Here is a 72,089-nt window from a genome sequence, read left to right on the forward strand (position 1 = left end):
TTACACATTTCGTATTTTTATTAAAATAGAAAGGATTAACCACCCAATAACTTGTAGATAAAGATAGGTCTATTCACTCTTTAGTTGTTTCGAGATTATACCAATTTTTGGATTCTATAGTTATGTGCTCAAATCACCAATACATTATAATATGCCTAATTGCCCGTGCTGCTTTGTAATTTGCGTATAAAAATACAGATATTGCACATGAATCCAAGCATTACATTTGTCTTCCAGCTGCATCCGCCAGGAGTAAACTGAAGTCCAGACATAGTGATTAGTGAGTCATAATTCACTTGATTGTATTACTGGTTTCTAATTGAATACGTTGTAGTTACTGAGCTTCAGTGGGAGTTGCAATTTATTATATTATCATGATACGATAAATGCGTAATTCACAGAGTCTCACTGAATTGAAAACACGAGTCCACTTGATACAAGCAAATTGGGTATTCCTGGTGGAATTAAATTTCGATTCTAAGTCCCAAATCAGATCAATATAAAAAAAGAACGGAATTTGGGAGAAAAGAACTTTTTACTGATACATTTTCGTTGTTATATTCTTTGAGGGAAAGAAAAAAAACAAAAATATTTTTAAAGAGAAATGCTGAAAAGCCCTAATTACCAGAATTCTAAAATTTTATCTGCTCTTGAAGTAGCCGCTCATGAGGGGCTTTTTATTGGCTTTTACCGGTAAAGTCTCGATCTCGTCTTTATTATTATTATTTTTAATAAATTTTCAATTTATTTAGATTTTGTTCAGTCTTTCCTTATTCTTATGAGAGTTTAATTTTTGTTTTGAATTGTTTGTTATTTATCATTTTTGAGATTACAAATTTACGGGATTTTCATGGTATTGATTTAGTGATAAAGACTTTTATGATAAAATATTTTTGGTCGATTGCTCAAAATAATAGTTGGAGGAATATATCATGTATATATCTATTTAAAAAATCGTTTGGTTGCCCCTCCAAGAACGAAAAATACAACAATAATATAATTATGTGTTTTTTTCAATTTTGATCATATATGTGTAGATTTTTCTCTTAAACAAAAAAAGAACTGTCGTAATCTTTAAAACAGTTCTCAAAATTGTTATCAAATACCGATATGTAAAGTGCATACTCGGTAAATTTGCTTATAATGAGATGAAACTCGCGTATCTACATATTCGTCCATAAATTAAAATATGACAAATATCACGTTACGTTACGAAAAAAATTTGATAACGGATTCCACATATCTAACACTACAAAACAATAAAATTATCAATATATTATTATTGCAACTTGACTCTTTTTCTAATCATCCCCTTTTGAAAAGAAAAATTCAAACAAAGGTTGACTTAAACTTATCCTCACTTTAAATTTTTTTTATTTATTTAAAAAATCTTACATTATTTTTCAATACTATTTTTTTTAAAGGAAATATTTTATTTTTTCAATTTGTTCCTCAATCATTTTAGAAGTAAAGTAAAAGATTTTTAAAATTTTGAAAAAGAAATATTATATATTTAACTTGAATAGTTTTCTTTCCACTTTGAAAAAAATCGGAGAGAAATGAAAATGGCCTAATTTTTTCTTTGATTCAAAAACACAAGTTAAATAAATTAACAAACAATCTTTATCTTTATCTCCAAATTTAAACTCGGAACAATGGATAAAGCTTTTAAAAAGTTGTGCATACGAATCTAAAAAAAAAATCTAATCAATGTTTTTACAAAACGTATTAACTAAATTTATTGACAAAACACAATATGTACAACTTAAAACAAATGATATGGGCCGAAAGTAAAACCTAAATACAAAATTAATATTGTATTCGGTATATCTAGTAAAATCCAAAAATCTGAGTTTAAGGTCCATCACGAACACAAACGTGACCGTTCTTGCCCGGGACCTATCAAGAATCCGAACGTAACAGTTTCGTGTTTAAGGCTCATAATGGACATGAAGGTGGCTGTTTCCCCACAGGTACATGACAACTCCGCTTAAGGAGTCCTAATTATCATTTAAGTTAGATATTTGTCCACGACCCCAATTTAAAATTCTAGATACAATATTTATATAAAGGGTTTTATCGCTCGTCTTAAAATTACGTTTTTACTTGATTCTTCATAATAAAGAGATATATAACGAAATCGGTCAATGTCAAACACAAGTACAATCATTAAATCTCGAAACTCGTAAGCCCTAATATTAAAGACAAAAAAAACCTAAATTCTATAACACAATAACAAGTTACATCATTGTAATAAAGATTAACATATGTTGTTATTTATATTGAAAGTCAAACAATCTCCTTTATTAAATATTAAATTGTAGATATAAATGATAAGTTTATAATTAAAAAGGCGGATTTCGAGAAAAAATCAAATATTTCTCGAATTCTAAATTAAAAATAAAAATAAAATCTAAACATTTATAAAATTCAAATTGTAAAATGAAAATGACTAAAATGTTCAATTCTTGTCATAAATGACCAAAATGTTTAAAAGAAAATTACGATGGTTGCTAACATAATTAAAAGACAAAAGTTGTCATGGTAAATATACAACATAAACGAACAATTAAACAAATATTAATAATAAAATATCATCATATACATGTATCTATAAGTAAATGATAAAATCACTTGATAAAAAAATTAGAAAATGATAAAATTACAAAAGACTTACCTAATATATATATATATATATGTATATATATATTCAACTAATAACAAATAAAGTGGTAATTAAATTATAAAAAGAATCTTGAAACCTTATGAATCAAAAGTTTGAAATACGGGAATGAATCAACAAATATATAAACGCAAAAGAATAAAATAAAAAAAATAAAGTAGTTCGTAAATTTTCCGATTATCACAAAGGCCACAAATAATAAGTTCGAAAAATATAATTCAGTTGAAGTCACTTTTTTAAAAGAAACTAAAATCCAAAATTCATAGAAAAAATAATAACAAGCAGTGTTAGATATTGAGTGTAATAAAATAAAACACTGAGGGGGTGGATGTGTTTCTTGAATGTTAATCCCCTTTTAGAACGGTTTGGCTCATGGATGAACAATGCAGTTATGAATTGTAGAGATATAATGTTTAACAGTAAGTACACAAAACACAATATCCAAAAACTCACTTAATTGTATTAATAAAGTTTGTCTAAAATATGTGTTCTTAGAAAAAGATAAGAACTCAACTAGAATCTTGACAAAGAAATACAAGATTTTTCTAGATCTGTTTTGTTTGTGCTAAACTAAGGACCCGTGCATGCTTTATAGATCAACAACACGGGTTTACAAAACTTACACTAAAATGTACTAATACAATTTCTAAAGTTATCTTGTCAATTTTCTTTTCTGGTGTTAGTAAATCTGTGCAGAATCTTGTAAGTCTGTTTAGGACCCGTGCATACTTTATAGATCAACAACACGGCTTTACAAAACTTGCACTAAAATTTACCAACACAGTTTGTAAAGTTATCTTGTCTATTTCATTTTCTGGTGTTAGCAAATCTGTGCAGAATCTTGTGGGTCTGTGACCATCCTTTGTCTAGTGAATCTTGACCGTTGATCTTGTATTCTTCAACCTGCTTTTGTAGTCTTTCCAATTCAGTGAATTAATTGTTTGCTGACTAATAATCTTGAACCTTGAATTTGTCTGCATTCTGAATTATGAGCTAGGTTGTCGAGGTATCCTTTTATTCTGTCGAGAAGTGACATATCGATAAGTGAAGTGGCTTATCGATATCTCGAGTTCTGGACATATATAAATGACTTGTTGAGGTCTCTAGTTTTCGATATATAGAATAGTTTGTCGACATCTTGAGTTCTCTACACGAGGATTTGGCTTGTCGATATCTCTAGATCTCTACATGAAAAAATGACTTGTTGATATCTCCAGTTCTCTACATAGAAAATTTGAATTGTCGATATCTGAGATCCCTACATGTAGATTGACTTATCGATATCTCTTGAGACTTCTCGATAAGTCATTTTGGACCTCTCGACAGACTTCTCGATATCCCTTGATCTGTGACTTGTCAATATTTGACTTAAAATATTTTTTTCTAGAACAGTTTTATTCAAATCCAAGTTACTATACTTTTCTTTGAGGTGTAATCAAGATTTGATCTTCTTCCAGAGTTTATTCCTTGGCTTGAAGGTTGTTCATAGAAAAATCCCCCAGTCAAATCTACTAAACAATTTTACAGACTCAAGAAATACAAATACATAATACAAATATAAATTATCATACAACTTATCCTTAGGGCTGTCAATATGACTTGGTCTTGTTATATACAATCATGTATTGCACAACAACCAGCCAAATCGTATCTATAATGCTATGATGTACGCAGTTCCCCCATGTACGTCTATTAAAATATAATGACACATCAAATACACTAGAAAAATATTTTCGGAAAGATCTCGACAGGTACATGTATGTGTATATTATGTAAAAGGTAAAATATAATGATACACCAAATGTGATAACCCGGATTTTTGTTATAAATATATATTTGTCTTTGAAATTTTAAATTCTTTGTTTTGATAAAAAAATAATATTTTATTATATGTATAGTTTTCAAAATAGTATGATTCGCATGTTATGTATGTAGATTTTATTTAATACATTACAAAATAATGTATTTGGTTATAAATATTTATATAATTAAGTATACTTTATTTTTAAAGCTTTAGATGGTTTACTTAGTCAAAAACTACTACAGTAAAAAGATAAGGTGTACGTGAGTTCAAAAGTAGTGGGGTGATAACTAACCACAAATCTAGCAGTGAGCTTTAACTAGTTTGTAAATAAATAGACCTGTATCAAGTTCATTTTTGTTTGCACAACAATCTTCTATCAAGTATCAAGGTATGTTTTATTCTACTTCTTCTTTTTCAACGTACATACATGTTTTATATATTATTCTATATCTTTAGAATGCACTCGAACTATTACTACTCATATAATGTTTACTTTTTAGCTATGTTAAATCATCCTCCTTATTTTATAGATCATGTTATAGTTTACATTTTTTGTACAAATATGTCAATGATATTACTTTCAAATTAATTATAAAAATATTATTTCCTAAAAGATATTTATTGCTTTTATTTTTTGACATTGGTCGTATAAATTTTCATGTGCTCCCAAAGTTATAGTTGTATTAAATATGCATTCTTATGTCATTAATTTTTTTTGTATATTAGATAGTAAATATAATATTATGTAAATGGATCTCTCTCTCTCTATATATATATACACACACACTTAGAAATTCTTAAGATTTTGATCAATGTGATTTTTTTTTAAATGATTTATACATGAAATGCAATACATTATTTATATGTGATTTTAATTATTTTGGAACAATGATGCATGATTTTACCTTTTAGTTGAATTGATATATTTTTAATTTCAAACTATTATATGATTTTTTAAATTGCATGTTACTAAAATGTAATTTTGTACTAAAGTGTATTAAGTACTTTCTTTTCTTAATTATTGTTCAGAAATATCAAAATGATATATATTTATTGTTAACTAGTATAGTTTACCACTGTATAGCCTATATAAACATTGAATGATTGAAGTAATATTGTTTAGGCCTTACCATTATATATGGATTATTTATTAATTTTAATTGGTTTGATTAATTGAAATTTAGGATTTGTTTGACAATATTTTGGATCACCATTTTTGCAGCTAAGGTAAGTTGACTTTTCACACTTTTATTTTTATTTGATTTTAAATATTTTTGCACTGCGTTTGTTTTAAAATTTATGGATCAAGTACCTGTTTTAGAAATAAGAATTCTCAGTGAGCTCTAACTTATGGACCAGTTAGTAATTGCGTATAGTTTCGCAACTAGCCCTTAATACCTTACTGGGGAGTGCTACTTATGATGTCTTCGGGAGTGCACAATCTATGATACCTTAGTAAGGGGCTTATTATTAACTGAAATTATGAACTTTTGATACTGTGTCACAAGGTATTTGTGGTCTTAGCGAGCTATTGAATTAAATTTTGTTTTAAATCATATGAATTTTGGATAATAATTTTGGTTTTATAAAATTATGTTACTTGATCCACTGGTGTAAAATTGTTTTCTTGTTGGGCTCTTAGCTCATTACTTACAATTTTTCAGGTGCTTAACTTTTGAGACATCTTGAAGGTTGACTTGATTTGAGCTTACTTTGAAATAATATTTTAGTGATTATGTTTGTATTGGAGCCGCGTCTCACATGATTTGCTTTATTTTCATCTATATGATGCTATTTATGTTTGGGATTAAAAATCGTGTAAACTTATTTAAGACTTATTTTAAGCATAAATAAAATTTACAATTTTAGTTTGATATTTAAGTATAATTTATTATCTAAAAATTCGGGGTATTACAACCAAAATTTTAAGTGTAAATACACTAATGATAAATCCGAAATTACATAAATTTGACTAAAAAATTACAAGACTATATATTCAATAACTTTCTCAAAATACGTACTTATAAGCATTATATACTATATAAAATACACGAGAAAAATCAAGGAGTTTCCAAACTAACGGTGTTCAAATATTATTTTGATCAGGATTCTTTTTTTTTTAAAACCAAAATTGCATGTACGGTTTTTAAAAATTAAAACTAAAGCAGACCAGCTAAATGTCAAGTCCAAGTTAAAACGAACCCCTAAATAAGGGATTAGTTCGGTTTTACATCACGATTTAAATTTTATCAATTACTTTGATTTCGTTTTTATTAAAATTACAAATGGCTATTTAAGTGCATGTAACATAAAACTTGTTACATATTAGTGTTATATATTACATATAGGCACTATTATATATATATAAATATATTTATATAGTTTAAATATGACGTTCATATATTTTATTATTTATATAACTAAGAAGTATAGTAATTAGCGTAAAACTACAACATACTGCTAATTATCTCAAATTTTTATTTATAAAGTAAGTTGATGTGATTAATAAAATATACATCTATATTATATTATAATAGACGAAATATTGAAAATTTAGTAGTCGGTCGGTCGATACTTGTTGAAATTACTTAATTATCATTCCTTTATTAATTTTATTAAACTAATTAATATAAAAAATCTATTATTTATTGAACCAGCCAACCACTGGCCCATACTAGGCCCAATCTTATCAACATCCTTTGATACTTTCTCCAAACAACCCCGTAAATATTTTACGGGGAACAAAATCTAAATTCATTATTGTATTTCAAATCTCCCAAATTTAAATCATCTTTTTCGTCTACCAATGGTGATAATAATTACTCAACTACAGATAAATAACTTAATTATCAATAACATAAAATATAAAGTTATATCTAAAATTTATTTTTTTTATAAAATTTAATTATTTAAAATTAAGTACTATACTATCATGTAATATATATATTATTATATTAAAGACCGAAATAATTAAAATTTTGTTGGTAGTCGTTCTGGTCACCTGTAACTGTCGTAATATTTAAAATAAAATATTTTCTTAAAATAACTATAATCATATAAATACAAATAGAATTATAATATCTGTAATGGTCTCGAGTTTAAATAAGATAAAATATGCTATTAACTTGGACTAAACAAAATTATACAATTGATCCAATCTTATCTAAAAATAAAAGTAACTAAACAAGGTTATCTGGATTTGTTGTTTCAAGTTAAAATAAAATAGCAAATACTGTTTATCCGGCTAAAAATGGTCAAATAAATTAAAAAATTTAAAAGTAATTTGTTGGTACAGGCTAAAATAAAATTAAAGTCTATCTGATTAGTTGTTAGATATAATGTAAACTTAAAAATGTGTAACGGAATCCGCCCTTAATAATCTAACTAACACAAGTTTGATAGTCGGTCTGTCCATATAATATTCGGGCTTATATAAATTACGGGCTTTTTTCAAGTTCTACGGTATCTAGAGATGCACAAAAAACTCATCGGACCCGGTTTTATATGTACTTTAAAAAGAGCGTTTTTTTAAACGGATCGGGCCAGGCTTTTTTAAAAATCGGGTCGGACCGGGCTTCCTAAGAGATATTAGGCCCGCGGGCCGGATCGGGCCGGATCGGGCCGAAACGGGCTTTATCCGGACTTTTTATTTACATATTAAAAAAATATTTTAATATTTTATAACTCGAATTATGAGTAGTTTAAATACGAGAGAAAATAATATCTTGACATATCACACAGAGTAGTTTAGACACCAAAATAAATAATTATTTTTAATATAATATATAAATAATCATATATACTTTAATTGTTTCTAATATTGTGATATATTATTTTAAAAATCATAAAAAGTATTGTATATTTTGAAATTTTATTTAAAAAATATGTTTTTTAATCGGGTTTTTCAAAAAGCCCAGGTTTTTATCCGGGCCGAACCGGACTATTATCCGGGTTTTTTTCGATCCGGACTTTTCAGGTTTCGGGTCGGGCCGGATTTTCGAGAAAAAAGGAGACCCATTTAAGGCCCGCGGCCCGGGTTTTTTCCGAATCGGACTTTTCGGGCTTTTTTCCGGATCAGATCGGATTCCGGCTTTCAGATTTTTTGAACATCTCTAACGGTATCCATACTGTTTTACGAAAATGAAACTAAAGATATTTTGTTAATAATAGTGCTGGAGTAAAACAAATCAATATATAACCCGGGTTTCCAAATTTTATACAACTAATGTAGGATAAAGCAAAATTAAATCATAAAATAATAGACTAGCTAAAACTTAAAAATATGTAATTTTATCTGGGTTAATATAATTTTTTTAATGTTGATTAGACTTTAAACAAATTAAACTAAATTAAATCTGAATATAGTTAATGAGATTTGATCGGTATAATTGATTTTAAACTAATAAAAAGTAATGTATTTAATTATATTTGATTTTAAGCTAATAAAAAGTAATGTATGTAATTATTCCGGACTAAAACAAGATTGGAGCCAAACTAAAATACTTCGTATAGGTTTGAGCTAAAATTTAGCTTTTAATGAAACATAATTATATTTTGTATATCCATCTCTAAATATCAATAAAATTATATATTTCAATCAAATTTTTTTTAAAAAATCATTAACTTATATGTGTGTGTATATTTATGATTATTGTCAAGTTATACATATTTAAAATTTCAAATAAATAAATTTAATATCTTAAAAATACCTCTTGAAATTAAATTCAAAAAATTATAAATTATTAAAAATAATCCATACGTCGCACGAATTTTAAGTTAGTACACAAAATTATAATTTCTAATCTTATTGTATAGATATATACTAGTACTTTTTTATATAGTATTATATAACAGTTCGATATAAAAAAACCACCATCAACAACGTTTTTAAGGGTTTTGTTATTTTCTTGGTTCAGATCGTTGTATTCGGATTTTTGGTTTGACAATTTTTTTTTGAAAATCCCTGCTTAAACAGTTCCCGCAAAGTACAGCCCGAAAATTCCAAAGCCCCACAAGTACCAGGATACAAGGCCCAACCCGAAAATGTAAAATTCGAAAAGAACTCTAAAGCCCTAATCAGTAACCACAAAATAATTTAATATGCAAGTGCAGCTTGTCTCAATAATTTACAAAACTCGTTTTCTGTTTTCGCAAGCAACGCTCTCCTCTTGTATCAATAACGAACACTTAAATATACACACACACACACACAACTCACTCTATTCCATACGTATACAGCACAAAAAGGTACTCCCAATCATTTCTACTATTTGTATTTTCTTTTAATTGTTGTTTTGTATACCGTTTTAATTAAGACAGCTATTAGTTAGGGTGAAAGTTTCAATTGATTTTTTTGGCTCCGTGGACATTAGATAATCAACTATTCTGCTTAATTCGATGTGATATGTTTTATAATATGTCTAATTACGTTTTTTATTTTTGTTTATTGTTTAATTTCGGCAGGTAATTAGATATAAAATAAAGGATTGAATTATGAGTTCTTCTACGGCAGATGATTTTCCAGCGATTCAGGTATTAAAGACTCGTTGATATGTTTACGAATAGTATCTCAAATGTGTTCTATTCGTTCGGTGTTCAGAAGCTTTTGTGTTTATTTTGTACTGTTTAATTGCTGTTCTAGGTGAATTTGAGCAGGTTTGGTAATCTAAGCTTCCGGTGTGTATATGTACTGATTAGTTAGCACTACAACGAGACGGAACTCATTTGGACTTAATGTTATAAACTAGTAGTTAGTGTCACACTGGTAGGTACGTTTTGTTAATTAAAGTGATAGGTTATATACCTATGTAGTTATGGAAATGTTTGAAATCAAAATCGCAAGTTTCGTAGAGAAAATCTAACAGACTTCGAATTAAGGTTTAAGAGTGCATTTGGGAAAAAGATAATATTACAGGAGTTAAACAGTGAAAGGTTGTTGAAAGTTTGTGAGTCATTATAATGTGAAAATATTAAATGTTTAATAATGATGACTAGAAAAAGAAATTGTACATGGTTGTGTTACACAAAAGTTGGTGTGCCGAAGTTAATTTGATGGAATTAGTTAAATGTTCATCTAAGAATATAATATAGAGGTAATCAAAGCGTAATAATTTCTCATCATTCAGAATTTATCATTACACAGTTTGCCTCAATACAATATCTATATCACCATATGTATACTCGTGTCTGTATTATCTATTAGGTGGGACGAGGCGGAACAGGAAATTATTTTTGAGCTTAGGAAGACTTAATAAAATTATATACACATATGTATACTCGTGTCTGTATTATCTATTAGGAATATTTTTGAATATACATATATGACTATAGTCATCTATCAATCACTCAATCAACCGTACCCGGTAAATATTGTTTATACAGTCTAGGACAGTGACTACGCAGCCTTACCGTCATTCCAAAGAATAAAGAGACTGTTTCCGCAAAAGACCCCGGCTTTTGTGTGCACAGATATATGTGTTCTAGGTACAAATTAATATATAGTGAACATAAAAGTAAGCGGGACGATACCTTGGCTCATGATTTTCTTCACATAGGACTTACATATACCGTAAAAACCATCTTCCTCCTAATTCTTAATGTCTCCGGGCAAAAAACGGGCAAAAAACTCACACTCAGTTGTCACATCCAAGATTTAGCCGGAACCTTTCTTCTTAATCACAATTAACATCAGGCACAACAATTAAGGATTCGCTCAACCCCTCGTAGGATACACTCGCTACTCGCTCTTCACTCCTCTCTTCGGCTCAACCCCTCGTAGGATACACTCGCTACTCGCTTTTCACTCCTCTCTTTCGGCTGTGAATCGTCCGACGCTACCGAATCAAATCAATGATTTCCTTGGTGACCTTGTTATCTTACTAATATATCCGGTTTAAATAGATTTGATTAGTCTATCTATTGGCTCCGCTACGAAACCCTAACCCTCCCCTATGAACTTATCTGATTATAAAACATTCGTCGACAATTAAATCAATTCAAATTTAATTTAATGTAGTGGGAGTAAAACGGCGAGGCTTATCCAATTTCAAGCCTTATCTAGGTTGTGTTGATGCATGAGAAAGCAAGGGTTTTGAGTTGTGATTAAGAATCTCAGGTCCTATAGTATGTATATAGTATATACCGTTCACAGGCAGGGTGAGAAAAGTCAAGGAAGCCACGATTCAAGCTTTTTTGCAGTGATTTAAAACTAACGCCAACGAAAGCCTCTTAATCAGTAACACTAAACCTACAAACATATACGGGTACTTTAGCCGGTTGAGACATGATCTTTCTACCTCATACCGAATTAATGACTAGAATAATCAAATTACTGCTTCTAGTGTATGAAGCAAAAATAGTCATCTATGAGTAGTCTAAATAATCATTAGGATTACTTTCTTACTATCCAATATAGGGTTTGTTCCTATAACTCTGATTATTTTTTAATTAATCAGATTTATTATTTAATGAATTGATGAATATTTAATCAATACAAGGATTTATGTTGTATTTCTATTGGATTCTTAACTGTGTAGGGGAATTCTGCCCCCTACTCGACTCCTTAACCTCATCCTGTATCAAGGGAGAGTGCTTTAACTTTTAAAATATATTTCTTTAATTCAGATGTTGTAAATGTTGTCAGTGTATATTTGCTTTAGTATTTTACTTTGCAAAAATTAATTATCTGCATAACGTGTATGTGCTATTCTGCTTTTAATGTACCTTGAACAATGTGAGGTTATTATGTTGACTGTAGTTGTATCTGATTGTGTTGCACAAAGTTGTCTGTATGTTTGTCTTCTGCTGTTTAAATAGGTTTTTTGCAAGTTGAGGTTGTGAAGGTGAAAACCTTTGGTCATGAAGGGTTTATTGTTGAATTCGGACCTCAATAATTCCATTCTTTATCTGTTTATTTAAGAATACGATGCCTAGAAACTACTTTATAAACATTTTTTGTTTGGTTAAATTCTATTTGCTTGACTGTAGCAAAAGCTCGAAATGTTTTTTTTCATGTGTAAGAGGCTACTTAATGTATATGTGACATTTCAATATCGTTGTGGCAGGAACCTTTTCTGGAATTTCGTGCTGGCAAAATGCGTCTGGAAGGAAAACAAGTAGTCTCTGATCCGCGTAAAGGGCTTGTTCGCATAGGAAGGGTAAGTGCTTGTAGTTGCTTGTGTATGTGAGTTCCAGTTGAGTTATGTAATTTATGGTGAGAGCTCCATGGAGAACTTAGATGTGGCATTATTACATCTAACAGAGTCTGCATCTTTAATCTTTTTATCTAATATATGAAAGCATCTAGATTAATTCTGGAGACTTGCCTAGCTAAAATTGACCGGAATCTCAACTGTTCATTTTGCTCATTAATTGTGAACTATCCGGTAGAATTACTTTCGCTTAAACTTGACAACCTCTCTTTTTGTATACGCCAAAATAATTGTCAAAATAAAACAAGAAAATAGTTTGAGATCTTTATGGAAACTAACGTTACACTTGTTTTATAGGGGGAAGAAGGTTTGATCCATTTCCAATGGCTTGATCGGACTACTAATGTCATCGAAGATGTATCCTGATTCTGTTTGACCTTTTCCATAACTTGGTAATATCTTATGCTGCCCATATGTATGTGGGCGTGGCCACACACACACACACACAGAGACAGTCCTCTTTTTATAGGTGCTTAATTGTTGATAATTAAACAACTTCAATCTGTATTTATCAGATTGCACGTTGGTACTTTAGAATGTGTGGTTTGACCCTTATATAACCTTGTCCATGAAGTTTATGATTTTTCCCGGAAACCCAGCGTCCCTGGTTAGACTTTTTGTATCTAAAGAAGACCTGCATTCATATCCATTTATCCTCCCTGTTTACTAGAATTTTTGTATCTGATGAAAACCTACATTCATATCCATTTGATTGTTTATTGTGCGCTATATCGGGTCTATTGTTATATAGTTGATGTGGATCATGCAAGCTTTGTTAAGGGAATAGATGTTGAGAGAGTGGGAGCTTACCTGACAAGGTCATAAACCGTAAAGTATATTAGAGGAGTCCTACACTTTTAGAAATTGTGTTACCGGGATGCTGTAGATTACTACCCTTTTCCGTTTCTTGTGCCAGGCATACCATCAATTTAATTCAATATCGTGGTGGCAGTTCTTTTGGTCAAATATCTTAGGTCTGTTGTCACTTGTGCCTTTTTTACTTACCAATAACTAGTTAAAGTTTATGCATACATGTAGGGCACGTTTTCTTAAAATATGGCCATAGTATTATATTTTATATGAGGTGATCATTAGTGGCGCAGAAAATCTTTTAACGCTTTTAACCTGTGAATATTTATTTTAAGAGCCAAGTCCCAGTTAGTATGTTTATGCATTGAAATTTTCCGATGATGCTTGGACTCTTTAGAAGGATCTGACACATACACAAATCAGAGTGTCAGATTCTCCGACATTTGGATTTGGAGAGGGCAGTTCTGTTTTCAATTTATATGATACTTTTGTAAAATAAATGCCTTTGTTTAATTTAAAAATAAAAAATAAACTTTTGAATACAAAGGTAAAATTATATTTGCTCTATGTATATATATGTATAGCAGGTACAATGTAAGAATTTAAAAAGTCAAATCTAACATTGAAGAGGTAAGTTGGCAAAATATGGTACAATAGGAAAGTAAATTTGTTATAATTACCTTAGTATATTGTGTATAATAATCAGTTGAACAAATCGAGGGTTTTTATATGTTCTTCTCCTTCTACAATTTAACCTCTCTGTCTTGTATTTTCTTCTTCTCTTCTTTTTTCTTAGAGATAAGTTGTTGAAGTTAAGTTAGGTTGTCGGAGATGAAAAGTCCATTTTCACATGGAGGATCTGATCCGGATCCCCGCGTCCACGACACGGGTACAGCTGGGTCTTCCTGAGTCCGGACAGTCCGAGCATTACAGAAATTTTCATCATTGCGTGTTTAATTACTTGCCTTTTCTAGTTTCATGTTCATAGAACAATATATTAAATTTAACATCTTTGCATTTTATGTTTTACCTTGACTCCTAGTAAACGTAGGATCAGATCATCTTTCCTGATGAGGGTGTTTTTGAAAAGGTATGTTCACTCTCTGATTTACTGTTTGTGTTATTATTCTCTAATAAAAGTTAACTCAATTCTTTTATTAACTATTTATTTTTGCTACTTTTTTTTGGAACATTGAAGGTTAACCAGTCATCCGAAAGAGTTTACATCTTGAAGTTTCAGACAGACGATAGAAAGTTTTTTTTCTGGATGCAGGTGAATACTGTTGAATCTCTGTTGTGAAGTTTAATTGTGTTATGATGCTTGCTCACTGTTTCTTAAATCTCTCTACAGGAGCCTGGTTCTGATAATGACATGCAAATATGTAGCGCGGTCAACCTCTTCATCAATCAGCCTCTGGGTACCAAAGATCAATATATACTTATTTTACAATCCCGGAGTCATGTATTTTTTTTTCTGTGTAAAATCTGTCATAAAATATTTGTTCTTGCTTTACGATATTTATTTATAAGACCAGAACTCCGTTGTAGCGTCTGCCTGTTGTATGGTTGAACAGGTGCTTCCCTCTTTCTCTCTGCATACTTCTAAAATGATCTTAACCTTGGAATAAGTTGAGGCAGTCCCTAATATAACTTTTTTGTTTATTTGTATTTTCTGACAATGCACCAAAACTGGCCTTCCATTGTGCACCAGTGTGTTTGCAATTTTCTGATATTAAGATCTTGAATGCTTCTAGTGATGACTGATTTAGATGTCCTCACAGCTTTATAACTGATCTGAAGTCTATTATCTCAGAGTTTCCTGGTGAAGAAGAAATAGATGCTTCTGCTCCTCTCCAAAATTCTGACGACATGACCGAAGATGATATTTCCTCAAGGTAATGTGGGTAGAGCTATTCAGTAACAAGCAAATTATTACATTTCAAAGTCTTGTACAAAATTATAATAAAGATAATCTAGAAGTTGAACTTCGAGTTCACATTGACTGTGACTTTCTTCTGTGTATGGCATGAATAGGTTGACCCATATTTAATTAAAATGCATAATCACAAAAGATTTTTTGATATATTTGTAATTTAATTTTGAAAACAACAGAGAATTACAAAAGGGTTGTTTTGTATACTTCTTTAACCGGAATAAGGAGCATTTACTCTGAATTCAATATTATAAGATAATCTAACCTGTAGTCGCTAGAAATAGACCAATCTAGCACTTCTGTGGATAAGCATTAATATTAGTACAAGATCAGGAAATGACACCTGGTCCTCTGCTATTTATTTATAGGACACGGTGAGCATAAATATCCCCTACCTCTATTATCTATATGATTTAATTCTTCCGTTCTCAATTTCCCTTTCTCCATTACTTGATTAGCTAGTAAGATTTTGGTCATCTATCATGGGAAAGTCAAGTTACTAAGCACTATATCTTCTTACCTCTTTTTACGACGAATTGTGCCTTTGGGCCTAGAATATGTTTGGATCTTCCTCTAGTAGTTCTCATGAGATGCTCAAATAAAGAACTTACTAGAAAAAAGTTTACCACCTTTGCCTTCAAAATATCGGTGGCTTTGGGTCAAGCAGGGTTTAGGTTTCTACCTGTTGAATGATATGATTCTTGATCGGATTAGAAAAGTTAAATAAATAAATAAATAAATAAATATATGGGGCTGTTTAAATAGAAACTGCCTTAAAATAAAAACTAGAAACTAAGGCCCAGCCCACCTCACTTTAGTACTATCCACCCACCTCATTCTCAATTCACTGTAAACAACCCCGACTCTTCCCCCAAAACCCCACAGTTCAACTTACCTCATTACCCCACCCTATCACAGTAATCACCTCTACCACCATCATCAGCCCCCGTTACCACCGTCATCCATGTTCGTTCCTCTCCATTTACCCCATACATTCCTTCATTCATATTTTCTAAACTTTTCTTCTTTTTTATGAGCTTTTTCTTTTCTCACCTCTCTACACATGATAATCACTGTATTAATAGTTAAAGTTAGTGATTTTTGTTTGATATTATGGCTGTTACAGTCATGGTAGTCATGGTGATGAAGGTGAGATAGGTGGTGGTGTTATAATGATTGTGTTTAACGATCAATATAAATACCATATGTGCTATATTCCGGCGATAAATCACTAATTATACTTACAAGAATCACTAAAATTTAGCTAAATTAACTAATAATATAAAAAGATCAGAGAGAGATATTGAATTTTGTTGGGCCTGATCCACTTATGTGGGTTATGGTTTTATCAAGACCAGATAAATAAATGAAAAAAAATTACAGGAAAAGACCTGAGAGCAGACAAAGAAATCAAAAAGGGGGAGACAAAGCATTGCTGTAAGTATGGTATTCAAACTGATATACTCTTCAATCACTAAATCGTATGACGACAATTACTAAACTGTACATAATAATCACCTAAATTACAGATAGTAATCACTATATTGTACATAGATTTCATTATTTACATGGTCTGGTTTCTAGGCCCTAGACTAAATTAGGGTTTAGGCTCTAGGGTTTAGGGACCCTACACCCTAAACCCTAAATAAATGGAATGTTTATTAACCAATTTCTTATTATTAGAAAGAACGAAATATTTTTAAAACCTATTTAAGGAATTGGTGAACCCTAAAAACTTAACAACTTCTAAATTAAGTTCCAATTTAAATTTTAGATAGTAATTTCTAGATTTTGAATCACTAATTATGCTTATGAGAATCACTAAAATTAAGAAAGATCTGAAATTATAGTAATTTCGGTTTAGTGATTCTGTTTAGTATAAATAGTGATTATCGTCGGAATATAACAAATATGGTATGCAAATCGATCGTTGGTAGATGAAGAAAAATATAGTGAAGTCAGATTTTAAAAAAAGTTTGTCGATTAATGAAAAAATTAAATTAAAAATAAGAATAAAATTATTTACGCAAGGTACAGAGTACACAGAGGGCCCAGAGGGAGTCACGTGAAATTGGAGGGGGAGAGAGAATGAGTGGATAAAATTTGTGTGGTGGAGATTCAATCCAATCTATAAAATTAGTGGTTTTCATTGGTTTCTAGTTTTTAGAATAAAGTTTGTTTCTATTTGACCATACCCCTATATATATATGAAGTTGCACGAATTAGGTTATATATATATACATATATGTGTGTGTGTATGTGAAGTTGCATGAATCAAGTTGTCAAATTAACCACTCTTAACTGTACATAAACTGGCTTTATGTATACTAGTTCTCACAGTTTGCTTTGTTTAGTTATTCAACCCATCTTTAATCCTGGCATGCCTCATTAAATAATATTAAAAAATTATGATAAAGACTCCTGAACTCTCTCCTTGCAAATATTAGAGAAGAACTTTATGCTATTGATGTGCAGGTGCTAACTTTTGTCTACTTTGTTTCCCATGATCTAGGTTCTTTTATCTCATATCCTTTGTTAATTGAGTCATTGATACACTTGTAGCTTTTTTTCATTTGTATTTTAAAGTCTTCTTTGAAATTATTCTATTACTGTTGCATGATTTATTATTAAGGAGCTTAATCCTAGGTCTTTCAGGGCAGGAAATTTGGTAGGCCCAAGTACGGGGGCTGAATTTACTAGTGACGTGACCTCTTCAGGGCCTGTGAAACTGGTGGATCTGCAGCGGATATTAAGTAACATTGGGTCGACAGGTTTTAAATCATCTATTCGGTCTATTTTTCTAGTACTTCCTTTACACCTTTAGGGACTGACCACCTTTTTTTATAGATGAAGCTGGAGATCCAGATGCAGGTAAGAATTCAAGAAGTCTGATCTGATATGGCCTTGTATGTTTAGGTTCTGATTGCTGATTGCTCTTGGAAATGATCCAGAGATATACATACAGTTTTAATAGATATATATGAATTTATAATTAATATATGTATACTTGTTTGTATAATAATACAGAATTTCATAATATAGTATGTAAGTATGATTTAATATATATTTATATAATATGTTTTGTAAATTTTTTACCTAGAAATTATATTTTTGAATTTATATTTATATTCAATTTTACACGAAAAATGACACGAGAAGTACATGATACGAAAGTACACGAACACTAAATGGATTGTGTTTAGGTTTAGTATTTGATTACGCGAAACACTGAAGTACACGACATGAACGAATTGTCAGGTCCTACCAGGATGGTAGAAGTAAATCTATAAATAAGGAAGAAGTGATGGACCCTGAAAAGAAAAGAAATTAGAAATATAAGTGTTAGATGAATAATGAAAGAAACGGAAGTCACACAAAGTCTAAAAATAAACGCAAGTCGGACAAAATTTAGAGCTGAGATTGTTTGTTAAAGAATTTCAGGCATCGAGACAATTGATAGCTTGCTCTCTGCTACTTTAAATTTGGTTTTTTTGCATTCTTGACTTTTGCTTTAGGCTTGGGATTAGGGGATATTTTAAAGCCTGAGCTAATATTGCCGTTGATCGACACGTTATCACTGGAACAAGGGCTGGCATCATACTTACCTGAGGTCAATATATGATATCTAACTATATTGTCAACTGAATTTATTGTATTCATGTTTGCTGCATTTTTCTGAGACTTCTGTATCATTTTAGGGTCAATGGTCTCCAGAAGATTTGATGGAAATTCTACAAAGCCCTCCTTTCCGCCAACAAGTGGATTCATTTACTTATGTAAGAGACTTCAGTGATATTGTTTCTTGTACGACCTTAATCAGTTGGCCTATTTGTGAATGTTTCTTGCGTATCTGTAGGTGCTTCGAACAGGACAGATTGATCTTACTCAGTTTGGAATTGACCCAAGTAAATGTGAGTCAATTATATTTGTTGTTGCAAGATTAAAAAATTTTAAATTTGTTATTGGTCTTTAAATTTGATGAAGACATTGTGCATCATGACTAGTTGAGCTAGTTTGAGTGTTTTGTAATGCAAGTTAAACATAGTCCTGGATTAGCCTTGGTCTGATAGGCTTTAACACCAAAATCATTAGCAGACTTGTCAAGGTATTGTAAGTCCAGTGAATTAGTTGCTTCCTATATGTTCTGATCCAAAGACATTTAGATGTTGATTTAAAATCGTACAAAGGGCCTCTAGCGTTTGTTTAGTTTACATCCGAATTAAGATTTAAGTTGTGTCAAGTGTACGAATGTCGTTTGAAATTTGGCAAGAAGAATCAGAGCCAGTGGTGCACTTTCTCAGTTAATTATTTTTTTCTAAAATAATTTGTTATGGTTTGCTGCAGATAAATTCACTGTTTTATCTTTCCTCGAGGCGCTTGAAGATTCAGTTTTGAAGACATCAGCTTCATCAAGGTTGGATGACAAGGATTCAATATCTCAGGCCTTGAACAAGAATGATTCAATGGATGAAGGCCAATAATAGTAGCCAGCTGATTTGTTTCGATCAGATATTGTGAATTGTGATTTATTTCTCCAGCGCTTGTGAGACTTACTCTTTTGTAAAAGGCATTGTGTTTCCGTGTATGAAGATGCATGCGGGATGGATTGGGAAACATATATTAAAAACATATGAATTAGAATGGTTTTGTCAAATACCACATTAGTTCGCTACATGTTTGGATAAAACGTTATAAATCTGTAACCTCTCAGTTCTCACCAGCTTCGAAATTTTCTATGAAACAGCAGCACCCTTATTGTTATGATCATTGTGATTTTGTATTGCATATGAAAATTCTAAATCCCTGTTTGTTTCATCCTTATCTGACCGAATAAATGATTACTTTTTTAAGGTATGGGTAGTTTCAGAAATAAGTACCTTGACATAATTGACCAACTGAAATGGATATCCCAGCTAAGTGGGTCTTCTAGTCTTTTGCCATCTTGCTTCCTTTTCTTGTACATCTTTTCTTGAATTTTATTTGTTGTTTGGCCTACTAATCGTATTTCTCCTTCATAATCTGCAGGAGATCACAGTGGTCTTCAACAAGAATTGCATGATAAGTTATTCTGCATACAGAAACATTTTCCCTATATGGGCTTTAGGAGAATATCGATGCAAAGTACTTCGAGTTTCATGATTAATCATCATACATGATGTTTTTATCCTTCTTTGTATCGAATTCGACCCTGGGACTTGCTAAAGTGAACAGGAAATTACAATCTTCGGGGAAAAATCCTTCTGTTTCTAACTATTACAAGTAATATGAACCGTTAATTATATGAGATATGGTCGTGATAAATCCAATTCCTAACACTTTGAGATTTTAGAAGAACTGGTAACTTAACATGAACTGTCTTATATGTACACTGTTGTCAGCTAGCTCTCCTTTTCTTGTTCTTCATTTTGATTGATCTCTTGCCTATACATGCATAATGCATTGAAAATATTGATGGCTCGGAACATACATTTGCAAGCCAACCACTACATCAAATCTCTGGGTTTTAAGTTTGTGCTCAGCGCTAGAAGATTATGTGGTTAAAAAGTAAGATTTCGCCTCACCTTGTCCGACAACACGTTACCGTCATTAATTTTTTTGTTTATAAGAAATGGATATATAAGGACTAAATTTATAAAACTTTACACATTTTGGTGTACTAAGAATAGACTTTTTTTTAATAAGAATGGTCTCCTTTTTTTCTTTACAGATAATTTGTCATCCTGAATGTTCGGATTTTTATAACTACAATTCTGTTCAGTGATCAATTGTGGTAAATAGTATTACTACATCTTATCCATTAATAACTTGATGTACCATACATGTGTGCGTCTATACCAATTACCAGCTTCTGAAGGAAGTGCTAAGTGGAATATGCGGGCTTGTGGTGCTCTCATACAAACAAAAAACAATAATAACAAATTTTAAATTGGGGAAATTGAAACCGATTGAGAGTAAGGTGACTAAAGTCTTGTAATACAAAGCTTACATAAACTACTGCTTAAACTCACATTCTTTATTAAGCAACTCTAAAATTTTAGCTTACATGAAACCCAATGCCCAGGTTTAAATTCTTCATAAATCCGATCTTTCATCAAACATATTATTATCATAAGGGTTATAGAGAGATTTTATAGAGATCACGATCTTTCATAAGGGTCATAGAGATCATTCTCTTTTGGAGGTTCATTCTTGCTCCTTTCCGGCGTGCTCATTGGAGCTTCTGCATCTTTTAACCTCTCATTTTCATTTTGTTTACTTCTATGATTGTCGGTTGGATTGCTTGGAATACTCTTGGGAACCTCGTAAAGAGTTGCACTATTTCCACTTTGAATCGATACATTTTCTCGTCTATGTTGTATCTGAACAGATTCAAGTATATCAACTACCTGGCTCATGACAGGCCTTCCTTTTGGGTTTTGGCTAAGGCATTGATAAGCCAAATTTGCCACCTTTATGGCAGTTTTATTTGAGTACTGCCCTTCCATTCTCGGATCTAATATTCTCAAAAGCTTCTTGTGATGGTTCAACAGAGGCCGGGCCCACTCCACCAGGTTATGCTCTCGGCTAGGTCGGCTCCTGTCCATGGCTTTCCTTCCTATCAACATTTCAAGTAGCACCACTCCAAAACCATATATATCACTTCTAGCTGTCAAATGACCTGCAAGCAATATAACATAAATAAACATGGAAAACTAGTTCGGCAAAGCCACGTAAAAGAAATATCTAATAATCCTATTAGAAATTTATATCAGGTTCAATATCCACTCCACAACAAAATCATTACCATTAACAATATTTATTTAACTCAACTATAATATTTACCTAATAATTCCCTTGCTATAACAAAAATAAAGTCAAAAAATAAACTCAAAGTTTCATTCTGCAGTTCATAGTAGAACAAGAAGTTCTCTGCGTAATTTTGGTTATCTACAATATGCCTCAGTTAGTGGTAATACGAACAGTACATAATTACTCATTGATCCAGATAAAAGAATCTTTAATTATCAAACATGTAATATATGTTAGTCGTTGAAACCTGCTAACTAAATGCTTACCTGTCATTACATATTCAGGAGCTGCATAACCATAAGTTCCCATAACCCGTGTTGATACATGCGTTTGATCTCCCATAGGTCCATCCTTTGCAAGTCCGAAGTCAGAAAGTTTTGCATTGAAATGCTACATATTTAAGTTATATTCTGTTGTCAGCAAAATTGATGTAGACTTCAAAGCTCATGTTAATTTATAAATAATAGCATAGCCAACAAGACCATAGTTGGCTGACTACATGTGAGCCTGTGAACACCTTTCATGAAAACAAATATTGAGTCCTACAATAAAACATATCCATACTGCACAACTAACCCCATCGAGCAATATGTTTGATGTCTTAAAATCCCGGTAGATAATAGATCTTTCTGCACCATGAAGAAAAGCGAGCCCTTTTGCAGCATCCAAAGCAATCTTTAACCTTCTTGCCCAAGTCATAGTTGCACTCACTCCTGTAAAAATGCACAAGCCAGATAAGCTTTCTTCATATGCCAATACCAGAAATGACACAGCAAACTACTTTAATCACTTGGGAAGCATATACTACCTCGAATCGAAGACTATACACATTCTCATGTTAAGTCCATAATACTATAATGAATCTCATTTCAACATTGCTGGTATTAAATCTAAGATATTGGAAAGAAATAGAACAAAATTGTTCTTCTAATATTCAAAAATAATAAAGTATAGATGTCTTATCAAAAAAACTTTACTTGAAAGCTTTATCATCTCTAAAGACTACTGCTACTTCTAGTCTTACAACATTCATGAAGCAAAAGTTTACAATTAAATGAAAATGTCAATCAGAATTAGATTTCTATACCAGATGTTTTTGAGAAGTTAAGAGAGTTATTGGGTGAGACTCAAGAGAATAGGTTATGTGTTAGTATGCCATGATCTAGTGACTCGGATAGGAGCTTCAACCCTGTTCCCAACATGATATATATAATATAATATATCAATTATCAAATTTCCTAAAGTAAGTCTAATGTCTAAAGATGTGAGCCTGTGAATGAAAGTAAATATTTACATCAACAATACTATTGCATAATAAAAAGTTAAACCATACTAATCCAACAAATATAAGAAATGGAAAAGGTGATTCGCATCCGTCACATACTTTGGAAAAGGTGATTTTCCAGGCTCCCAGATGCCATATATTCGTAGACTAGAAGCCTGTGGTCATCATCACAGCAGTACCCTATGAGCTTCACGAGATTAGGGTGTTCGAGCTGTCCCAAATAGTTAACTTCAGCCTGCAGAAGTAGAAAACCAGAGTTTGAGTTTTAAAACTAATTGAAACAAGTTTACATTAAGTTGTAAAATGATCTACATTAAAGGGAATACAGTTGTAGCTTAGAAACCACAAAATAACTACAGAATCTAAAGCACATTCAACCAAGTCGTAAGAACGCATGTAATTCTAGATGTCATTTGTTAAAAGGAGATGTACAGCCTCTAATGGACCTGAAACTGGAATGATAATCCGTACTGAATATGTAAAAGGATGCTCAGCCTTGAATGCAATATAGAATTGTAATAGCCTTCACAAAGAGTTCTACTATACCATTTTTCTTGTGATTGAGTTCTTACATACGGTTATTTCTCTAAATTAGCAATAGGGGGCTTTTAAGAAAAAATCTTGCTTATTTAGCTCTTCTTTCAATTGATGCTAATGATGTCATTATGGGAGAGTGAGTAATGATGCTACTGATGGTTTAATCGTTAGGCAATTTTCACGTATGCATCTAAATTACACATCAACCCTGTAAATATAGGCATCTAGAAAATGATAAAAGCAACATTACAAATAGATGCATCATTAAGATAAATATAGGCATCTAGAAAATGATTAGCTAGCTCAAATGTGTTGTGAGGTCGATATTGGCTTGAACAAAGAGGCACAAACTTGACAGAAGCGAATGTTAAATAGTGACACTATTAGCAAAATAATAAGCTGAGATCTACTTCACAGTTAAATATAATGCTTAGAAACTTCTAGCATTCTAGCAAGCATCTTCGAATTCCGTTTACTTTTAAGGTACCCATGCAACAAACAAATGAAGATGTATAGAAACATTGATCAACCAAATTGAGTATTTCCTTTGATTACACTATCCAAGTATCATTACTAGATCCCATTTTGGAGACTGAAGGTCAATGGTGGCAACCTAAAAATGGCTAGTTGGCTACAGTCTTAACTAATCCATTTATGAAATACCGTCTGGTGGCATCAAAAATGTCGATATGAATTCAGTATCTACTCTCACCTGCCACCATGGACGTAACTAGGTTTGAATTTTCTTTTGTATGAACAGCTCTTCGTTGCAGTGGAGTATATGTTAAACTATAAAGTAACACGCAACTAATTCTTGTATAGGAAACTTTTGAAATATTTTGATGAAAAAAATTACCAGCCATTCTCTGTCGCCTTGAATTCCTTCTGGATCAAGCTCTTTGATGGCAACTTCCGTTTTATTGTAACCAGGCCTAACATTCTCATCTATAACTCCTTTGTAAACAATTCCAAATCCACCCTCCCCAAGAACTTGATCAGGGCGAAACACCTTGGTGGCCAACCTCATCTCATCATATGTAAAGATATCAAGATTACTATTCCCCGGATTCCGGCGAAGATCCCTGACATTCTTTGGTATCACGACGACACTGTTTGCTTTGGCATTTTTATTTGATTCAGCAGACTTTGGAAAGGTAGAATTTGCATTGGTGGGAGTTGCGACAACAACACGATCAGCTCCAACTGTAAATAATGATGAAGGTTTAGGTCAGCACAATTACTACCCAGTCTACACCCTTGACATTCTGCTCAGTTCAAAAACAATAAACAAACAACCCTCCTAATGGACCCCTTTAAGCGCAGTTTCTGAGCCTTTCTTTCCACAAATTCCATCACCACCATTACACCAATTCAATATGTTGTTTTACATTTATTTCAGTTCAACAAAATCAAAACAAAAAATTCAAGCACATTAATTGCAATAAATGAGTTTTTTGTAGGGCAACATTAGAACTTCAACGAGCTCTTGTAAGAAATTTACTTCTTCTATAGAAAAAAGCGAACTATTGGTGGATTAGTTGGCAGCATCCTACTTGTTTCATAACAAGGGGCTATCCTTAAAAAGCGAACTATTGGTGGAAGGAGATAGACCCTTGCGGATTTACTACTAGGCAATCCCTAAAAACTCATCACCTAATTCATCTTCTTATTTTATTTTTCGCTAAATAACTTAAATCATCTTCATCTTCTTTGCTGTACTTAAAATCATCTTCAATTGCAATCTCCATTATGTTATATTCATTACTCTTTTTAGATAATAATATACTTTAATTCCTTAAAAGTTAGTAAAACATAACATCTATGAAATCAGAATAACAAAATTCACCAATTTCACTTTTACAAGTGACAGCTAAGATGACACCTAATTCCAGCTAAACCACGGCAACATGCATGAGTGATGTCACATTAGGTCCAAATAAATAATAATCAATCAAAATAAACTCAAACCTACCCCTTGTATCCCTACCCTAGACTTAAAAATTGTACACAAACCTTATCTCTATTCGTAGAAAAGCTAAGAGCTTATTTCAAGATTTTTTCTCAGTTAGAAAGACAAACATTGTTTGATAATCATGTATATTCACTTAATCTCTACTCGTAGAAAGTCTGTTTCCGTAAAGACCCCCGCAACTTACCCCAAAGATACTGATAACCCTTTACACAAAATGCAATACTTAATCACAACTTCACAAGTCTTAAAATCTACACATAATCCATAATTCAAATCAGACTCCCACTAGAACAAATAACTACCACAGCCCAATCTAAAATTAGTAGCAAGATAATAAAATAATTTAAAAAAAGAAGAAAACAGTTTAAATTGTACCTGGATTCTTATTAAGAGACTGACCATACTGCTGCTGCTGTTGATATTGCTCATCTACTTCAAAACTGTAACAATTCCCCATGAATCTCAACACTAAAACACAATCTTTTTTTCACATTTCAACTCTCCATCACTTTAGTTACACAACAAAACAAACATATATATTTTTCACTAAAAATCAAGAATCTTGTACTTGAGTAGTGATTAACAACACATAAAATAACTGTTTTTGGGCCAGAAAAAGCAATAAATACACCTGGGTGTCCAAGATTTTATTGTGGGCTAACACAAAATCAAAACTTTTTTAAGCCCAAATCCGATCTGAGTTACATTCAATATGAAATGTAATCACACAAGTATGTACTTGCAGAGGGAGATAAGTGGGGAAAGAGGAAGAGGTGTTTTATTGGGAGAGGTTACTATATATAGATGTTAAAACTCTACAATTTTGAGAGTTTTGTTTTTGGAACCTTAATTTTTAATTAATTAATAAGTTTCCTTTATCCGTCTGCTTTAACGGTTTTTTAAAAAAAAACGAATTTTCTACTACGTGACCACAATTTTTGATCATTTTAATTAATGTATTTTTTGTTTATAGAGAGATACACTATTATTAAAAAAATGAAATCAATTACTATGGCTTAAATATATAAATTTTTGTATTTATTATATGCTCATAAATATATAGTAAAAAATTGAAAAAAAAAGTTGTTTTAAAATACTTATTCTTATATTAATTTTTTCAGATTTATTATTATACTACTGTTTTCAGTTTTAAACAGACGTACAAATAATTAAAGTAATATAATACAATTATTAGAATTTATTAAAAATTATTAATGTATACTATACTATAATAACCGGAATGTGGTATAATTTGTAGTTTGGTTAACCCCTCATTTTGGTTATCTCTTTTCATCTTAATCGTCGGATCTTCTTCATCAAATAATCAGAGCTGTTAGATCCAAATACTAAAAAAATACATTACACAAGTTTTCAAGTTCGAATCCCGTCAACAACAATCATTTATATTATTATTTATAAAAATACATATAAGTTCTCAGTTTCGAATCCCGTTAACAACAAACATTTATATTATTATTTATAAAAATACATATAAGTTTTCAGGTTCGAATTTGAGTAACAACAAACATTAACATAGATAATATCAAGTATATACTATTTATAATATTTGAACTTAACTTCAAATTATACATAATAAAAATATAATTATATAATCAATATTTAGTATTTAATTATTTTTATAAAATTTTAATAAATTTAAATAAAATAAAAATAAAAATATATAAATATTAACAAAGACCCGTGCATCGCACGGGCCGTAAGCTAGTATAAGTAATACTTATTTTCTTAATAAGACTACTCCCGATAATTTAAATGTAATTTTAGTTTATTTATAGGAGAAATAGGAGTACAGTACAAGAGTAAATTAGTTAGATGAGACGTTGAAATAATGAAAAAAAATCTTGAAATATGATTATCTTATTTATACGTTCGATTTGACAAGCCAAGTCTTTTCTTCTTCCAAAATATTTAATGAGACAAGTGGTATGGACGAAAATTCCAAAATACAAGTCAACTAGTCAGTCTTACAGTACCCGGTGACCCGGTCTTTGCCTTCGCAATTCGCATTCAAAAGCCAACGCATCTTGTTTTATTAGATGCACCGATATTTCCCGTCTGCTCAAAACATAAACCAACCAATCAAAAATGTCATTTGCAAATTAGTTGTCACGTTTAATTTTTACAGTATTTTTAGATGAATTTACATATATTTCCTTTATTTGTTTTTCTAAAAATATTGTAATTAAAATTTTATATTTTAAATTTTAATTCACAAAAATATATTTTAAATTTTAATTAATAAAAATATGCGGTCAAATCACTTAAATTACGTGCAAAAATCTAACTAAACAACTAATTTGAGACGGAGGGAGTTTCGCTTTACAAAAAAATTATGATAAAATTATATACGTGACCTTAATTTCATTCGAGAGAACGAATCATCCTGTGAATATTAAATTGCAAAAATCAGGCATCAATTTAACTCTATTTATTCCGAAAGTATGAATTTTCATAAATTAAAATGTATTTATAATGAGTACCCAACTAACTAATTCAAATATTATTTTTATAATTTTTATTGAAAATATGAAATTCATCCATCGTATTTTAGTGTGAAAATGTTAAAAATAATATATTTATTCTTTATTATTAATTATTATTAATTTAACATGAATACAATATAAACATTCAACTGTTAACGTGCAATTTTGATAACTTTGGAAGGTGATGGCCGATTCTGACTTGCTCCAAGTGCACAGAAATCACCTGGGCCATTTTCAATCACCGAGGGCAATGGGTGATTTTGGCTGGTCTTGGTGCATCAAATCCTTGCCTTAGACAATTTCTCTTGTTTGAAATATGAGGGACGACTGGAGATTTTAAAGAGGGATAAAGTTACCTTTTATACTTTGTAATTAACAAAATTCTCCGATCGAGGGCTTGTTTGATTTGGGGTTGAATAAAAAGGGTCTGGATTGGGCTTGTTGGGTTGGGTTGAGATAGATTGAACCATCAACATATTTAGATTAAAACATGAGTAGGGGAGGATTAAACCCTTAATTTTTTTCAGTTGAAAATCAAGTGAGGGTTGGATATAGGTGCCCGTTTAAAAATTTTTAAAATAAGTAATTTATAATTTAAACTGAACAAGTGAATTATAAGTGAAAAGTAGAAAAATATTTATAAATTAAATAAGTGTTTGGATAATTTACTTATAAGTCAGATTTTTTTTCTTAAATGAACTAAAATAAATCATATAATAAATATAATTACTTTAATTCTTTAATTTTAAGTTAGATTAACATTTAAAAATATATATTTTACAAATTACTACTGAGGTTGATAAATCAGCGAAAAATCAAAATAAGTTGAAAAAAAGTATGTGATTACTGACATTCAACTTATCAGCTTATAAGTTATAAATTCAACTTACAAGTTGTGTGACGTCCTCAATCTCGGGGTTAGGAAATGAGGACTCACACACCTTTAATCTAATAACTAAATATGCATAACCCCGATTAACTACTAACAGGATCAACATGATAAAGTATGAGACAAGATTACAACTACCAATCATAAAATATAACTTACAAGCCCAAAATATTATTAAATAAACAATATCGATTCCGGCTGGGAACCGACAGATAACCCATTGTATCTTTATACACTTCTTTCTAGGCGCGAGCTCACTCATAATTACCACTACCTGCTCTGGCAACCGGAAACCCTCAACACGGTAGGGACCACCAGGTACGCTCTTACGAGCAGTGCGCCTAAGCCTGACCATCTTCTTGCTTAACTGCCATGGTTAGATTAAAACAAAACAAATGAGTATAAAACTCAGCAAGTAACTATATAGCGGTTCTACAATATCAAATCACAATATGCTTTACCAATCTCAGGGCATTCTACTTTATTTGATCTAGGTGGCAGATTTCCATCTTTTGGGTTAAGGAAAGGTTTTTGAAGGATAGTGTGGGGATTTCAAGGAACAAGGCTCAAAGAAGGACGAAAGCCGACATTCATCACAAATCATTAAAGGATCAGAATAGATCTTTTGATAGAGGAAAGCAATAGTATTTCAATATATATAATCAATCATATGATCAACAATTTCAAGAATCAGGGTTCTCGAGCTTTAAGCTTCACGATAACATAATCAACTCTTTCCAAAGCAATATAAACCATTTTCATTTTCAAAAATCAATTTATTGAACAAAAGTTTCAGCTCCCTTTTAAAATTATCAATTAGAACCCTTGATTGGATCACTTTATCTTTCCATTTCATTATGTACGGGTGATCAGCCCGTACCGACCTCCATCCGGTCTTTAAGGTACCAACCGGTATAATTTCAGCCTTAAGTTGGACTAGCCCCGCTAGCCTCTTACCATGACCGGACTAGTCCCACTAGCCTCTTACGTCCCAATCTAATCCATCAGGAATTCATTTGGAAAACCTTGAGTTGGAAAAACAAATAGGTTTTCAAAAAAAAATCCATTTTTATCATTACCAAGCATTTGAAATCATTCGGACTCTTTCAAGTCGAAACTCATTCTTAATTCAGATTTTAAGGAAACAAAGTTCAGGGAGTGATTCAAAGATACGCAAGGAACAATTCATAAGAATTCTGTATCAAGGATAACAAGGCACTAAATTAGAAGGATCAGCATTGATTTAGGGATCAATAGGGTGATCAAGAGAAACAGGGTATCATTAAACAGGGTTAACAAGGATAATCAAAGGGTTCAATATAATTCATGGCTTAATAGGTAACTTGAACAGAAAGGACAGATTATCAAAGGGTGAAATCAATAAACTTATCAATAACAGAATATCAAGAACAAGGGTACTTCAAATCAATATCAGGGTTTCATAAAACAAGGGTTTCATACTTAAACAGTTCAATACTCTACATGGTATGAACAACATTCTCTTTATAACTATTTACACAAGTAATCAGAGTTACTTGCCTGAATTTGCTTTCCTGAAGGTTGAACTACTGCCACCTAGTAAATCCTTTCCTTTCCTAGCCTGAATGACCTCACGCTCCGAATCGAGAGGAAAAAGAGAGAGAGAGTAGCCAAGTGAGAGAGAGAGTGAGAGAGGGTTTGGGAGAGAAAGAGAGAAAAGAGAGAAGAGAAAGTGAGTGCACAAAAGAAAGAAAAAAAGAAAGGAAAGTGGGTTATATACCACTTAGAAACAAGGGCAAATTTGTAATCTACTAATTCCCTTTTCATTCTTATTTGTCCCTTCTTTTTACTAAAATAAAACAAGGATTAAATATAAAATATATCTCTCTCGGAAAGTCGAGAATTATTGAAAATGACATTTTTAATACGTAGGCCTCGAAATTAGCTTTCCAACCATTACTCATAATGAATTTTTGAGCGAACGGTAGATTTTATATGAATTTCGCAAACTTGCTTTAATAATAACATTTTCCCCATAAAATCAATTTAAAAATGCAAAGACCATCAAATAAATTAACTTATCATTTTTAAAAAGTCTCTAGGACCACTACGAAGATAACAGAACAAATCTCATGGTTTTATCTTACTCGAATGATTTTATAAAAATGCACGAAGTTTAATTAAACCTTTATTTAAATCATGTAATTCCTTTAAAATTCACAAAAATGATCACAAATCACATAGCCATGCTCACAGACAACATTTTCACATATATAATCACATAACGACTCAGGTCTGATCATCAAATTTATCCCTCTTTAGTCTTTATCCTCTTTTACGCGTACCGGGTCACGTTCAGCCTGACGGCCCGACGCTCAGCGTTTCGATTACGCTTCTCATTATCTTTACCAATCAACACGTCACTTAGGACGAAATACTTTATTTACCCATTCAATCACACATAATTCACATTTTATATTCTTTAATTTCTTATTAGGACGGGTTCCGTTCTACCTGACGGCCCGACACCACGGCTTAACTTCTAAGCTGACTCTTTAAATTGGAACGTTTATATCCACACTCCTATATTCTAATATACAGAAAAGACAATTAATCAGCACTTAGTCGTATAATTATAATCATATCACATAACACATTCTTTATTGACTTAATTACGTCGCAAAATTCTCAGTCGTCATAATCTACCCTCCTTAAAAGGATTATGTCCCCGTAATCTAATCTAAGCAAATCGATGGGGATACTTTTCTTTCATTTCTCTTTCTAATTCCCAAGTCGATTCTTCGACTAATGGATTTCTCCACAACACTCTAACTAGAGGTACAACTTTATTTCTAAGCGTCCTTTCTTTTCGATCCAAAATTTGCATTAGCTGTTCCACATAGGAAAAATCTGGTTGGATTTTCACATAGGACAAATCTGGTTGGATTTTCATGTTTGGCCACCAATAATTTCCTTTTAAATCCTGGTACATTTTCGTACTCCCAGGGTGAATTAAAAATCTCGAGTTATGCGCTTCTTGCAAAATCTCGCACTTTAGTTCCACGACATTAGGTATCCAAATACGTGAGTTAACACGGTATATCCCTTTTCCATCCTTTTGAGCTTTATTTTCTTCTCCCGTCAACCTATCCTTTTCGCGATTCATCACTTGCACTTGACAGCATCGAATCTTTTCCAAAATTTCAGGTTGAAACAACATTGCATATATAGCTTCACCTCCACATTCTGGAGTATGCACCTCTATTTCCATCTTGTCAAAGTCCTTGATTAATTCTTCCGATGACGTTAACATATTCAACCTATCTTTTCGACTTAAAGCATCAGCTACCACATTTGCCTTTCCAGGATGATAGTTTATCGCACAATCATAATCTTTAATCAATTCCAACCATCTTCTTTGTCGCATATTCTATTCTTTCTGAGTAAAGATATACTTTGAACTTTTATGATCCGTATAAATCTCGCACATTTCCCCGTACAAATAATGCCTCCAAATCTTAAGGGCAAACACAATTGCTGCCAATTCCAAATCGTGCGTTGGATACTTTTGCTCATGCGGCTAGAGTTGCCTTGACGCATATGTTATTACCTTCCCGTGTTGCATTAACACGCATCCAAGTCCTTTATATGAAGCATTACTAAATATCACAAATTCCCCTTTGTCATCTGGTAATACCAACACCGGGGCGGTTACCAATCTCTTCTTTAACTCTTGAAAACTTTCCTCGCACTTTTCTGTCCAAACAAACTTCTCGTTCTTTCTCGTCAATTTTGTCAACGGAGTGGCAATCTTAGAGAAATCTTGCACAAATCTTCTATAGTATCCGGCTAATCCCATAAAATTTCTGACTTCTGTGGCGCCCTCCAAACCCGGGTCAGAAGTTTGGGATCCACAACACAAACATAATATATCAACCTGCATAAGAAATATTATTTATAATAACCCTGCTTCACAAAACCACGGATCGCAACAGGTTAAAGTATGAAAACAAGCCATAACCTTAACTTTTATTACAATGTACAAAATCCCAACTAATTTAACTACAATTAATAATAAAATCATTCTTATAATCTGACTATCTTTATACCGCATGAAGCTTCTGCTAGCTTGATTCACCTCACTGGAACCTTAGCCCGCACTTTGGACTGAGGAACTTCACTATCATCCATATTCTTTTCAACTGTAAAATATATAGAAGAATCGCAAGGGTGAGCTATCTAGCTCAGCAAGTCATAATAGTGATAACTGAGGTTAAACAATGATCAAATGAAATGATTTAAAGGAATCAAGTTGCTTTTTAACTCATTATTAGAATTGGATATTCATTTTAAGTTTAAAAACCAAGGTTAGGCTGCTGATCAGTCACACACTAACCCTGGGCAAGCACACAGCACTGCTCTAATTACTGGATCCAAGGCACACATTGGCCTAACTTGACCATTGGTATGGTCTGACCACGAATCTGGTCCACATATATAAAAACTATCCAATCCTAAAGCAGTTCAATATGATAACAATATGATTCAATAAAACAAGATCATAATCGATGATGGTTAAACATTTGCATAAAAACATAAGAAAACTCATGGATATCTCAAAGGTATATCAGGGTATGTATAAGAAATGGTTTTTAGTTTGTTAAGGGTCAGACATCAAACCAGTAATGATTTTTCAGGATATGGTTCTTTGATGTTACTAAAATTGATTGGGGTATAAAAGTTTCTGTGTTTTCAAACCATTTTCTTCTGGTGTTTGGTGTTTGGTAGTTAAACATTTGGGAAATAGTATCATATTTGTGTGGTTCGGTGTCTGAGGATCAACAAAGGATGGTTTATAAAGAACAAGGCTTACGGCTCAAGATCAAGAAAATCGGGGATTCAAGGGTAAATAGTTTAATGTACTTGCAATGTAAACAAGAGTTATTTTGAATAATAGCGACATGTTATGAAATAGTTCAAAAACATTGGTAATATATCTTGAAGAAAAGTTTAGAAATACTTGCCTTACAAGGCTTTACAACTATTACTGATCAACTCTGAGCCGACTTTGCTGCTCAGGCTCTAACGTCCAATCACTAGATCCCATTGGATTCGATTTCGACACTCAGGTCTTCCTGTTGGAACTCTACGGAGCTCGTCGACTGACCACTAGGTCATCTTTAGTCCATCGTTCACTTTCAGGTTCTCGACTATAACCTACAGGGTCAAAATACCCTATGTTAGACGTCTAGGTATGCTTGACATATCCTTGATACTAATTCTTACCCAACGATATTCAAACCCGACTCGTAATTATTCATATTAGAATAACACAGAAAATATTTAGGGTTCACATTCTCGAAATCGATCCAGTGTTCATTTTCAGAAAATACGTATACTTGTCATTTTACGAAATTAGGGTTACTGTGTTTTGGTTAAAATATACAACACAACATACAATTAGGTTCTGTAAAAAACATACGTATATGTATTTACTTATACTCGCTCGACGTCCCGATAATCCTCGGATACGCTCCCGTATTTTTGTAGTTCGATTTTCTCGGAAATCGGGCAGGGTCCCCTTTGTTTATCGGACTACCCGTCGAAACATCAATCGACGTCAATTCAACGACAACAACAATCCAATCACAACTCGCAAATTCCAATGACTAATACAATTTAGTAATCACAACCAACTTAACCATCACGATTCAATATTTATTAATTAGCTATTTCGATCCAGAATAAAAACGCAATACAATTTTTATTTAATAAAAATATTAGGACTCAGAACCGTGTCATCACCGTCCACCGTCGGCTCGCCGGGGCTCATCGCCGACGACGGTAAAATTTGCGGGTACCCGATTCATTTGGGTTTCCAACGCTAAATTCTACCGATTAAAATTCCGAATAATTACGACTTTATAATTCAAATAATCATCACAATATTTATTCGAATTTTCCAAAATAATTCGAATATGTAATATGATAATAATTGAATTAATTTTAACCAAAATACCACAATAAAAAAGAATCAGGAATCACAGGACCATCACCACCCGCGCACACGCGCATATAACAGTACATCACACAATCGGAAACAGGAAGGACATGGTCGGAAAGTAACAAAATCCAGGCGGCACAGCTAGATAACAGGGAATACAGGAGACAACCGCATACCCATCAACACTCTCAATCACACACTGCACAATCGCACATAATCACATAACCCCGTCACCGTCACCTCACCGGAGAGCCGGTGGTAACAGTAGGCCGGAGAAGAAGGCGGCAACCCGCCTACCAGAGCACCACAAACTGCTAAACAAGTGTGGAAAGAAAATAGAAGAAAATACGGGAGAGAGAGACTTATGAGAGATTGAGGAAAGAAGGGGAAAATGGAGACTTGTATATAATCTGCTGGCTGCCTAATTTCACACCACGTGTCCAATTAAATGGACACGTGTCCCTTTTCTGACCCGTGTTCGCAATATAACGAACCATCATACAAATAAAATAATCCTGAAAATTCCAAATTGATTTGTAAAATATCACAAGTAATTCAAAGTTACTAAAAACAAATTTTTCATAATTTCTAAAGTATTTTTGAAACGCAACTTGTACCCGTATTTCATAATTAACGAACCGAGCTGCACTTAAAACAAATTCAGAAAATTACGAAAATAGTCTTAAAATGTTATAAATATCCCGAAGTAAATAAAAATGTAACTTTTGGAATTTTAAAACAATTTCTAAAACACAACTTGTACCCACTTTTATCAATAACACGAAACAACGAGTGCGTGAAATTATTCCCGAAAATTTCCAAAATAATTTTAAAATTTCCGGAATATTTCCAACTTAAATAAATATGAGTTTCATAATTTTTGAAGAATTTTAGAATTAAATATGGATTTTACCATTAAACATACTCAGAAAATCATTTAAAGATAAATGATTAATGAAATATTGATTTCTCAATTTTATAAAATCCTAAAAATAATTATTGTAATTATAAAATCATAAAAATAATTTTTGAAACATTCCCAATATTTATGCAAATGAATTTGCACCAAATCCACTTTTGAAAATAAAAACAATCCAATACGACTCCATAATTAATCACACGAACAACCCGGTATATTATAAATTACACCTATACAATAATCAACCAACACAGAGCGGTCAAAACAAATACACATATTTTATGTAATAATTTCCGTAATAATCACATATTTAAATAATTCAAAAATACACGAGTCGTTATATCTTTTCCTCCTTAAAAGGATTATGTCCTCGGAATCTGGTCTAATTAATTAAGTGAGGATATTTGTCAAGCATATCTGACTCAAATTTCTAAGTAGACCCTTCTACTCGAAGTTTCAAACGTACTTATAATAGGTATGCACTCATTTCCAAGGACTTGCCTTTAACGATCAAAAATTTGTATTGATCACTATATGCAGAACAACTTAGACAAGAGCCCCATTGGCTTCTGATCAATTACTTAAGTTAAACCCCATACTTATCACTTTAATATTGACAAGTAAAATACATTAGGTGTACACACGGGTGTGACGGTCATATCATTTATGAACAACTTTATCTACATTTATCAATACCTCGAATGGTTCACTAATTTTAGGACTTAGCTTGTCTCTTCTACTCGAACTTATCCAATCTCTTTCAAGACGACACTTCTACTAACATTACTGGTCCTATTTCTATACTCATATTTTCTCTCAATACAATTTCGTCTTCTTTCTTTGTCTACTCCGAGCTGTTTTAACCAATAACACTACGCTCTTGGTGTGTAGAATTAACTTAGAATTTAACAACTTCCTTTCTTTCACTTTATCTCAATAACAAATGGGGACCTACACTCGCGTTCACACGAAGCTTGATACAGTGGCATTCCAAAGCTGACATCGCTGATAAATGATCATTTCAGTGTTTTCCTAAAAACTCAATCTCTCAATATATCTTACATTTCTGGCATCACTTCCGTACTTTAACTCTCCGTTGAAGGATGATAGGCGGTGCTCGTTTTCAACTTAGTTTCCAACATTTAAACATCTCTTATTCTGCTCCATATGTTAAGGCTGAAAAGTAATCTCATAGATTCACGTATTATCACCTTTAAGTATTTAAAGTTCAAATTCCACTCTTTTCAATTCGTTTATTAATCCTCGGTGGTCTTAATTACATCCAATTCCATCTGTCGGCGTAAGGCACCTGTTATCATACGGCTTTGCTTAGGTGGTTGTTAATGGATTAATTCAGAATCTTTTGTTAACCTTAGTCAAAATTTCATTCTTGAAGACTCAACGTATAGTTGTTTTCCTTCTGATCTTTGGAGAAAAATACTTGGGCATCCCACGCAGACTTTCTTATTCCTTGAGTAGCTGAGGATGTTATCAATAAATACAGTTTGCTTATCCAAGTACTCCTTATACACCACGTTCCTTGATTCCTTGTAACCACGTGATGCACTTGTCATTTTACATAATATCATCAGAGCTTGCAATGCTCTGAACTCACTTTGATCGTAATCTCTGATATTTTCTCAGGTCAGATCTTAAGTTAATTCTCAATACATAACACACTTCTTAAATTAGGTCTCATAAGTAATCAATTCTTTATAGGGTCTCACTTCTTCTTATTCATTATTTTGTTAGACTCCCGATAATCAGTATATACTTTTATACTTTCATTCCTTTTTCTCCCTTAACATCATTGATACACTTCATGATTTGTTTCTTGTAAAACCACTTCCTGGGTCTGCCTTATCTACTAGGCCTCCAATACTTCGCTTTAATTCTTTGGCATGTCTAACACTTCCCAATCTATTCTGGAATTCCCTTCTTATATCTGGTTATCACTATTTTTCTTTAAATTTTCATATATCTTGACATCTCTTCAATAACTTAAATACTTAATATTGTGAATTCCCTGTGGGATCTCATTTCTTAATTCTTCTACTTGTAGCATCCAAGTGCTGGAATAAAATCTAGAGATATCGTGATCGTTCTCCTGAGCGTATAAATTTCCTTTTTCTAACTACTAACATCGTGATCCATTATCTTCTCTTGACATCTTATCTTATCCTTCGCTTAACAACTTCGATTGAAAGGTCATATTATCCGTCCTTGCTCTTTTTGAATTATAAACTCTGACTTCCAATTCCAACTTTTAAAATTTTATAGATAATTCTTCTGGTATAGTTTCTATGTCCGTTATTGCTTTCATCTATCTTTGCTTTTCCTCGTGAATACATACTTCAACCTCTTATGGCCCGTATAGATCTTACACCTTTCTCCATACATATCATATTTCCCAAATCTTTCAAAACGAATATTATTACTGTTAATCCCAAATTATGGGTAGGATACTTCTGCTCATAAGGTTTCGGTTATCTGGATGCATATACAATAACTCTATTGTGTTGCATCAACACACATCCTATTTCCTAATGAGAAGCATCACTATAAACTACCAAACCTCCTTAATACTTTTAAATTGATAAAACCGGTGCTGAAACCATTCTTTCACTTAACTCCGCAAAACTTTTCCTTCACCCTTCTCCATTTCACAAAACTTTTTGCTTTTCCTGGTTAGCTTCGTCTAAGATATTGCAACTTTCAAGAAATCTTGCACCAATTTCCAATAGCAACCGACCCATGATAAAACTTCTTACTTTTATTGGTGTTTCTGGTCTCTTTTTATTCATAGTAATTTTAACTTCTGCCGAATCTCTTTTGATCTTCTCTATATTGACTATTTATGCTAAGAACTATATGTCATACAACTTCTTTCTTCTCCAACTCCTCAGTCATCATTAAATGCTTTGCATGGTCCTCCGTTAACTTTAAGTATCACAACTATAGCTTACTCGGATATTCCTTAATGGTGTTGTCCATCCAGTTCAAATTTTGCTGGTATATTGGTTAATATAAATGACAATATGAGAACAGTACTTAGTTCTGAAAATTATCTTTGATACATCTATAGTTTTAATCTTTAATTGGTGAAATATCAAGTCTTAAATCAGTCTTATAAAAGTACTTTACTTCCTTCGTTTGATCAAACAAATCATTGGGTCAAGGTAACAGATACTTGCTTTTGATGGTAAACTTGTTGAGCTTCCGTTAGTTGACGCATAATCACATACTTCCATCTTTCTTATTAACATTTAATACCGGTGCACCTTATGGGGTATCCTAGGTCTAATCGTTTCTTCTTCTAGCATTTCTTGCATTCATTTTGCTAACTCCTTCACTTTAACTGGCGCCATTCTGTGCGGAGCCTTGGACACTGGCTTCATTTCAGGTGCTAAATCAGTCACGAACTCAATTTCTATATCCGAAGGAAATGTTGATAACTCATCCAAAAACATATCTTGAAATTCCTTAATTACTATAAAAATCTTCATACTTGGTTTGCTTCTGACTTTTATGTATTCCATAATCACCATAATGCTCATATCTTGTTTACCGCAATCATCATTAACAAATTCATTACCTTCTTTCATCTTCTAAACCTCTTCACCTTCTCATTTGGCATCCTCAGAATTATCTTTTCATCACGACGGTCTGTCTGGTCATCATACTTTAGTAGTCAATACATTCCTTAGTATAATATCAAATCCTCTTATCTTCCATGATATCAATTTTGCACCACTTATTGCCAGGAATCTCAATTTTACCATTGGTACTGACTTATTTAACAATTACACGTTCTTGACTTGCTAATCCTTTAATCATAATCTTATCAATTCAACAGGGCAATTCATCTTATCAACAAAACTTTGAGAGATAAACAATTAAGTTTCTCCCACATCTTTTAATACTTTAACGCATAAGGTATTCACCTTGATCGTCCATATCATCACGTCTGTATTCTGAATAACATATTTCACAGGAAAATCGCATATTTTTGTTCTCGAAAACGTATTCCTTATTGGAGTAGATTCCCTTAATTCTTAGTGGATTCTTCAATGGGACTAGTGATTTGCAATCCTCGCCAGGTGCCCTTATTTCCTTCCCGTGCATAAGATGTAGATGGAACTTCGTCCGCTAATTCAGGATACGTTGATTTCTGCTTGAAAACCTCTTGCAAAGAATGACAGTACAACGAAGCAACTAGAAGGATTCACAATTCAACAAAATTGAAAGTTGCAAAGAAAGAAGAAACAAGGATTTGAATATGAATGAGACAACCACATTGGTACTTAAGATGGCCAGTCTTTCATACCGTATGGCATACAGCACATGATTAGGTGGCGTCCCACCCGACTCTTCGTCATTCTGACAAAGTGTCTCACCATAACACTGTTTGTCCCAATCAGAAAGCAAAACTTGAGGAAGCAAATAAATTTGAAAGGAATGGAATATCCTCCTTTTCGATATCTTAGAAAAGAGTTTATCTGAGAAAAGAAGTTCTTACATTTTTAAGAATTGAGAAGGAATATATGTTGTAATATTGAAGACAAGAACGATACCGTTGGTTACCATCCACATTTCACTTGTATTCATCTTTCGAGCTTGTTCTATCATATCTCCATTGTGTCATATATTAACTTTAGAAAGTACGTTGAAATGCCTTTGCAAATTAAGCATTATGGTAGATTCCTACTTGTCACGTCTTGCGTCTTTAATATCGCACCCACACGGATAATACTTTAACAATTCGATCATAATAGCATTCCTACCTGGTAACTTCGAGATTCTTCTTTTAATTTAGAATAACCACGTACCATTCAACATAACGATCCTTTTGTTAATAATATTCTGCTTTTAGAGAGGTCTGGAAATCTTTCCAATCTTCTGCGATCGTGCTCCGGCTTCTGCTAAATCAATGAATTCTTCAAACTCTGATAGTCCTACTACTTGAATGTATAGTTACTCCGTACGCTGATTCTGTTGTAAATTTTATCAAACAATACTTGTACTTTACTGTTAGCAATAATCAACTTCTTCATAATCATAGGTTACTTCGTTCTCGAAATTAGCAATACTAAGTCTGAAACAGCATCCTTCCAGGTAATCCGGGCTTTCTAACAAACAAGAAACTCTAATAGTAACTTGACAACCAATGTTTAAAAATCATTTTATTCGAAAAGGCTTTTAGAAATTTGTAAAGGGAAATCTTTTTCGAAAACTTGTTTAAAAGTTTGGAAAATCACAAACCTGGTTGTCCTTACTATATGAGTTGGTTGTTGTCCTTCCGACCTTTAGCAAGGTACCATATTAAAGAAACATTTACATAAAAGTTCGTTCACTCCAATCTACCTTTTCTCCTTTACCGGGTCCATTTGCCTTCCTTAATCAACGAAAACTTCAATTGTCGTTGCATGTTATCTTATTCGTAGCTTCACGTCAAGGCTCCCATACTGGTGATACTCCCGATATTAGCGTTGCAGTAGTTAAGTAGAACAGGCTATCCAATAGTTCACCAGTCTATTTCATAAAACAAAGTTTGCTCGTATCACGTCACATTACTACTTTACATGTCACATTCATCATATCCTCATCATTCAATTTCACGAAAATCCCAGGTTTATACTTTTCTCTTTTACTCTTTCAAAATTCATCTAGTTTATCCCATACTTATTCACGGGTGGCTTAGTCACTAAGGGCTTCTTTTAACACGATAACAGCTATCCTCTGAAACACTTAAATCTCCTCTCTAAACTTCGTCTCATCTCTATTTATAACTCAAGCGCTCACCATTTACTGTAGCTCTCGAATCCATCCTCATAGGTACAATCGCTTCATAGGACAAGTTCTAAACTGGGGGTATAGAACAAGATGTAGGGTAAAGTAAAGAGATGCACTCACAGCCGAACGTCCAGTGAAACAAGAATAAACAGATGGTGTTTCTTGAATAGGTAATCTCATATCAAGAGGCGGAAAATTTTTAGCGTAGAATAGCTTGAAGAAGTGCAGCCGTTATAACAGACGGTAGTGTCGTTAATACTGGTGGGGGAACAAGGTGCAAATCCAATCTGAGAGAAGATGACGATCCTCGAACGGAAAGCTCCAAATAATCAAATGAAACTGGGAAATCAAGATCCGCCATTGTCGTTGTTTGGGAATCACGTCGCAAGCTCCCGAATCGTAACACGAACCTTACCGGAGACCTACTATGCAATCGCACTCAACCTCACAACGTCATATCTTTCTACTTCCTATTCCTAATCCTAACCCTCTGCCCAATCCCAACAGTCTAGGCTTATTTCAGTGACTTATAACCTGTAGCTCTGATACCAACCTGTGGCGCCCTCCAAACCCGGGTCAGAAGTTTGGGGTCCACAACACAAACACAATATATCGACCTGCATAAGAAATATTATTTATAATAACCCTGCTTCACAAAACCACGGATCGCAACAGGTTAACGTATGAAAACAAGCCACAACCTTAACTTTTATTACAGCGTACCAAATCCCAACTAATTTAACTACAATTAATAATAAAATCATTCTTAAAATTTGACTATCTTTATACCGCATGAAGCTTCTGCTAGCTTGATTCACCTCACTGGAACCTTAGCCCGCACTTTGGACTGAGGAACTTCACTATCATTCATATTCTTTTCAACTGTAAAATATATAGAAGAATCGCAAGGGTGAGCTATCTAGCTCAGCAAGTCATAATAGTGATAACTGAGGTTAAACAATGATCAAATGAAATGATTCAAATGAATCAAGTTGCTTTTTAACTCATTATTAGAATTGGATATTCATTTTAAGTTTAAAAACCAAGGTTAGGCTGCTGATCAGTCACGCACTAACCCCGAGCAAGCACACAACACTGCTCTAATTACTGGATCCAAGGCACACATTGGCCTAACTTGACCATTGGTATGGTCTGACCACGAATCTGGTCCACATATATAAAAACTATCCAATCCTAAAGCAGTTCAATATGATAACAATATGATTCAATAAAACAAGATCATAATCGATGATGGTTAAACATTTGCATAAAAACATAAGAAAACTCATGGATATCTCAAAGGTATATCAGGTTATGTATAAGAAACGGTTTTCAGTTTGTACAAGGGTCAGGCATCAAACCAGTAATGATTTTTCAGGATATGGTTCTTTGATGTTACTAAAAATGATTGGGGTATAAAAGTTTCTGTGTTTTCAAACCATTTTCTTCTGGTGTTTGGTAGTTAAACATTTGGGAAATAGTATCATATTTGTGTGGTTCGGTGTCTGAGGATCAACAAAGGATGGTTTATAAAGAACAAGGCTTACGGCTCAAGATCAAGAAAATCAGGGATTCAGGGGTAAATAGTTTAATGTACTTGCAATGTAAACAAGAGTTATTTTGAATAATAGCGACATGTTATGAAATAGTTCAAAAACATTGGTAATATATCTTGAAGAAAAGTTTAGAAATACTTGCCTTACAAGGCTTTACAACTATTACTGATCAACTCTGAGCCGACTTTGTTGCTCAGGCTCTAACGTCCAATCACTAGATCCCATTGGATTCGATTTCGACACTCAGGTCTTCCTGTTGGAACTCTACGGAGCTCGTCGACTGACCACTAGGTCATCTTTAGTCCATCGTTCACTTTCAGGTTCCCGACTATAACCTACAGGGTCGAAATACCCTATGTTAGATGTCTAGGTATGCTTGACATATCCTCGATACTAATTCTTACCCAACGATATTCAAACCCGACTCGTAATTATTCATATTAGAATAACACAGAAAACATTTAGGGTTCACATTCTCGAAATCGATCCAGTGTTCATTTTCAGAAAATACGTATATTTGTCATTTTACGAAATTAGGGTTACTGTGTTTTGGTTAAAATATACAACACAACATACAATTAGGTTCTGTAAAAAAATATACGTATATGTATTTACTTATACTCGCTCGACGTCCCGATAATCCTCGGATACGCTCCCGTATTTTTGTAGTTCGATTTTCTCGGAAATCGGGCAGCATCCCCCTTGTTTATCGGACTACCCGTCGAAACATCAATCGACGTCAATTCAACGACAACAACAATCCAATCACAACTCACAAATTCCAATGACTAATACAATTTAGTAATCACAACCAACTTAACCATCACGATTCAATATTTACTAATTAGCTATTTCGATCCAGAATAAAAACGCAATATAACTTTTATTTAATAAAAATATTAGGACTCAGAACCTTGCCATCACCGTCCACCGTCGGCTCGCCGGGGCTCATCGCCGACGACGGTAAAATTTGCGGGTACCCGATTCATTTGGGTTTCCAACGCTAAATTCTACCGATTAAAATTCCGAATAATTACGACTTTATAATTCAAATAATCATCACAATATTTATTCGAATTTTCCAAAATAATTCGAATATGTAATATGATAATAATCGAATTAATTTTAACCAAAATACCACAATAAAAAAGAATCAGGAATCACAGGACCATCACCACCCGCGCACACACGCATATAACAGTACAACACACAATCGGAAACAGGAAGGACATGGCCGGAAAGTAACAAAATCCAGGCGGCACAGCTAGATAACAGGGAATACAGGAGACAACCGCATACCCATCAACACTCTCAATCACACACTGCACAATCGCACATAATCACATAACCCCGTCACGTCACCTCACCGGAGAGCCGGTGGTAACAGTAGGCCGGAGAAGAAGGCGGCAACCCGCCTACCAGAGCACCACAAACTGCTAAACAAGTGTGGAAAGAAAATAGAAGAAAATACGCGAGAGGGAGACTTATGAGAGATTGAGGAAAGAAAGGGAAAATGGAGACTTGTATATAATCTGTTGGCTGCCTAATTTCACACCACGTGTCCAATTAAATGGACACGTGTCCCTTTTCTGACCCGTGTTCGCAATATAACGAACCATCATACAAATAAAATAATCCTGAAAATTCCAAATTGATTTGTAAAATATCACAAATAATTCAAAGTTACTAAAAACAAATTTTTCATAATTTCTAAAGTATATTTGAAATGCAACTTCGTATCCGTATTTCATAATTAACGAAACGAGCTGCACTTAAAACAAATTCAGAAAATTACGAAAATAGTCTTAAAATGTTATAAATATCCCGAAGTAAATAAAAATGTAACTTTTGGAATTTTAAAACAATTTCTAAAATGCAACTTGTACCCGCTTTTATCAATAACACGAAATAACGAGCGCGTGAAATTAATCCCGAAAATTTCCAAAATAATTTTAAAATTCCCGGAATATTCCCAACTTAAATAAATATGAGTATCATAATTTTTGAAGAATTTTAGAATTAAATATGGATTTTACCATTAAACATACTCAGAAAATTATTTAAAGATAAATTCTCAATTTTATAAAATCCTAAAAATAAGTATTGTAATTATAAAATCATAAAAATAATTTTTGAAACATTCCCAATATTTATGCAAATGAATTTGCACCAAATCCACTTTTGAAAATAAAAACAATCCAATACGACTTCATAATTAATCACACGAACAACCCGGTATATTATAAATTACACCTATACAATAATCAACCAACACAGAGAGGTCAAAACCAATACACATATTTTATGTAATAATTTCCGTAATAATCACATATTTAAATAATTCAAAAACACACGAGTCGTTATAACTTCCGTCGGAGTCTTATGTCTTTCCCAATTCATTACAGCTTCTATCTTGGCTGGGTCCACTTTAATTCCTTCTTTATTAACTACATGACCAAGAAATTGCACTTCCTTTAGCCAAAATTCACACTTTGAAAACTTCGCATACAGTTTCTCTTTTCGCAGAATTTCCAAGAAATCCTCAAATGCTCCTTATGATCTTCTTCCGTTTTTGAGTAAATCAATATATCGTCGATAAACACAATCACGAACTTATCCAAATACTGCTTGAATACTCTGTTCATAAGATCCATAAATGCAGCTGGCGCATTCGTCAAGCCAAATGCCATTACCAAAAACTCATAATGTCCGTATCTCGTTCGGAACGTTGTCTTGGGTATATCTTCCGCTTTAATCTTTAACTGATGATACCCAGATCTTAAATCAATCTTTGAGAAACACGAAGCTCCTTTTAACTGGTCAAACAAGTCATCGATTCGCGGTAGAGAGTACTTATTCTTGATTGTCAACTTATTCAGTTCGCGGTAATCAATGCACAACCTCATACTTCCATCCTTTTTCTTTACAAGTAACACCGGTGCGCCCCACGGGGATACACTCGGTCGGATCACTCCTTTGTCCAACAATTCTTGCAACTGAGTTGCCAATTCCTTCATCTCGACCGGCGCCATGCGATAGGGAGCTTTCGACACTGGTTCCGTACCAGGGGCCAAATCAATCGTAAACTCGATCTCTCTGTCTGCAGGTAGTTCAGGCAATTCATCAGGAAACACATCCGGAAAATCTCTTACTACCAGAATATCCTCGATCTTCGCAGATTCTTTCTCCACGTCCACGACATGAGCCAAATAAACTTCGCATCCTTGACGTATTAATCTTCTTGCCTCAATAGCCGTTAGAAATTTCTTCTCTTGCCTCTTTCCTTTAAATATCACTTCCTCACCATCCTTGGTTCTTAACTTCACCTTTTTACTTTTACATTCTATTTGCGCCTCATGGTTTGAAAACCAATCCATTCCTAGTATAACCTCAAATTCTCCTAACTTAAAAGGAATTAAGTCAGCAGAAAAGTGCTGACCTTCTATAGACACATCACAATCAGGACAAATCTTACTAACAACAACTTTCTCTTGATTTGCTACCTCTATAATCATATCAGGTTCTAGAGGGTACGCAACACAATTTAACTTATCAAGAATACTTTCAGAGATAAAAGATCTAGTTGCTCCAGAATCCATCAAAACTTTTACTTCTACTGAGTTTATAACAAGCATACCTGCTACCACGTCCACCTCTCGCACCGCATCTTTCATTGTCATGTTAAAGGTTCTAGCTCTGGGTTGAGCTGATGGTGCTGGGAGAGACGACGGTCCAGCAACTCTGAGAACATTATCCTTCTGAACAGGTTCCTTGCAATTCCTGGACATATGGCCCACTTTGCCACACTTGAAACATGTCGAATCAGGCTTCCTTACTCCATTTGGACATTCTGAAGAATAATGCCCCTTCTGGTTGCACTTAAAACACGTTATATCCAGCTTATTACACCTCCCCGGGTGTCTCTTTCCACAATTCCTACATTCTTGCATGTGGGGTCTGCTATCCTCTCCCGATTGTCCAACTTTATGGAAACGGTTCTTCTGAGATCCATTACCGGGTCTAAACTTCTAGAACTTTTGGTTCTGACTTCCACCATACTTCCCAAACTTCCCTCTGAACTTTGAGTTTCCTTGCTCTTGCTCAGAGCTTTCAAACTTCCTCTTTCTTCCTTCATTTTCTCTTCTTGCAGCTTCCCGCTCACCTTCCACTATCATTGCTTTCTGAACCAAAACAACATAATTCTTGATCTCCAACATTGCTATTTGACTCATAATCCACGGTTTAAGTCCCTGTTGGAACCTCTTAGCCTTCTTCGCTTCTGTATTCACGTACTCAGGTACGAATCTTGACAATTCCGAAAACTTCACTTCATATTCTGCTACTGACATTTCCTCATGTCTAAGATCCAGAAATTTCATCTCCAACTGATCTTGCATATAGCTTGGCAAATACTTTTCCAGAAACATCTCGGTGAACTTCTCCCATGATAAGTCTTTGCCTTCCAACAACGCCTTAGAAGACTCCCACCAGAAACTTGCTTCATCTTTCAGGTAATAACTTGCGTACTGAGCTTTCTTGTCGTCCTTAACTTCTGTTAAAAGCTTTTTCCATTTCTCTCAACCACGACAGAGCTTTAATCGGGTCTGGCAAACCTAAGAACTCTGGGGGATGAACAGATTGAAAGTGCTTGAAATTTCCAACTTAGGGGCCGCAGGTTGTTGCAAAAGCTGAGCAAGTCTGCTCATCATGGTGGTTTCTGGGTTTATTTCTGGGTCTTGGGTGGGGATTTCTTCTTCTTGGTGATCTGGTGAGTTGGCCATTTCTTACAAACCTGATTGAGCAATTATTTAGCAATACGATGGCATGACATATATATATATATAACAACAGTTTCTATGAAATCTCTTTTGTGGGTTTTAGGTTTTACCCAATTTGCACATGCAATCCTATTACTACATAATTCTCATATCAGCGTTGTTTTATCATGGCACATAACAGGGTTTTATGATCTTTAAACATGGTTACACGAAAACATGGTTGTATTAAAACATGGTATTGAGAACAACTTATAAGATAATCAAGGTGCACAATGGAAAGCAAGACAATGGATTTATTTAAACAAGGGTACATAGAGATAATTCTGGATATCATAATTTCTGAGATGAGGTACAATAAATAGCAGGGTTAAACAGAGGAAAAACTGGAAAACATCCCCCTATCTACCCCTAACTTCCAACTACTACTACTACTACTACTACTACTACAATACTGATCTAAAATTACAACAAGATAAATGAAAAAGGGATCCGGGCATCTGACCAAGTATCCTAAAGCCTACCGGCGCTGAAAAACAACAATCTACGGGCTCAACCAACAGTCCTGTCTAATCATCTAGAATCTCTCTCAACACAACCAATATCCAACGAATGATCTTATGCAGCCTCCGGGCCTCAGCATCAGCATCACTAGTGGATGGTCCCTCATCCAATCTCCTCCTGACAACCTGCTCCACCAACTGAATCCTAGCTCTCCACTCCTCCATCACCACTGAAGTCCTCTACCTAGAATCCCGAATCAACCTATCTACCAAAGCTCCCAACTCAGGAATGCGGGAGTACACAAAGTCTCGATCCTGGGCTAACTTGCCACCAACACTGACATGAACAGTCTTAGGCATCTCCGACTCTGGCTCAGGGGCAGGGGTCTCTGAATCTGGCCTCAAGGGTGAAATCTGCATGGGGATCTCACTACTCTCAGAAAGGTCCTCCTCTGGGTCTGAACTAACATACACAGGCTCCTCTAGAGAGGGTGGAATGGGGTCCACAGGGGTACCAGTCAAACTAATCTCTGAGACTGAGTCACTACCACTACTAGGATCCTGAGAGAAAACACAAAACAACAACCAAGAAACAATGTTAGGGTTAAATAAAGCTTCCAGCTAACTCACACCGTAACTCTAGTTTCCACCAATAAATACTTTCCTTAGACTATACCTAATAGTCTAACTCAACTCTATATGAGTCGAACTCTCTCGCGATATAGATATATTCCCAAAATACCCCTTTTTAAATCATAACTTGTCTCAGGGACTAGATCCTGTAGCTCTAATACCAACTTGTGACGCCCTGAATCTCGGGGTTAGGAAATGAGGACTCACACACCTTTAATCTAATAACTAAATATGCATAACCCCGATTAACTACTAACAGGATCAACAGGATAAAGTATGAGACAAGATTACAACTACCAATCATAAAATATAACTTACAAGCCCAAAATATTATTAAATAAACAATATCGATTCTGGCTGGGAACCGATAGATAACCCATTGTATCTTTATACACTTCTTTCTAGGCGTGAGCTCACTCATAATTACCACTACCTGCTCTGGAAACCGGAAGCCCTCAACACGGTAGGGACCACCAGGTATGCTCTTACGAGCAGTGCGCCTAAGCCTGGCCATCTTCTTGCTTAACTGCCATAGTTAGATTAAAACAAAACAAATGAGTATAAAACTCAGCAAGTAACTATATAGCAGTTCTACAATATCAAATCACAATATGCTTTACCAATCTCAGGGCATTCTACTTTATTTGATCTAGGTGGCAGATTTCCATCTTTTGGGTTAAGGAAAGGTTTTTGAAGGATAGTGTGGGGCTTTCAAGGAACAAGGCTCAAAGCAGGACGAAAGCCGACATTCATCACAAATCATTAAAGGATCAGAATAGATCTTTTGATAGAGGAAAGCAATAGTATTTCAATATATATAATCAATCATATGATCAACAATTTCAAGAATCAGGGTTCTCGAGCTTTAAGCTTCACGATAACATAATCAACTCTTTCCAAAGCAATATAAACCATTTTCATTTTCAAAAATCAATTTAATGAACATAAGTTTTAGTTCTCTTTTAAAATAATCAATTAGAACCCTTGATTGGATCACTTTATCTTTCCATTTCATTATGTACGGGTGATCAGCCCGTACCGACCTCCATCCGGTCTTTAAGGTACCAATCGGCATAATTTAAGCTTTAAGTTGGACTAGCCCCGCTAGCCTCTTACCATGACTGGATTAGTCCCACTAGCCTCTTACGTCCCAATCCAATCCATCAGGAATTCATTTGGAAAACCTTGAGTTGGAAAAACAAATAGGTTTTCAAAAAAAAAATCCATTTTTATAATTACCAAGCATTTGAAATCATTCGGACTCTTTCAAGTCGAAACTCATTCTTAATTCAGATTTTAAGGAAACAAAGTTCAGGGAGTGATTCAAAGATACGCAAGGAATAATTCATAAGAATTCTGTATCAAGGATAACAAGGCACTAAATTAGAAGGATCATCATTGATTTAGGGATCAATAGGGTGATCAAGAGAAACAGGGTATCATTAAACAGGGTTAACAAGGATAATCAAAGGGTTTAATATAATTCATGGCTTAATAGGTAACTTGAACAGGAAGGACAGATTATCAAAGGGTGAAATCAATAAGCTTATCAATAACAGATTATCAAGAACAAGGGTACTTCAAATCAATATCAGGGTTTCATAAAACAAGGGTTTCATACTTAAACAGTTCAATACTCTACATGGTATGAACAACATTCTCTTTATGACCATTTACACAAGTTATCAGAGTTACTTGCCTGAATTTGCTTTCCTGAAGGTTGAACTACTGCCACCTAGTAAATCCTTTCCTTTCCTAGCCTGAATGCCCTCACGCTCCGAATCGAGAGGAAAAAGAGAGAGAGAGTAGCCGAGAGAGAGAGAGTGAGAGAGGGTTCGGGAGAGAAAGAGAGAAAAGAGAGAAGAGAAAGTGAGTGCACAAAAGAAAGGAAAGTGGGTTATATACCACTTAGAAACAAGGGCAAATTTGTAATCTACTAATTCCCTTTTCATTCTTATTTGTCCCTTCTTTTTACTAAAATAAAACAAGGATTAAATATAAAATATATCTCTCTCGGGAAGTCGAGAATTATTGAAAATGACATTTTTAATATTTAGGCCTCGAAATTAGTTTTCCAACCATTACTCATAATGAATTTTTGAGCGAACGGTAGATTTTATATGAATTTCGCAAACTTGCTTTAATAATAATATTTTCCCCATAAAATCAATTTAAAAATGCAAAGACCATCAAATAACTTCACTTATCATTTTTAAAAAGTCTCTAGGACCACTACGAAGATAACAGAACAAATCCCATGTTTTTATCTTACTCGAATGATTTTATAAAAATGCACGAAGGTTAATTAAACCTTTATTTAAATCATGTAATTCCTTTAAAATTCACAAAAACGATCACAGATCACATAGCCATGCTCACAGACAACAATTTCACATATATAATCACATAACGACTCAGTTCTGATCATCAAATTTATCCCTCTTTAGTCTTTATCCTCTTTTACGCCTACTGGGTCACGTTCAGCCTGACGGCCTAACGCTCAGCGTTTCGATTACGCTTCTCATTATCTTTACCAATCAACACGTCACTTAGGACGAAATACTTTATTTACTCATTCAATCACACATAATTCACATTTTATATTCTTTAATTTCTTATTAGGACGGGTTCCGTTCTACCTGACGGCCCGACACCACAGCTTAACTTCTAAGCTGACTCTTTAAATTGGAACGTTTATATCCACACTCCTATATTCTAATATACAGAAAATACAATTAATCAACACTTAGTCATATAATTATAATCATATCACATAACACATTCTTTATTGACTTAATTACGTCGCAAAATTCTCAGTCATCACAAGTTGTGTCGACAAATACTCGTTGATAAGATATTACGGACTTATAAGACATGAGTGGCTTATAAGCTGGCTGCCAAACATGCCCTAAGTATCTATTAAATAAATATCTCTTAAAATAAAAGTTAAATAATTTGAATACATAATTTAGATTTTAAAATTTATAAAAAAATGGAACATAATATAATATTGATACAGTAATTATGATCTAACTTTTATTTTTTCAAATTAAAGTCAATTTAGCACCTAAACAGTTTCATTAATGCTATAAATTTAGTACTAATTGCTCATCCTATTATGTAATATATATGAGACTTTGAGAGAGAGTTAAATTAAAAGAAAGGAGACATCTTCTTATTTCTATATCCTTAAACAAAATATAAGTAAGTCTTGTATAGGCTAGTATAATGTATGATACAAGAAAATGGAGAGCCAAAGGCTGCTAATAATTAAGGTAGTCATACAAAAGGCTAAAGGTCATCTAGTATTTACATAACACTCCCCGTTAGATGACCCATAAATGTTAAAACCTTACTAGGAAAAATCCTGTGGGAAAATCCTTAAAGAAGGAAAAAGAGTACACGTGTAATATAATAAAGAGTGCATTATATCTCCCCCTCATTTTAACATGACTATTAAAATCAACATAGATCTCGAAATTTACGCATCTCAATCTTGTGTACCAACTTCTCGAAGGAAGATTTAAGAAGTGCTTTTGTGAATAAATCTGTTGGATTCTCACATGATCGAATATGACAAACATCAATTTCACCCCTTTATTGAAGTTCATGGGTAAAAAAGAACTTTGGACCAATGTACTATAACCTATCATCTTTAATGTAACCTTCTCGAGTTTGATTGATGCATGCTTCATTATCTTCAAATAAAACAGTAGGGCTTCCTTTATTGACTAAAAGACCACATGATTCTCGAATATGATGGACCACAGATCTTAGCCACAAGCATTCCTGACTAGCTTCAAGTAGTGTCAATAATTCAGCATGATTCAAAGAAGTTGCTACAAGAGTCTGCTTTGTAGACCGCCAAGATATTGCGGTATCACCATATGTAAAAACGTAACTTGTTTGAGATCTATCTTTGCGGGGATTAAATCGATATCCAGCATCTGCATAACCAACTAATTCAATTTTTAAGTCTTTAGAATAAAACATACGCATATCCATTGTTCCTAGAAGATATCAATATATATATGTTTCACACCGGTCCAATGCCTTCGAGTTGGAGCAGAACTATGTCTTGCCAGTAAATTAACTGAAAATGCGATACCAGGGTGTGTACAATTGGCAAGATACATTAGTTTACAAATTGCACTAAGATATGGTACTTCAGGACCAAGTAGTTCTTCTCTCTTTTCTCTTGGACTGAATAGATCCTTTTTCTTTTTAAGTGAGCGAACAATCATATGTGTACTCACAAGATATGTTTTATCCACAACAAATTGCTTAAAGATCTTTTCAATATATGATATCTGCTGGACAAAAATTCCCTTGGATATATGTTCTACTTGAAAACCAAGGTAGAGTTTTATTTTTCTCAAGTCTTTCATTTCAAATTCTTTCTTCAAGTATGGAACCGTCTTATCAAGTTCAACAAGAGTTCCAATGATGTTTAAATCATCAACATAAACTGCGATAATATTGAATCCTCTTTTTGTCCTTTTAATAAAGACACGTGAACAAATGACATTATTCACATATCCTTTTTTAATGAGGTACTCACTGAGATGATTATACCACATTTAACCAGATTGCTTTAAGCCATACAAGGATCTAATCAACTTGATTGAGTATAATTCTCAGGGTTTTAAATTACATGATTCAGACATTTTCAATCCTTCAGGGATTTTTATGTATATACCATTACCAAACGACCCATATAAATAAGCAGTTATAACATCCATTAAATTCATTCAGAGCTCTTCTAAAATCGACAAACTGAGTAAAAATTTGAATGTTGTTAAATCCATTACTGGGGAATAAGTCTCTTTATAATCAATTCTCGGTCTCTGCGAGAAGTCTTGTGCAACAAGACGTGCCTTGTATCTTACAATTTTATTTTTCTCATTTCTTTTACGCACAAATACCCATCTATATCCACTGGGTTTTATACCCGCATGTGTTTGGACAATAGGTCCAAAAACTTGACATTTTTCAAGTGATTTTAATTATGCTTCAATAGCTTCTTTCCACTTTGGCCAATCATTTCTTATTTTACATTCATAGATCGATCTAAGTTCATAATCCTCGATTTCCTCAATAATATCAAGTTCAGCTGCATATGCAAATATATCATCTATAATAATTTCTTTTATATTCCACCTTTTTCCTGAAACAATATAATTGATCGAGATCTCTTCATTGCCAACAATTTCTGGTGTTTGAAGATAGACGTCTGTTTAGTGATCAATTCAATTTCCTTTGAAATGATGCCATTTGATGTACCAACCTCTTTATCAATTTTTCTTGTTTTTCTTGGAGTTTTATCCTTGGATCCAATAGGTCTACCATGCTTCTGACGTGCTTTAGACTCATTTTCTAGCATAATTTTATTTTTTTCATCGGGAAGTTTAATCTTACAAGTAATATTGACAACTGGTATATGTGACTTTGTCACAGTCTTGACATCAGTAAATGCATCAGACAATCTATTTGCGACTTCTTGTAGGTGGATAATTCTTTGAACTTCAAGTTCTCGTTGATTTGTGCGAGGATCATAATGAGACATGTATACTGCATTCCACAAAATTTCTTGCTTTTCTTTTACAAATTTTGTCTTATCTTCCCCTAATGCAGGAAAAAATGTCCCATCAAATTGACAATCGACAAATCTTGCCTTGAATAAATTACCAGTCATGGGCTCAAAATATTTAATAATTGAGGGAGAATCAAATCCAATATATACCCCTAATCTTCTTTGGGGTCCCATTTTTGTTCGTTGGAGAGGAGGTATCAGAACATACACTGCACACCCAAAAAATTTCAAGTGAGAGATATTTGGTTCTTGACCATTTACCAGTTGCATTGGGGAATATTTATGATAAAAAGTCGGTCTTAACCAAACTAAAGAACTTGCATGTAAAATTGCATGTCCCCATGTATAATTTGGTAAATTCGTTTTCATAAGTAATAGTCTCGCAATTAGTTGTATCCTTTTAATGAAAGACTCATCAAGACCCTTTTGAGTGTGTGTGGGGGAAACAGAATGTTCCACTTCAATCTCAATCGACATACAATAATCATTAAAAGACTGGGATGTAAATTCTCCTGTATTGTCCAGTCTTATTTTCTTTAAATTATGACCAGGAAATTGTGCTCGTAATCAAATTATTTGAGTAAGGATTCATGCAAAAGCAACATTGTGAGTGGACAATTAACTAACATGTGACCATCATGGTGATGCATCAATGAGTACCATAAAATATTGAAATGGACCACTGGATAGGGTAATAGGTCCAAGTATATCTCCTTTAATTTACTCCAAAAACTTTAGGCATTCGATTGCAATTTTTACAGGAGATGGTTTTGTTATCAATTTTCTCTAAAAACAATCAACACATAAAAAATCTTTGGACAATTGAATAATTTTATCTTTGAGTGGATGTCCATTTGAATTTTTATTAATTCTTCGCATCATTGTTGAACCCGGATGGCCTAAACGATCATGCCATATAATAAAATTGGTTGGGTCAACAGGCCTTTTATTAATGTTTACGTGTGACTCAACTGGAGTTATGAAAGTGTAATATAATCCAGAGTTATATGATGGGAGTTTTTCTATCACATGTTTCCTTCCTGAGATTATAGTTGTAATACATAAATATTCATCTTTATGTTCATTTGTTGTCTCAATATGATATACATTGTGGCGTATATCTTTAAAACTCAAAAGATTTCTTTTTGATCGGGTGGAAAATATTGCATTTTCAATCAATGAATATGTACCATTAAGTAGCACTATACTCGCTCTTCCGATGCCTTCAATTATATCCGATGCACCCGATATTGTATTTACATTATCTTTGGCTAATGCAAGATGCGAAAAATATTTTTGGTTTTTTAAAATTGTATGTGACATTGCTTTATCTACCAAACAAAAAAATTCCTCATCTTTTATAAAATATGATGAGAGGCTGCTGGCCATATTTCTTCACAAAAAATAAAATAAAATAAAATTAGAAGTAGAGGTAGAACATCTCATGTACATCATTAACAGAAAGGAAATTACATAAGCAATCAATAACAATTATTATCATAGTTCAAATTTAAATACAAATAGTCAAAATAAAGAAAAGGTTCAACTAGCATTGTAAGATCTTATTTAATTATTCTTAGGCTCATCACCACCAAATTTAGGCATGTTCGCATCAACATCTTCAAATAAATCACCGACTTCCATGTCAGTAAAGGTCGAAGGATCAACTTGATCATCATTTCCAAGCCATGCTTCAAGATGGGTGATCCCTAAGGGATCATTCTATTTGGTGAAATTAGTTTCAACATTCAATAAAGATGTTTGATATAGGTCAGCAAAGTGCTTGGAGGTGACATATACTTCTCCAATGACCTTTCATTCCACAACGACTAGAAGTACTTTCACCCTTTTTAACCATTGTACTTCCCTCGGGTTTCTCCTCATTTGTTGTCCGTTTCTGGTAGTAAGGCTTCCTTTAAAGTTTGGGGAATTTTGTTGATTACGGCCTCGACCGCGCCCAAAACCATGACCACGGGCACGTCCACGCCCACGTCCATATCCATGCCTACGTCCACACCCATGTTCAAATGGTTTATTATCTCCATATTCATTATTAGTCACCGCATTCACTTCAGGGAATGGTTTGGAGCCAGTTGGACGTGCTTAATGATTTGTTCAGCAGAAGTTCATTATTTTGTTTAGCAAGAAGCAAGACAGAAATCAGCTCAGAATATTTCGTGAATTCATGTTCACGATATTGTTGCTACAAGAACATATTATTGGCATGGAAAGTGAAATTTATTTTTTTCAACATATCTTTGTCGGTGATATTATCGCCACATAGTTTCCGTTGAGATGTAATTTTGAACATGGCAGAGTTATACTCGACACTTTTATAATCTTGCAATCGCAAGTGTAGTCAATCATAGCGAGCTTTAGGAAGTATCACCGTTTTCTGGTGGTCATATCTTTCTTTGAGATCCTTCCAAAGAGTTGATGGATCTTTAATAGTCAAATATTGATGGATCTTTAATAGTCAAATATTAAGTTTTTAATCCTTCAAGGTGATGGCGAAGAAATATTATGACCTTTGGCTTATCTTGTTCGGAGGTTTTATTTCCCTCTTTTATGGTGTCACCGAGACCCATTGCACTAAGATGGATTTCAACATCAAGAATCCATGTCAAATAATTTTTGTCGGTGATCTCAAGTGCGTTGAACTCAAGTTTTGTAAGATTAGACATTATCACAAAAACACATTTTTAATGAATCTACATAAGCACAAAGATGTATATTTATAAAATTATGTTAAATTAAATAACAAGGTGCATCAAGATGGTGAATTTATATATATCATATGCATGTATACTTAATAAGTTAACCATATCCTTTCACATAATAGCTATTCTTAATAAATTTCACGTAATCAGAATGATTGACACAAGTAGGCAAATAAGAGTGAATTGCATGTAAAAGAAAAAGGTTTTCGTTGCATACTTAATTAACCAGAAAAATTAAAGAAAGCACATACTTACGAAAACCAAGTTTTGTTAATAATTCATAAAATAGTCCAAGTTATAATATGCACAATAGATCATATCACGGAGTCCGGAAAAATAATCACATTATTCAATGGCCTAGGTTACCCGCAGATCTCCATTTTTTTAAGTACATAAAATAGTCTTTCATTATGATTTTTTAAAATTAAAATTTTGATCTTAAGAAGGAATATTTTACTCTCCTAATACAATTAATACTTAACTTGTGGGTCTTATATCTAAGAACAACAAACAAATTTGACACTTAAGACTCAGCTTAAACATTCACAACCCTAAAAACTATAATTTTTATACACTTAACACTATATATTTTAACTAAGCATCGATACCATGTTTTTTTTAAATGATCAAAAACATGGGTAAGACTGACTGATCTCGAAAGTAAACATATATTCTCATACAACACAAAAAGAATTATTTAGATTTTAATAAATATGCATTTAGAATAATACATGCATGCTAACATACAAATCTATAAAAAGGAAACTAAATATAATTTAAATCAAAAGGAACTTGATACTAATATACTTGCACATGAAGTTCAGTAGTAGCTTCGTACCTTATATTTATATAGATGAAGAGCACTTAATTTGATTTAAACACCCTGGTATTCTTTTACTTAAAGCACTTGTAATTCTTATACCACTTGCTGCTAACTTCAATTATTGCTTTTGTACGTAACTGTTAAATCTATTATGCTTTGTCACCATCTTGTCGACTGTCACCCTAATTTTCCTCTTTCTATTCTATCGTGCTGATAACATATTATGTAATATACAAGAGACCTTGAGAGAGAGATAAATTATACGGAATGAGAACATCTTCTTATTTTCATATTCTTAAACAAAATACAAGCAAGCCTTATATAGGCTAGTAGAATGCATGTTACAAGAAAATAGAGAGCCAAAGGTTGCTAATAATTAAGGTAGTCATATGAAAGGCTAAAGGTCATCTAGTAATCACATAACATATCCATCAATATTTATTTATTTTTGAATATTTAATTCAAATATACAAATTTATTTTTATTTATTTTTTAAAAAATGACCAAATAATTAAAGCAAGCAATCAGACGTGGGAACCCATCCTCATTCACCTGGTGACACGACTTTGTGTTTCTCTAGTCTACATTGACATATTTCACACAGTTTACAACACACCGATTCAGGTGCTGGGATACTCACGTTTTTCAACATGATCAGAACTTATCACCAACCCCTCTAAACCCCAATCCTTTGGGGATGGCAAACGGGTTGATCGAAACGGGTTTTGCAAGAACCAAATTTGAACCCGATTCTTTTTGTTAAACCGCAACCCGAATCCGAAATAAATCCGGTTCGGTTAACCCGAATTCGACCCATTGGGTTTGTTTCGGGTTCGGGTTTAACCAAAACCCGGACATAATAAATTGTTCTCAGCACAATCAAATCTCAATAATCGGAGGATAACATCTAGTGAGATAATTGATTACTTAAATAACATGTATTTATAATTATTCAAAAATTAAAATTATGTAATAAATAAATTGCTATAATTTATATGAGGTATTCACATTGTCACTGACAAACAATCCATATCTATTTTTTACGCAACCGGATATCAATCATGGTTATAACATAAAAATGAATTATATATTTTTAAGACTTATTATTGATATTCATGATTTTTTTCAAGAATTCGAAAGAAAAATTGTATTTATATCGTTATTTAAACCGTTTTTAAGTTTCTTTTATTACGACTCTAATATTTTTTCATATAATAATTTGATAACATTTTATACTATTCTTCTAAAATTAAATATTTTCAGTTCGATAGAGTTTTATAAATATCAGTTGAACTGGTTAATTTCTTCAAATTATTGAACAATATATGTTTTTTTCCTTAAATAATATAAAATGCATTAAATCAAATGCTACAATATAGTATAGATATAACTTTTATTTGAATAATTCAAAATATTAAAATAATTCAAAATATTTGTACAATATTATCTTGATCAATGAATATTGTTGATCTAAAAGAATTCTTTTTAAAAAGTTAATTTTTTAAAAGTGAAAAATGAAAAATAAATCGATTTAATATATCATCGTAGTTTTAACAAATCTAGTGATATCTCATTTCAAATTTCAAATATACTTAAAACTGGGACAAATCCCAAAAATAATAATGTGTAACAGTGAAATTAGTAATTTTAATATAAATAATTAATTGACTTGATCCTATAAAGACCTCAAACATATTAATTTATATTAACATAAGATATTAAAAAAATTCACATTATTGGTAAGATATTCTCGCCGAGCTTGTAATTTAAATTTACTAAACGTAGAATGTGACGATGTTTTTCGGCCTGGTCATGTAGTCAAATTTCGAGTATTTTTTGAACAATGGGTCAATATCTAAAATGCACCGACTCATTATAATTCGACATTATCTATATATGCAATACAAATATAGATTATTTATATATAAGCGATTCTATTTTCAATATTTTTTAAAAAATTATGTATGTACATTTTAATTACTTTTTATAATAAAAAAATGTTAAAAATATATGAGATATATTTTCAAACTAAAAAATGATCAATAAATAAGATAATAATCCATTTATGCACTATGCCTAAATTTACATGTGGAATTCAATTCTTTAAAATTAACTGTACAAATATTCAACTAACTATCTTTTTTTTGCGGAATTCAAGTATCTTTAAAGTTAAATAAAATATTTATTTAACACACTTACATATTATGTGTTTGATAAAAAGCACATGTGACAATATGATGTAGTGGTAAGAGGTTGTATAGTTGAATATAATAACTTGAGTTTGATTCCCACAAACCACATCTTTTATATAAATATTAAAAACAGGGGTAATTTAGTCTTTTAAATGAGACTTTTTAATATTATGAAATTAAACCCTTGTTCTCCTATTATATATAGAAGAGAATAAAGACAATGTAAAGAACAAACTAGAACTTATTGTGTACAATAAAAATAATGAGAATTTGAAGTCATGGTTGATGTTGCTCTTTCTCGGACAAAGGTGAAATATGAATCAATACATGATTACATGTTACAATAATACTTTAGTTCATTTAACTCGATGATCTTTTCCAAAGCACATAAACCTCGGTCATACTGCCCTTACGTACACACAATTTTTTAATAATATGTTTTAAATATAGTTTGTTTTAAAATAATAAGATATGACATGCATATATACATAATAATTTATATATTAGTACGGGTTTCAGATCGGGTTCGGGGCTGGTAACAATACAAAATAGTTTTCGGGTCGGATTCAACACGGTACAATCAAAAACCAAACCCGACCCGAAAGTAATTTGGATTTAAAAATTGTGTATCAATCGGTTCGGTATAAATTGTCATCCCTACAACCTTCCCATCTAAATTCCTTCCCAAACGAGGGTTATAAGATGTCAACCTCTTCCGTAACAACCCTCAATCCAAATAAGCCCTAAGGGTAATTGGCAACGACAAATACTTAAAGCATCCTGAAAGTTGCCCGTTACTTGTTCTGGGTACTTAGAATAATTTTGATGCTTGTAAGAGTATCTCCAATAGAGATTGTCAAGGTGTTGTCAAATCTTATATGACATAGCAATCTTGATTACCAATCTATTAGAGTTGTGAGGTTATTAAGAGGTTATCCACCAAGATTTTCAAAACTTGACAATTTTCCAAAATTATTAAAATACATATATTAAAAAAAACTTACAGCTAAGCAAATACATTTAAGTGTTTAGTATTTTGACTATATTACGTTATTTTTATTTGAAATAATGATATATACGAGCTAATTAAATGCATGAACACAATATAATAAAAGGAGTAAATATTTACCATCTAGCATGTATATTAATTTAAATCCTATAAATATGATAAATTTATAAATTCAATATAAAAATTAAATAAATTAAATAAATTGATAAATTAATTTGTAAATAAACGTCTACACAAATATTCACTAAATATTGTGTAATAAACATACGTCATTTACGAGCATATATAACTAATAATTGATGAGTCATTCATGAGTTATGTCAACGAGCATATTCACGAACATTACTTATTCATGAGTTATGTCAACGAGTATGTTCACGAACATGCCGAACTACATTGTACTCAAATTCAGCTCATTTACAAATCGAACTTCAAAATTGTGTTCATGTTCGCCTCGATTATTAATAGAACCAAATTGCCGATCCTTTTCCGAACCGAATACTGAACTGTTCATGAGCGTATCGACTCATTTACGGTCCCACTCAAAACAACTTGCTATGTTACATCATTCTTGCATACCCCTTCCAACATCACTGTGAAATAAAACTTAATCAATTCATTAAATAATAAATATTATGATTCTTCTTTATCGTGTTGCTATTTTGTGCACTATTATCGTTCACAAACGACTAACATCGATCATGTTCTTCACACCTTTTTAACATTTTTGATTGATAATTTTATAGCAACTTTATTACTTTGTACACTGACTGTTAATAAACAAAGTACTTTCACTGGAATTCTTTCTGGCATTTAGACACGTATGTATTGTTACTATAATTTTAAATAATTTTCTGTTTTTCACTAACCTTTAAACATATACTTAAACTTTTTTCGGTGAGTATAAGTTCGAGACTACAACTGTCGTCCTTAACAATTGTCTTTACCCCGTTTTTAATTATTCCAGATTCATATGCTTCGAATGTTGTTTTATATTCCATTAATGCTAATATACTTAAATTTTCTCGTGGTACTTTTATATTGATTCTTCAACACTTTTAAAACCCATAAAAATTTTCATACTTTATTCCTCATTGACCCAAACATTTTAATGCTTATTTCAGCATAACAAGCTTCAATTTTTTTTTTCTAGTATTTTGATTTTTTGTATTTATTTATCTCCATTGCTTTTTGATTGTTGTGTGGATATAATATTATTTACTTTGTGATAATTTTTCTAAATTGGTGTTAAAATTTTGGGGTGGTCTTCGGAGATGACGGTCCTGGACGGGACAATGCTAAGACAATTGCATGATAAATAATAATTCTTATATGTTATTGTAATATATTTAATTTACTAATCTTGTTTAATATCATATATTAAATTTATGCAAAAAAGTTTTGACAAATTGTTTAAACTATAAATTAATTATCACCCAATTTTCAGATAATTTTAAATTATTAAATACGTACCTAAGAATTCCAAAAAAATAAAAGTCATAAAAATTCTTTATAAAATGAATTCCAATAATTTTTTTAAAAAAATAGGTAAAAATATCAAATTCATCATTCATTTCATCCAAATGTATCAAATGAGTCATTCCTTTCCGGTTTGACTCAATTTGATTAATAATTTGAAAATTTGTATTAAGTTTGTTATTGAAAAGTTAAAATCTTGTATAGATTTAATCATTGATAGATAATTTATTTAATACAAATTATTAAATTAATGATCAATTTAAGTCAAACTGAAAAATAGTGATATACTTGATATATTTGAATAAAACAAATAATCTAACTTGATATTTTTCCCAAAACTCAAGACTCGAACTCTAATTACGATCGAAATCAGAATTAAGATTTAGGACAAAGAAAAACGCAAACCCTAGATCATCTTCTCTACACTAATGGCTGACGAAGCTATCCGGACTGTATGCTTCTCTCACTCTCTCCCTGTATATCTCGCTTCTATCTATCCTGAATTTTTTTTTTAATTTTATTATCAATTTATACGTTTCTGTTTTGTGTTATAGGCATTTGTTGAGATTCAAGCTCGTATGATTGAGACCACTGGAAATCTCAAACAGGTAATCTCTCTCTCCCTCCCTCCCTCTCTCTCTCTCTCTCTCTCTCTCTCTCTCTCTATCTCTCTCGCTCTCGCTCCCTCTCTCTCTCGCTCCCTCTCTCTCTCGCTCCCTCTCTCTCTCCCAAATGATGTTTATACTTTATATATTTGTATAATTGTAGCGAGACGCACATTTCACTGTAAGTTTTTTTGGTACTGTTTTGGCTATAATGTCAATACTGGTTTAAAATAAAGTTGGAAACTATATACATGTAAAAATTTATATCTTGAAACTCGGAGCGGAACGGACGTCTCGAGTAAGATTACTAGTGTGTTTGACATGAGTCGAGCTTATTAAAATGGAGTTTTGGGGGTTTATGTTAAGTATTTCTTAATCAAAAATTGATAATGTGTTTGGACTAATTGGAACCAGCGTTTGTTTGCTAAAAGTTTCACTTCTAATGGAATTCACAGAAGATTTACACGAGTTTTTTAGTTAAAGAAAATAAAAGAAAGGGATAAAATATCGCAGAAAAGAAAAGATTTGATAAGTAATTTTCTTTCTTGTATTCCTAAGTTTTTGAAGAAAAGAAAAGAAAGTAGTGATATGTTAAAAAATTCAATAGAATTATTACTATAATTATCTTTCTCTCTCAATCATCCCACTTTTGGTAAGAAAATTTTAGAGAGAAATGAACTCATTTTTAACTTCCCTTTTTTTCCTTTTTGTCCTTAACAAATCCTGGGAACACGGTCGAGAAAATAAATTAGCACAAATTTTTCCCTTTCTCTCTTAATCTGAACTCAGGAACACAGTGAAATGTATGCTGTGGATGATAAAAAGTTATTTTTTGGTTATCAGCTTGCTAAATATAAACTGAACACAAAGGATGTACACATATAGATGTAGAAAAAAGTTCTTCCTCTCACTATCAGTGCTAATAGTGCTATGTAAGAGCTGGCTTGTACTAAAGAGAGAAATGCGGTAAGTGATAAATGTTGAGTAATAGTCTCATAGATACTGGGTAACAACATTGGAGAAATATCTAGAAGAACTACAGTTTCGAAAATAATCTATAAGATTTGCGGACCTGGTACGGATGGTAAATTGTGTCCGGTGAATTGTAAAACTTGGATCTCACTTTTTAGGAATTATGTGAGTATAGAGCGGCAGTGGAGTAGGTTACTGTTAGGAACTGTAAGTTGCTAGAACAGAATTCAGAAATTGACAACTAAATTAAATGTGTTTTTGTGTTTTTATGTGATTAATATGCTAGATCGAGGCTAGAAGAGTAGAAGAAGCAGAGAATTAGAGATAGAAATCAGAGATTGAGATATATTGCAGAGGAAGAAACAGTTTAGAGAGAGAGAGAGTGTTTTAGAGAGAGAGAGAAAGAGAGAATTGGTAGAAAAGGATTTCCATTTTCAGTTATAATATCATAAACTGAATTCAAATTACAACTAATTGAGTAGGGCCTGCTAAATGACTCAAACACCCTTACCATACTAATACTACTTATATTGACTCTTTTAGTAAGCCTATTCTCTTATTTCCTAACATCCTTCCCTCCTTGAAATCCTCCCATGTAACTTCATCAATGCTGCATCCCTTCCACTGTATAAGCTGTTGGTATACTCCCGTCTTATCCCTTAGTATGCTTCTGCTGTCTAATTTTCGCAGAGGTTTAAGCTCAATAACTCCATCTTCATTCACGACAGGAAGCTGATGATGCACCTTGAACTGATCTCCTATAGCCTTCTTAAGTTGTGACACATGAAACACAGGTAAACTCTAGAATTAGCAGGGAGTGCCAACTTATAAGCCATTGGGCCTATTTTTTCCACCACCTCATAGGGCTCAAAGTACTTAGCTGATAACTAGAGATTCTCCCTAATGGCTTATAAGCCATTGGGCCTATTTTTTCCACCACCTCATAGGGCTCAAAGTACTTAGCTGATAACTAGAGATTCTCCCTAATGGCCACAATCACTTGCCTATAGGGTTACAGTTTTAGATACACCTTATCACTCACTAGAAAGTGCCTTTCTGTCCTTTTGGTGTCTTGATAGCTCATCAATTCATTCTAACTTGAGCCTCTTCCAACAAGCTCTTTAGGGACTCCCACCCCCTCTGTCTTTCTTCTAACATATTTTTCAATGTGCTGAGATTGGTTTTGGTTCTGTTTTGCCCAGCAATGTGCCTTGGTTTGAGTCCATAAATCACCAGGTAAGGAGTGCAATTCAGGGCTGTATGAAAGGGGTATTATACCACCATTCAGCAGCAGCTAACCAAGAAGCCCAATTCTTTGGATTGTGACAGGTCATGCACCTCAAATACTGTTCCACACATTGATTCACTTTTTCAGTGCTACCATCAGATTGAGGATGGTAGGCTGTGCTCAGATTCAGCCTTGTACCAGAAATTTAGAAGATTGTTTGTCAACATTTACTCAAAAACAAGCTATCCCTGTCACCGACTATAGATTCAAGAAGGCCATGCAGCTTGTACACATTTTCAAAGAAGATGTGAGCTAAACCTTTAGCTGAAATAGGATGGGTTAGGCCTAGGAATTGTGCATACCTGTTAAATCTGTACACCACTACCCAAATGACTTCAAAACCTTTAGACTTTGGTAACCCAGTGATGAAGTCCATAGCCACATCTCTTCAAGGTTCACTAGGAATAGGGAGTGGTTTGAGCAATCCAGGACCGTGATTACGTTCAGATTTGACATGCTGACAAGTAGGACAAGCCCTCACCCAAGTTCCAATGTCTTGTCTCGTGGTACTCCAGTAAACATATTGACTGATCCTTTTGTATGTTGCCCTATTTTCTGAATGACCTCAAATTCCATTACAATGGAGTTCTGTGGAGATCTATTTCCTTAACTCCCCATGATTTCCAACCATTCATTTTCCTTAGCAACCCATTGCTCATATTATACTCTTTGTGCCCATGGTAATCACTACTGCCATGGTGATCAAGTCCTTCACCTCCTGATCTCCCTCATAGCTCTCAATTAATTGCTCCATCTATAGAGGTACTATGGTAGTTAAGGAGTTGAATTGGCTCTCCACCTTCAAAGTGGTGAAAGTGGTGTCTTCTGTCAGTTTCACTTCCTTTCCCTTCCAATTAAATTGCATGCTCCTATTGCTGTAATTACAGTTGATATTTCCGAAGTCTGACAACCATTGAATTCCTAGAATGATGTCCCAGTCCTGCAGTTCCACCATCCAAACTTCAGCAACAAACTCAGTATGTCCCCAACTCCACTTGAACTCCCTACACTTAGTGTCACTAATTAGGTTAGTTTCATTAAGAAGCTTAATTTGCACAACAGCTTGTTTTTCCAGTACTAAATCTCCATCCTGAAAACATGCGGTGCTAATGAGGTTACATGAGTTGCCTCCATCTGCCGAAATTCTTCGTGCTTTGTTGTTGTCACGTCCCTTGAACTGCAGGGGTTGGTACTAAGATGCTGGGGTAAGCCCTAAGGCTGTCAGAATCAGCTCATTTTCTTTCCATTCCTCCTTATCTTCCCATGGAGCTTCATCATAGATTGGCTCTCCATCATAGGCACCCACTTCTGCATCCTCAGCCACCATTAAAAATGCTTGATGTTTTTTACATTCATGCCCTTTGGTGAATTTTTCATCACAATAAAAGCATAATCTCTTTTGCCTCCTCTCTTCCCTCTGTCTCTGTGAAAAAGTCAAGGGACTTGGTTTGGATTGTATAGCATCTGTGACTTTTGGCTGAGTTAATACAGACTTAGCTCCAGTAGTAAAAGCTGGAGTATCTTCTGATTCCTTAACAGTCACCTGAGAAGCTCCACTGTTCTTGCTGCCTCCATAACTGAAATTGTTTCTAGGAGTATTACTCAAGTTTTGTTCATAGTACCTTGTCAACTTAAGAGCTTGTTCCAGTGACGTAGGCTCCAAAAGTCTTATCATTCCCTTAATCTCACCCTGTAATCCTCCCACAAAATTCTCTAAGAAATACTCAGTCGTGAGCCCATGGATTTTCTTCAAAATTTGGCCCCTGCAGGCTGCACCTCTCGAACTCATCATAATAGGCTGCCACTGTAGTTACTTGCTGCAATCTCTTGAACTTCTCAAATACTTGCTCCGTGTCAATTTCTCCAAATCTGGCTAAAAAGGCTTCACAGAACTGCCTCCAACTTACTTGTTCTTGTCCCAACATATATGACTTATACCATGACCTTGTAACTCCAATCAAGTGCATTGCAACTATGGAAGCTCTTCTTCAGTCACTGACCTCATAGATTGTGAAATATTCTTCACAATCTCTCAGCCACTCCCCAGTGTCACTCCCTTTTTTTGAAGATTGGAAAACTGAGTTTTAAGTGCTTCAAGCTCTGTTGATCATTGGCATAAGTTCTATGCATCAGTTTATCCTCACAAGTCCCAATCTCTTTTGGTTTGGTGTCATGAGAATGCACCTTCTCCCGCTCCCAGGCAGCAGCATGTATGGGATTTCTGAACATACCTTTTCCTCTGTGAGTTTTGAGTAATTCCTCGTCTTCTTCTATGTACTCCTATTCATAATCTTCAGTGACCTTAGCAGTATTACTCATGCCTAACACCAACAATTCAATCTGCTCTTGTAACTTGCTCATTTTGTCATCATTTCCCATTAGTTGGCCTTGTATCTCTTGTTGAAACATTCTCAATGAACCTTGATGTGAGGTCTCAGTATCCAGGTTCCTTTTATAACCCATCCTTCAAATACTCTCTTCTCCACAACAACACAATACTTGTAGCTTAACTATCACACATGTTGCACACTAGGTTTGCAATATGAGAGCACAGATCAAGTATACACACCAATAGTTGACTTGTGATTTTCTCAACTAATAGCAATCAATTACACTAGATCTAGGAAAACCAAGTGTAAACAATTGTAAAACAACATTAATTAACAGATCTACTTAGTAGAGACCATAGATCAAAAACATGGTGTGCAAAACCCCTAGCTCCTTCATTATACTTGCGATTTCCATGCTCCTTAGCTTGCTCGACTTGGTTTTGATTGCACACCAAGATAGAAGGATCGAATTAGGAAGCTCTGATACCAAAACTGTTGGGATCTGTAAGTTGCTAGAACAGAATTCAGAAATTGACAACTAAATTGAATATGTGTGTGTTTTTATGTGATTAATATGCTAGATAGAGGCTAGAAGAGTAGAAGAAGCAGATAATTAGAGATAGAAATCAGAGATTGAGATAGATTGCAGAGAAAGAAACATTTTAGAGAAAAAGAGAATTGGTGGAAAAGGATTTCCATTTTCTGTTATCATATCATAAACTGAATTCAAATTACAACTGATTGAGTATTTATACTGTAGCCCCACTTGACCTGCTAAATGACTCAAATACCCTATCATACTAATACTACTCATACTGACTCTTTTAGTAAGCCTATTCTCTTATTTCCTAACAGTTACTGAATAAATATGTAGAAGCGGTGAATTGGGTTGGTTTTGGTCATTTAGTAAAGAAAGCGAGAGCGAGATGATAGCAGTTGGTGTTTTAATTTAAAACTAGAGATAGTCGTAGTATCCAATTAATATATGATCCAAAATGGATGAAGTATCACAGTGCATATTATTCAAGGTTGCAGACTGCATATTGGTGGTTTATTGACTCGTGGCTAGAGATCTCTTCATCGAACACATGCTAACGGTTTAGAAATTAAAGTATAAAACTCAAAAAAAAAAATTTATTTCCGGGTAGTATGGTTTTTGTGGGAGTTACTACTTTAAATCTCTATTTTTGCCACCTTAAAATGATATTTTGCACATGCATAGAGTGCTTCTATGCAGACTTATCTTTGGAGTCAGTTTTACATTTCTTGTTTTTTTTGCTATGAATGGAAAATAAAAAAATATTATTTTTAAAAATAGTAAAAGCGTACAACAATTTTATTGTAAAATTTAAAAGGTTTTATAAAATAATTTTAGAACTAACAATTTTAAACATAATTGTACATAGCTATGCATTGATTTAATATGGTCAAAAGATAAACCTCAAATAAAATATACAAAAAACATCGGGAACTACAGTTATAATACATTCATACACACATACATATTTGTTTTACTCTAGCGAGAGCCAAGGCATCGTCTTCTTAATTTTCTCATTTCATCTCTTTTTCGTGTATCTCTACCATCTTCTCACTGTGCAACTGCCATTTTATGAATGCTATATCTTTACTTACTATGAAAATTAACATGCCTCACCATCCAAGATGTAAGTTTATTTCATTTATCCAATTGTTGGACAATAGAACTTTAACCTCTTACTTCCTATATTCCAGTATTAGTGATCGTGTTTACCAAAAGTGTGTGGACCGTCTTCCATCAATGTGATACTATGTTTTCTAAGATGCAGAGGATATTCAAGTGGAAACTAGCCGGCGTGACAAAATGCGGCATTGCCCCTAGAGTGGACCTTTAGTTCTTTGCCTTTTAAGTGTCAAATGGAGTAGAATACCAAAGTATACAACTTTAGGTTGAGTGGGTATATATGTATATAGGGTTGCACCTCATAGAGAACACCTTATATAAAGAATTCGGAAGAACACCATCATAACACTTTATCTTTCATTAAAATTGATTTGTGAATATTAGAATCATAAAATTTAACAATTAAACTTAACATATCGAATCTAACATAAAATCTCATCTAAATTTAAAAATCAAATATAACACAAAACCCAGTTAGAATCTTATATATAAATCTTGTAACAATAAAATTACATGTAATCATGTTATATTTGATCATAAGTTTTTGTTAGATTCTATTTTTACTCATAAAAAATCTTTTTTGGAGTGAAAACTAGAATATAATGCGATTATATGTAAGATTCTATTCTGTACTTTGTTGTAACGTTATATAAGAGTATTATTCATGAACAATGGCCTGTATATATAGGGTTAGATTCTGGTATGGGCAACTAACTAAATATTAATCGTTGGATAGTATTTAGTAGACCACATGTATTACAATGATAATGATAACGTTTATTTATAAAATAATAGTGTTGTATTTTAAATAATTAGAATTTTATTTTCTCTTTTTATATTTGGTTGTGTGGTCTTATTGATTGCAACTATTAAAAAAGATTTTCGGGATTTACTCGTCAAACGAAAATAATTGCAACGGAAGTTAAAAATATTACGACACAACATCACGAGTCAGCAGAATCATGGTAAATTAAGTAAGAATCATCTAAATGGGAAGGTCACGGAAATTATTGTAAATTAGTAAAAAAAATCTTTGTAACTATTGCTCTCTTATAATTGTTTTAGTATAAATTGACCAGCCAGGCTCATTGTACAGCTCATTGTACAGACACATCTTCCATCTCTCACTTTCTCTCTCTAGCAATAGATTTTCTTACTTGTACTCGAGACTTAATCAATTAATAAAAGTTCAAGCTCTTCATCATTTTTTTTATGAGTTCTTTAATTTATGTCATGAACTCATGATTGTCTCTATGATGCTTAGCCATATCTAAGGGGCGGATGTAGTTAAATAAACATGTTATGATAAATAAGTCATATAAAGCACAAACATCGCCGATTGCATGCGCCCCTTAGATAGGGCTCTTATCATCAAGACAATCTTAAAGAACTCATACCAAAAATCGATGAAGAGCTTGAATCGTTATTAATTGATAAATTTTGAGGACAAGGGAGAAAAAACTATTGCTAGAGAGAAAAAGATGAACTGAGAGATGAAAGAGGTGTTATATACAATGATCCTAGAATGTCAATTTTATACTAAAACAATTAAAATGGAGCAATTATTACAAAGTTTTTTTTATTCATTTACAATACTCTTCGTGACCATTTACTTGCTATCTTTCCAGTTCAGATGATTTTTGCTTGATTTACCACGATTCTGCTACTCGTGATATTGTGTAGTAATATTCTTAACTTTTGGTGCAATTATTTCCATTAACGAGTATATCCCGAAAATCTTCTATAATGACTGCACAATCAATAAAACCACACAACCAAGCTCAAAATGGGAAAATAAAATGTTAATTTATCTAAATACATCACTGCTAGTCTACTACTA

The 72,089-nt window shown here is 33.0% G+C and overlaps 3 protein-coding genes across 5 annotated transcripts in view; 2 read left to right on the forward strand and 1 right to left on the reverse strand.

The window, feature by feature from the left end:
* The first annotated feature begins 9,580 nt into the window (after nt 1–9,580).
* Nucleotides 9,581–20,843, forward strand: LOC141693800 (26S proteasome regulatory subunit RPN13). 3 transcript variants are annotated; one of them, XR_012563271.1, is made up of 15 exons: nt 9,581–9,734; nt 9,951–10,019; nt 12,551–12,643; nt 12,995–13,054; nt 14,559–14,597; nt 14,706–14,780; nt 14,859–14,925; nt 15,321–15,402; nt 18,087–18,211; nt 18,288–18,311; nt 18,956–19,050; nt 19,139–19,216; nt 19,297–19,351; nt 19,785–19,983; nt 20,466–20,843. XR_012563271.1 is itself a non-coding variant. In XM_074498967.1 (14 exons), exons 2-14 carry the CDS (start codon nt 9,981–9,983, stop codon nt 19,919–19,921), a joined length of 969 nt encoding a protein of 322 aa, XP_074355068.1. In that variant the 5' UTR covers nt 9,581–9,734; nt 9,951–9,980; the 3' UTR covers nt 19,922–20,207. The 3 variants fall into 3 exon arrangements, 2 of the variants coding, with proteins under 2 accessions (XP_074355068.1, XP_074355069.1); XM_074498967.1 differs by lacking the exon at nt 20,466–20,843 and having other exon boundaries at nt 19,785–20,207; XM_074498968.1 differs by lacking the exon at nt 20,466–20,843 and having other exon boundaries at nt 9,582–9,734; nt 18,096–18,211; nt 19,785–20,207.
* Nucleotides 20,844–21,344: 501 nt separating this feature from the next.
* LOC141692538 (putative serine/threonine-protein kinase PBL17) lies at nt 21,345–26,807 on the reverse strand. The gene is made up of 6 exons (XM_074497409.1): nt 26,399–26,807; nt 24,908–25,254; nt 23,614–23,749; nt 22,806–22,942; nt 22,496–22,619; nt 21,345–22,098 (listed from the first exon to the last, which is right to left on the reverse strand). Exons 1-6 carry the CDS (start codon nt 26,478–26,480, stop codon nt 21,578–21,580), a joined length of 1,347 nt encoding a protein of 448 aa, XP_074353510.1. The 5' UTR covers nt 26,481–26,807; the 3' UTR covers nt 21,345–21,577.
* Nucleotides 26,808–63,708: 36,901 nt separating this feature from the next.
* LOC141692641 (prefoldin subunit 1) overlaps nt 63,709–72,089 on the forward strand; it is a 9,968-nt gene continuing 1,587 nt past the window's right edge. The window contains exons 1-2 of the mRNA XM_074497546.1: nt 63,709–63,846; nt 63,949–64,002. Coding sequence (XP_074353647.1) covers nt 63,823–63,846; nt 63,949–64,002 — 78 coding nt within the window. The 5' untranslated portion in view covers nt 63,709–63,822. The remainder of the gene's footprint in view (nt 63,847–63,948; nt 64,003–72,089) is intronic.

Source organism: Apium graveolens, chromosome 10, assembly GCF_009905375.1.
Source record: "Apium graveolens cultivar Ventura chromosome 10, ASM990537v1, whole genome shotgun sequence".
Classification (NCBI taxonomy): domain Eukaryota; kingdom Viridiplantae; phylum Streptophyta; class Magnoliopsida; order Apiales; family Apiaceae; genus Apium; species Apium graveolens.

Excerpts from the sequence above, each read along its gene's own strand:
- LOC141693800 (XM_074498967.1), top strand. The coding sequence starts at position 9,981 with ATGAGTTCTTCTACGGCAGATGATTTTCCAGCGATTCAG. Across the intron at positions 13,055-14,558 it reads CTACTAATGTCATCGAAGAT|GATCAGATCATCTTTCCTGA; the intron begins GTATCCTGATTC and ends TAGTAAACGTAG. Across the intron at positions 18,212-18,287 it reads AAGTAACATTGGGTCGACAG|ATGAAGCTGGAGATCCAGAT; the intron begins GTTTTAAATCAT and ends CTTTTTTTATAG.
- LOC141692538 (XM_074497409.1), bottom strand. The coding sequence starts at position 26,480 with ATGGGGAATTGTTACAGTTTTGAAGTAGATGAGCAATATCAACAGCAG. Across the intron at positions 22,943-23,613 it reads GGAAAATCACCTTTTCCAAA|GAGTGAGTGCAACTATGACT; the intron begins GTATGTGACGGA and ends GCATTTTTACAG. Across the intron at positions 22,620-22,805 it reads CAAACATATTGCTCGATGGG|CATTTCAATGCAAAACTTTC; the intron begins GTTAGTTGTGCA and ends TTAAATATGTAG.